The sequence below is a fragment of the Sesamum indicum genome, linkage group LG5, assembly GCF_026168435.1.
Source record: "Sesamum indicum cultivar Baizhima isolate 11 linkage group LG5, ASM2616843v1, whole genome shotgun sequence".
In the NCBI taxonomy this organism is placed as follows: domain Eukaryota; kingdom Viridiplantae; phylum Streptophyta; class Magnoliopsida; order Lamiales; family Pedaliaceae; genus Sesamum; species Sesamum indicum.
Genome location: NC_142661.1, coordinates 17656635 through 17726998, shown reverse-complemented (window position 1 = coordinate 17726998; position 70364 = coordinate 17656635). Strand labels below are relative to the sequence as shown.

The following is a 70364-nucleotide window of genomic DNA, read 5'->3' as shown; positions in this document are numbered from 1 at the left end:
TTATTTGAAGTTCTGTAAAATTCATATTTTTCTTAGAAATAATTTTTTAATAGTTATAATAGCAGACTGTTATTTTTATAATTAAAAATACGTCATATAGTAACATTATATAATAAAATCATGTAATATTGATATGCAATTTTGTCACATGGATAATAGCATAAACCCATTTTTTAATAAAATAATTTATTTTAACATCCGATAATTAGAAAAGTCAATAAAACTTATATAATAGTTAATCAAAATTTAATTTTATTGCATGCATATTTTTTTGTTCTTATTTTGATAGTTGTTATTATTATTACAAAGAATACTTTTATTAAAATTGATACTAACTAATAAAAATAACTAGAGACTAAAGCAAACTCAATGTACATACATAAAAACTAATTTAATTAAAGATAAAATATTTACACAACAAAACTAGTAAAATAAATAGGTTTTAATGTGTATAAATGAGAAATAATTACTAAAATAAACAAATTAATAAAAAATAATTATTCATAAAAAATTCGTATAATTAAGAATATTCTAAGCAATTAATATTTTACTAACCATAATGATAATTACTATAAAGACTTCAGTTTTTTAATAAATAGTATAGATTGCAGTGAGTCGACTTTAGAGAAGTTGTCTATATAATTTAAATTCATATAATTATGGAAATTAAAATAGAAAAATGCAAAATACATTTTTAATATGAACTAGTCAACTATCAAGAATGGTTCTTCTATAATGCTTAAAGGAAAGGTAGTAGTTGGAACTATTCAATTACTGACCAAAATAATTATAAATTTCAATCAGAATTAAAAAATAATATTTTCTTTTTCATTATTGTTCTAAAATTCGTGTTAAAAGTAAGTCGTGTCGAATCATTATTTGGAACGGAATGTTATTTTTTTTGAAAAATACTAAAAAGATAAAATTTTATTTTCAATCTATAGAAAAAATATATATTTACCAAAATAAGGAGCCGAATATTAATATCTACAATTCAAAGTCCAAGTGATTATAATACGATTTCTTGATTTTATCTCCCATTTTCTAGTCTTGTATCACGAATAAGAAATATTAGCTATATTTTAGTTACGTGTGTAAAATTTTTCTTTTGAATATTATTTCTAGGTATTCTAACATCCCAATAAATAAAAAAAATCACAAATATGTTTTTCGTAAAATGCGAATGTATTTCTATCTTATTCTTGGAATTTGCACTAATTTCATTTTAGAAAATGTAACACTATCTATAAAATACCACTTTTTTTTTTTAATATTTCTTGAGAAAAATGTAGATAATCCATACTTTTCGAAAAAAATTATGATTTTTTTCCTAAATTTGGGGTGGTAACGAAATTAAATGCACACTTAAAAAAAAAAGAAAAAAAATAAAAAAATACACATGAAAAGAATTTCGCATTTGAGATTTGAGCACTCTAGAAATGAGCAACGAAGTCGAAGTCATCCCGACAGAAGAAAGTATTGACTTATGCGTAGCCACCAAGTCATTCTCCTCTCTATATATTTTCTCTAAATTCACCCATTCCCATCACCCAATTCACTACTAGCTTCCCGATCATGGCCGAATCAACTTCAATTCTTCTTGGGCCACCAGAAATCTACCAAGAATTCGCCGCCACTTCCACCGTTACGGCCGCCGACGAGGAGAAGAAGATAAACACTGCCAACAGTGATCCCTTCGTGGACCTTATGGTGGAAAATTTTAACAAGACGGTGTTCTCTAGTAATCCAACTATGGGCCTTACGGAGAATCTTTCCCCGACGTTTTTCACAACGGGTAATCCCTGTTTGGATTTCTTCTTCCATGTTGTTCCCGATACTCCACCGGAAACCTTGATTTACCGCCTGGAATTCGCTTGGAGTCAAGATCCATTGAAGGCCCTTAAGCTTGTCTGCAATCTCAGGGGAGTCCGGGGTACTGGGAAATCTGATAAAGAAGGCTACTACACTGCTGCGTTGTGGCTGCATAAGCATCACCCCAAAACTCTTGCGGGAAATTTGGATTCCTTGGCCAATTTTGGGTACTTCAAGGATTTGCCCGAGATTCTTTTCCGACTCCTGGAAGGGGTAGATGCACGAAAAATAGCGAAGGAGATGTGGATGAAGAGGAAACGTGGCAGAAAGGGGAGGGGGAGGGGAAGGGGCAGTGGTGTAGAAAGAAATGAAAAAACAGAGAAGACCGAGCAGAAATCGAGCCGAGAAGAGAAGAAGATTGCCAGGGCAAAGAGGGTTGTTGAGAGGTTCAATCGTGATCCTGATTTCAAGTTCTTGCACGATCGGGTGTCTGATCTTTTCGCCCAGTGTTTGAAATCGGATTTGAAGATGTTGAATTCAGGGGATGTGTATAAAATCAGCCTCGCCGCGAAATGGTGCCCCTCCCTGGATTCTTCCTTCGATAAAATGACACTATTGTGTGAAACCATCGCCAGGAAGATGTTCCCTAGGGAGGAACATCCAGAATACGAAGGAATTGAGGACGCCCATTATGCTTATCGGGTGAGGGACCGTCTGAGGAAGCAAGTACTGGTTCCACTGCGTAAATCCCTGGAATTGCCTGAAGTTTTCATCGGAGCCAACAAATGGGGATCCATTCCTTACAGTAGAGTGGCATCTGTTGCTATGAAATTCTACAAGGAGAAATTCTTGAAGCACGATAAGGAAAGATTTGAGGAGTATCTCGAGAAGGTGAAGTCTGGGAAAGCCAAAATCGCTGCTGGTGCATTGCTTCCTCATGAGATAATTGCTTCTTTGGATGATGCCGATGGCGGTCAAGTGGCCGAGCTTCAATGGAAGAGAGTGGTGGATGACATGGCCCGGAAGGGAAAACTTAATAATTGCCTTGCAGTTTCTGATGTTTCAGGTAGTATGGCTGGAATTCCAATGAATGTTGCTATCGCGCTTGGGATGTTGGTCTCGGAGTTGTGTGAAGAGCCTTGGAAAGGAAAGATCATCACGTTTAGCTCAGATCCGAAGCTTCATGCGATCGAAGGGGATAGCTTGCGCGAAAAATCTGAGTTTGTTAGAAGTATGGATTGGGGGTATTCTACTAACTTCCAGAAGGTATTTGATGTGATACTGGAAGTTGCTGTGAAGGGAAATCTGCCCACTGATCGGATGATTAAGAGGTTGTTTGTGTTCAGTGACATGGAATTTGATCAGGCCTCTGAAGTGCCTTGGGAGACTGATTATCAGGCGATCGTGAGGAAGTTTACAGAGAAAGGATATGGAGACTGCATCCCTGAAATTGTATTTTGGAATTTGAGGGACTCGAGGGCCACACCGGTGCCAGGGAACCAGCCAGGCGTCGCGCTTGTGAGTGGGTTTTCAAAGAATTTGATGACTTTGTTTCTGGAGGAGGGTGGCACACTTAATCCTGAGGCCGTCATGGACATGGCAATTTCAGGTGAAGAGTATCAGAAGCTGGTTGTGCTGGATTAGTAATTAACAATGTCCAAAAGAAAAGGGTTTGCTTTTGCAGGCTATGGTTAAATATAACTCTGTAAAGGTATTTCATCAATGCAAAAGATGTTCTTTCTCTTGGTTTCTGGTGATTCTTTCACTTGATTTGTCTGAGTTTTGGGTGATAAAACTGGCACAATCAGTTCTTGAAGTGTGAACAAATCCAAGTGCAATGGTCCTTTTGAGCTTACAATTCTTGTTATTAAAATTTTAAGGCAACAGAAAGAGCTCTGCTCCTGCCATTTTGAGCCCAAAATTGCCACTTCAGATGTAAATCACCTAAACTAGCGTGCCGAGAGTATGAGCTTTTCTAATTCAAATCGAGTTTGGTTGAGCAAGTACAATGCACTTGTCATGTGATTGATGTATAGCTAAAAAAAAGTTATCAATCACAGGTAAAGTCTATTACACATGTTTTATGATTGGTTTGGTTCGACCGAACCTAATATGGGTAAGAATTTTCCGTCAAATTGATGCAATGTTGTCTATAGCTTCTATATTTTTTATGGTATTAGTATGATAATTAATGATGGGTATAACCCTAATTTTATCTGAAAAAGACTGTTTTTCCCTTAAAGGAGTTCAAATTTGCAACTTTATCCAAAGGATCCGCGCCTTTTTTAGGGGTTCGAGTCGCTACTCGAGTTGGGACCCACGACCCATCCCGATAACCCGACACACTTGGCGGATAACCATTGGACAACTGGACCACCTCATACACTATAAATATTCCATGGTCAGTGCAATTATGATAAGACATTAATCACTCCCAAAACTATATTTTAGATCGCTTGAACTCGTTTATGTTCTGGCGACCCGCTTATTGATGACCTCAATACCAAACACTGACTTAAGTATCGAAAGATTTTAGTTTCGGACTACCTCAACAAGTCTAATGATTTGTTTTTTTTTTCTCAAGGCCTTTAACATTTGTTTGAAGGGAGGTAGCAAGTTTGAACAACTTAGCTGATCATTCTGTCTAAAAAAGTTGCATGAATTTCGACCCAAATCAATAACATTTGTGGAATGAGGTTGGGTGAAGATATCATGAATTAGGCTTTTGAAGTTTCTCCATAACCTGTTTCCCAAGATAATTGGAGAAGACCAGGATCTGAAATTGGTATGGGCCTATAAATAATGGATGCAGTGCAACACTTTCCATCCACTTCACATAATTGGATTATTACATGCGGAGTGAATTAATAATTTTAGAAATATTACATGCGGCCTATTATTACAATTAATAATCGAATTGGATACGATTTTAGAAAAATGATGCAAATGTTAATTGAACCTGTGGCCAAAATATATAATTCAATAAATTGCAGGATCAAAGTTGAAATGATCCATTCTTATGGACAAATGTTGCAATTTTACCTTATTGACCCATTAATTGCACAGGGAATGTGACTTTCACATGCTAGTCCACAGTGGGAGGGTTCTTTGTGCAATGGTTTTGACTTCCATATGCAATTTTTAACAGAATTTGAGGTTAATTTTAAAATTTCATAAAATACAGTATCAATTATGAGATGATTCTATTTTTTGGGACTAACTTTGCAATTTTACCACAGGTCGCACGCTTGGGCAAAAATGACTTCTTGGTCGGCAATAGATGATGACTGTTTGAACAATAATGAATTGACGAGGCAAAAAGGAGAGACAAGAGTGGGAGTTTGTTTGGGAGAGGAATCGTATGTATTTGAACGTCTATTCTTGATATTTTTCATTAAATCTTTTAAAAAATATATCTTTTTTGGGGTATTTTGGCCTGCAAATTTGAGAATATTTGTATACGTATGCACTTCAACGGCAAGTGTTCAAGGCTTTACAAACGTCAATATCGCACTTGTATTAATATAATAAGAATTAATTTGCAGTTAGGATAAATATCAAAGCTTGTGGGAATTTAGCATCATGCGGAGGATTGCTAAAACAAGTCAGAATTCATGGAACAATTACGACTCACGTAAAGCTCATTTCATCCACAACTCTCCACCATTACTGGTAACTAAACTATAGTACAGCTCATGAACTCAGTTCCAGTTTCCTTAATCTATGGTCATAAGACTCAAATGCCACCCAAAATGTGGTCTATAAATACCACATAATTAATGATGTAATAAAATCCAATACCATACGACAACTCCCTCTTCTCTCAAAATGAAAATCAAAGTCATATTGAACTCTTCTTGCCTAGTCCAGCCATCTGAACCGACATGCAACGGCTGCATGCCCCTGACAGAATCCGACCAAACCGGTGTTCTAACTCATGTCCCGACAATCTATTTCTACAGGCCTCCCCAGAACTGGCTCACACCCAAAGACACCATCTTCACTACCCTTCGGACTTCTTTAAGACGAGTCTTGGTGCATTTCTACCCGTTGGCCGGCCGTCTACGCTGGCTAGACGGTGCCCGTCTCGAGCTTGACTGCAACGGCAAAGGTGCCCAACTCATTGAAGCTCACTGTGAGGCGACGTTGAATGACCTTGGTGATCTAACTCCATCTCCCCATTTTCATTACCTTATTCCTCAGATAAACTATATGGTCCCCATTGAAGAAATTCCACTGCTGTGCGCTCAGCTCACTAAGTTTCAATGTGGCGGCATCTCTCTAAGCTATACTATATCTCATGCTGTGGCTGACGGGCAAAGCGCCCTCCATTTCATCTCCGAATGGGCTAGGCTTGCTCGCGGGGAGCCGTTACAGACAGCGCCTTTCCTTGACAGGAAACTATTGCGCGCTGGAGAGCCTCCCTCGGCACAACCACGTTTCAAGCATGCACAGTTCGACCCTCCACCCCTTCTAATAGGCCAATCGAGCAGCGAAAACGAGAGTAAAAAGGAAACAACAATTACCATGTTCAAGTTGTCGAAAATCCAGGTCGAAATGCTCAAGAACGAAGCTAACAGGACGCGGGCTTGTGATCGCAGGGTACGTGCCTACACCCGATACGAGTCCATAGCAGCACATATATGGAGATGTTCGTGCAAAGCCCGCCGGCATGTACACGAGCAGCCAACTGCAATGGGCATATGCGTTGACATACGCAGGCGCATGAAGCCACCACTCCCGGAGAAGTTCTTCGGCAATGCAATAGTTGATGTTATTGCAACCAGCTTCTCAGGGGAATTGATGACAAGGCCACTAGGCTACGCTGCAGGCAAAATAAGAGAAGCGATCGACAGCGTAACGAGCGAATACGTGCATTCGGCCATCGATTTCTTGAAAAACCTGAAAGATTTCTCCATGTTGCAAGATATACATACACTGAGAACAAATCAGGGGCCATTCTACGGGAACCCGAATATTGGAGTGGTAAGCTGGATGGCTCTTCCTCTGCAGGGCTTAGACTTTGGGTGGGGAAGAGAAATCTTCATGGCTCCCGGAACACATGACTGCGACGGGGATTCGCTGGTCCTGCCGGGTTACGAGGGGGATGGATCTTTGGTTGTGGCACTGTGTCTTCAGGCTGTCTGCATGGGGGATTTCAAGAAATTCTTCTACGAAGACATTAATGAAACTAAGAAGAATGGATCTATAATTGTGGATTGAAGGGATGAATTAAGAGAGAGATGAAGAGTTAAATAATGAGGTCTTGATATGGTAATAGACTTCAAGAAATCAAATTATTATAGATAATTAAGGAGTGATAGATTCTGCCTAATTTATTTTAAATTCCCATATCTTATTGTATCACTTATATATATATATATATACATATATTCATGCCATAAGAAATCATGTGAAAAGATCGGAGAAGTGTGTTGCAACTGGTTTTCCTCCTTTTGATCCAAAATTTAATTTGGATTGATTTTGGTCATATTTAAATTAATTTTATAGCAAGTGTTATACATTTATTATGTGATTGATATACAATTTAATAAAAATAACGAATTATATAATAAGTATATCATATTTATTGTGTGGTTGGTGCAATTTAATTAAATCTGATTTAACTAAGAATTTTTCGCTTTTAACTTTGTTTTTGCCGACTTCTTGTGTGGGAAAATAATGTCTTTTGCCCTCTGAATGTAGTGCGTCCCTGAGCTAGGCAGAATCACGACGCAATAAATTTTAGCGCATATTAAAAAGAAAATAATTAATTGCATTACAAGTACATAATTGTTTTAATTAGATCAAATTTAATTTGGATGGAATTCGTCCCTCATAATCCAATTTTGTTTGAGGAAAAGTACTAAAGTAAAATACATTATAAGATACTAAAAAAATGTTGGTAAAATAAAAAAATAAAATACGAGGAAGATATATATCGTTGCTATTTTTACCAACAGGTTGGAACTTAGCAATACTATTAACTAAGGAGGAGTCAGAATAACTGATTTTGGTGTATATTTAACGAAAAAATGGAAAAAGAGAATTAAATTATCATCTTTTTTGTTCCTCTTCTACGTCTTATTCTTTCTCTCTCTCCCTCCTCAATCATATAATTTGTTATATGTATACCCTCCTCTCCAATCAAATTATTGTTTAAATCATGATCTTTCAAATAATTAATTCAAATAAAATTGTGTAAGTAATAACTTCTTTCATATATTTTTAATTGAATGACTGAACTACCCTTACTTATAGAAAGTAAATTTCTTTTAGTTCTTATTTCTTCTCTCTCGTCTCAGGTCATTTAATATTTTCATCTTATGCCTCACACCACTCCTCGTTTAAAATTATTTGTTTTCTAAATTATATCTTTATATTAAATATTGGCTTTTCCCTTATTATGATCCAATAAACAACGCCAGTGCTTAAAAAAAGTCCACAACAAAGGAGTATGAAATAAAATAAGCTGAAAATTCCTAATCGAAATATTTCGGCCATATGTGGGTACAGAAATTGTCAAATTGGGTTACAGAGTGTGCTATATAAACTTATTGTATGTTGAAGCAATAACATGTATGCTATTTGCATCAACATTTTGTCACCCAAGGGCACAACCCAATGGTTCAATAGTTCAAACACATGACTTTGCTGTTGGAAGTCTTGCATTCAAATCTTGATTGTATACATGTTTTGTATGCTTGAGTGTAAAAATAAATAAAAATTCTTCACCTTCACACCACATCCAAAACTCTCAATTCTTGCTTCCAGAGGAAGTGCAGAAACTGGCTCTGGGAGTCCAAGAACTCTGTACAACACCTGATTTATAGAAATGAAGTAGAACCAAATCTATTCTTTAGTATCTATGGTGGGGTTATCTTCTCTAACCATCTTTTCTTATTATGCAGACATGCAGTAGTCCAAGGCATGAACTACAAACTCAAGTCATGCAATCTTCCAGCCTCGGAAGAGGCCAGACCATCAAATGGCAAGAGGTTGAAGAAATAGTAACAAGCTTCAAGACTAATGTAGAGCAGAGCAGAGCTAATCCCAGGTCAGAAAACCGGGAGCAGAAATACAAAGAGTTAGCTGACATGTCACATATGGAGTAAAGACTGCTAAGAAGAATCAATTGTTTCAGCATATAAAATATTCTTATGTATATAGATGCTAGCACCAGCATAATTGCACCATTACAATTATCAGTGATATTACAGCAAGACAGCAGCTAACAAAACCACCAATTATTTCGATTGCAAAAAAGTTATCATTGCTTAAGTGACAGAAAAGGGGGCATGCAGGAAAAGGTAAAAGAGGAAGGTGGATGAAGAAATAAGCAAATTAAACAGTCAATTGTCCTGTGAAGGAAACATTAGATCTTATCGTGCAATGAGAGGTGTCATAGCAATCTACAGACAGCCAGATAACAAAAAAGAAACATATTTTGTCTCTAGAAAATCAAGATATGACTCTAAATACATGAAACTCATTATTTGTTAATCTAACAGTGACATAAAACCAGCTATGCTGTGCGAGTAAAATGTGATCACATATTTTCATATTTGATGCGTGTAAACACAGCAAAGACCGTCAATCTCCAACCTCCTGTGGAAATGCAAGTGCGACATCGATCTATATGCAGCGAAACATGTTTCCCCGGAATCACATACGTTCAGATTGATTCCACAGACCAATATGATCACAAGATTTCGATATACTTCCTAAGGAAAATATTCAAGTAAGGAAAAACAAAAATAAACAATGCATCATATACGTATTACACATATACTATCTTCACGTTGAAAGGGCGCAACAAGATAACAAGTCGTGATAAACCTACTTTGCAGACACTAGGCAGGAATTAACACAGAGGAATCTCAAATATAAGCTAATGATAAGCCACAACATTGCTATGGGCTCAAACTTCAAGCACAACTCACCAACAAACTAGACAGGAGCTTTTTCGAAAATGCAAACACCTTACAAACAATAATCAAACAAATATCAGAGCAACCAACATTCAACCATCAACAATCAGTACCACCAACATAAAAGTTGAGGGATCAAAGTTCAATTCAGGAGTCCTAAGAAAAAGTACTAAACATTGATACCCGAAAGAAGCAGTGTGTTATATGACACCAAATCAAAATCAACAGCCAAACTAAATCCGTTTTATTAAGCCATATTATATAACCAGCATTTGAAAAAACTCCGCGTAAATCCCTAGCACTATATCAGAAGAACGAAAATACTCGAATACATCCCGTACACTATATTAAAATCCCAGACCACAATGTCAAGTGATAGACACAACAAAACAAGGGAATTCAACATCAACAGATAAATGGTTTTAGACGGGGCTGAGGAGTTGAGAGAGAGACGGCTTAGGTTCGGAGTTCATGCCGATGATGATGACCATCGGGATGAAACCATAGTGAGTGATGACTTTAGCCTTCTTCATAGTCCAGGTGCTCCACTCCTTGACGAACTTCGCCGCCACCGCCATGGACCCCTCCTCCTCGTCCGCTGCCGCCGACTTTTTCACTACCTTCCCTTTCCCCGCCTTCAGAGACACCTTCGAAGCCATTTCTGACTGAGTTTCTGGGTTTGATTTTGTTTCTTGCGAGCTGATCTGTGGCTGCTGCCTCTGCTCAATTTCTCAGTAGGTCTGTCGCTGTGTGAACGTGAACAAAGGGTTGCTAAATAGGATGGGAATGCCCTCGAAGAAATTAATTTTTAATCAAAATGCGAAAATTTCTTGTCCTAGCTAGTGTAAAAAGACAAGAATGACCCCTTTGTGGCAATACTAGTAAAATAGTTGGTCAAATTCATTCCCAATGCGGGGTGTATTAGTAATCATAATTAAAGAAAATTACAATTTTCATTATGAAATTTGACGAATGCCAATTTTGGTTGTGTATGAATTCATGTTGGTAATTTAGTTTTATAATTTTAAGAATTTTGACAATGACAATTTCATCTGGTTGAAAAGTCTCAATTTCAAAGGTCATACGCCTGTACGCTTTTCATGCAAAAAAGGACCAAATTATTATTTTTTTTAAGTTACAAAATTAATTTGTAAAAATTAATACATACAAGAATAAAATTGTTACCCGTCTGTACGCTTTTCATGCCAAAAAGGACTAAATTATTATTTTTTTAAAGTTACAAAATTAAATTATAAAAATTAATACATACAAGAATAAAATTATTACCCCTAAATTACATAACGAAAATTACAATTTTCCTTAGAACTAAGACTTTAAGGTGTATAATTATAATTTTATAAAAGACAAAAAGTATATATGTATTTAAACTTAATTTTAGAAAACATCAATATAGACTACCCTTCTTCTAATTTAACTTCAATTAAATTTTAGCCCTTTTAATTATTTTTAATTACTTTTACTATCATTTTTTCTCGAACTGAAATAAATTTATGAGTAACATATAAAAGATAAAGAATTCAACTGATACAAATAATCCAAACACACATTCAATTGAGCGCCAATTTTAGGGTATGTGTCTGACAACCTTAAATTGGATGACATTTCTAAAAGTTTGTAAATTAATAGTTAAAATATGATAATGGTTTAGGACCAAAATTAAATTAAGCAATAATGAAGGACCGAATTTGTATTTGTTCAAATTTCATATGATAGGTTGGTTATTTACGAAAATATTTAAGGTTCGGGAAACGGGAATTGTTGTTTTTAGTAATTCAGTTGTATAAATATAAATTTTGAATTTCTTTTACAATTTGATGACAAATATTATTTTCCTGAACATTAATACTTTGATGTTGGCAAAAACTGTAATTGTATTGGCCTAATTTTAAAAAGAGTTGATTATTTTTAGACTCGTCTAAATATACAACATTACACTTTTTCTAAAAAAAATTTAAAATTATACTTACACACTCTTCAGAATTTTCTGTTTCAATGAAAGGTAAAAAACTAGAAATTTGAATAATTCTTTTGGCTAACTTCACTATGTTTTGTTCAAACTCTAATGAAATAGGGTTAATTGTAAATAATAAATTTTCGAAGGGATTGTAAGTGTAATTTTGGAACTTTTGGGGGGAAAGCATAATTTTATATTTTTAGAGAAAATTTAAGTATAATTAACCCTTGAAAAAAAACATTACACGTAAAATATATATCAATTACATTTGTAACGATAGTCAACTTTAGAAATGTCGTCCGAACAAAATAATAAATCTATTACCTCTACATATTGTAACAAAAAATAAATAAATAAATAAAACACAATAAAAATAAATAATTACATTTATACTCATGATTTATGATCTGTTTATACAAATTATCCTTATTTTTTATATAATTATAAAAACTATCCATAATAATCAAAGTGTAGGATAGTCTACATAATGATGTTGATATTTTCTAAGGATGTATGTAATTTTTTAAAAAACAAAGATGGTTAGTATAAATAATATTAATATTTTTTGATTATATATGTAATTATTGAGAGGCCGAGAGGATGATTTATATAAATACACCATAAATTAGAATGCAAATATAATTATTCCTAAAATAAATTATATTAAACGGGAGGAAGTTAACAGGAAACCTATGGAAAGTCTCTTGATCACCTGAAACAACGTTGGTAATAGAATCCTTCACAGCAAGAGATTAATGATTAATTCTACTTAGAGTTTCCTTATTTATAAGCTAGACGTTTCCTAATATGAGTCTGAGTTCATATACATGCATATATCCTACATATACTAGGGATCTTATTCCTAGACCTACTCAAATTATATAAGAAAATCATCAATGTCTTATCCTAGTATAAAATAGGTATTTTGTAACCCCTTTAAACACACATTATTTTTTTTTCCTACACATATTAGTTGTTAAGCTCGATCAACCATGGCGTTCAATGGAGAACTCTTTGACATATTTTCATGGCTGCCAGCGAAGAGCTTGTACAGATTATCGTCAGTTTGCAAATCATCCAAGGAACTGCTGTCTGATGACTTTTTCATTCGAAAACAGTTCAAGAACATGCAGTTGGTCTCGGACAGGGATTTCTTTATCTATCCTGATATCTTCCAGAGGTACAGGATTGGCAACCTGGAGTTCCACGCATTATCCTCCAAGAATTCCAACAGCAGCCTGCCTCTTGAATCCCTGAATTTCTTGGCAAACCATGGCAATATCATCGCTTCCAGCAACGGTCTGCTTTGCTGCAGAAACATCGGTGATGACGAAAACCCGTTGTTTCTTTTCAATCCGACAACTTGGAGCTATTTGCCTATCCCCTTGCCAGATGAGAGATCAACTTTTCGTCTTTTAAACATCGTTTTTGTGTGTGAAAAAGACGAAGACAGCAAAGACGATTTCTTATTGCTGACACTATTTAGCCCTGACGAGTGGGGTGAGAAATTCCATTCCAAGATTTACTCTCCTGAAGAAAGAACTTGGAGGGATGGAGGGAGAGTCGATGTTGGCCAAAGAGATATGAATTTCGAGCATATGGTCAAGCAGAACGGAGTGGTTTACATGGTTTCCAATTGCTTCAACTATTTTGCAAAGGGAAGCAGGTTCTTCTGGCCTTATATTGTGGCTTATGACATCAAGAATTCCAATTCAAGATTCTTGAAAATACCAAAAGGTGCAAGAAAAGGAGTTTGGGACTCCATGCTACGCATATTCAAGTGGGGTAATCATCCCAACAACTCTGAATTTAACTCAATATGTTTGGTTAAATTGTTGAAGAATACTTTCACTGTATGGGTGTTGGTACGTACAAGGTCTTCATATTACTGGAAGCGGGTTTTCAGAATGCGAGTAAAAGCCATGGCATTGGCACTATCTAAAATTGACCATCTTAGGGTGGAAGGTTTTGCCGTTTTCAATGGGAGTTTTCTGATATTTGCAACTGAACGAAAGGTTTATAGTTTCAATCTTATAGATGGGGAAGAAGCCGAAGAAGTTTGTGGGCATCAATTTGGAAACTATGTTCGTTTCGCATCGTTCTCCAGTACTCTTCGTCCATGCGGACCTGGTGCAATAACATTGCCATTGCATGCCTGAGGAATATTGTAGAGCTTATTTTTGAGTTGTTTGGTCTAAATTTTGAAGCAACCTTCTTTAATTTTCTTCCTATCATGAATTTGTTCTTTTAATGTATTAATTTGTTCCAACGACTTCATTACTTTCAACTTTATTAGCATCAGTTAGTATTGAATTATTTAATATTTAAATTTTTAATTTAGAAAAGATCCAAACCCTAATAAAATCGGGTAGAGACATGTAGTATTCGATGCGAAAACCCACCCCTAATTGCACGAGAAGAAGGGATAAAGTACCAAAAAAGTCAATTAATGTATGCTAAATCAGTCGTTGTTAAAATCTACCAACCGTATATAAATGCGTGTAATAAGTTACAACTCTTCCTCTCGTCTTCATCCTCTCCTCCTCCTCTCTCCTCCTCCTCCATCACTTGTCGAGGAGAAGAAAACCTCTGCAACACATTTCACACACACACACAGCATTCTGCGTGCATAGTTGCTCCAGAATCTCAAGTGATTCGAGGGTTTGTTGTTAATTATCGGCTCAGATCTCCTCCAATCCTCATCTGTAATTCTCTCTCCCACTGCCACTTTCAATTTATTTCTTTATTTTATGTAAATACATGTTTGTACGCTTGAATGTGCCGAGTTTTACGAAGGGTTTCTTGCACTAATTCCTGCTTCCTCCCTGTGGATCTTTGGTGCTTAACCCCAAGATCTTTTATCAATTCAGTTTTTCACATTTCGTTTATGTTAACTCATCACATTCTATTTGATCTTCACCGAATCGTTTTGATTATTTTAGGTATGGGTTTTGGTTTACATGCATTTTATATGCCCCTTTTTTTTTTAAAAAAAATTTAATTAATTGGTTGATCATGGGTTTTGAATTGCAGGTGCAGGGTTTCTGAACTCTCTTTTCTTATTTCTTGAAAAAAGAAAATTCCATAAATGCCTCGTTTTGCGCTAGTAGTTGAAAGCTGAATTCTGGCGTTAGGTTTTTAAATTTATATTTTCGAGTATATATTTATATGGTTTGTGTGCCTTGACATTCTGTTTGTGGATGCGTTCTTATCAGATAATACCATATTTAATGTTCCAGAATTTATATGAAAAAGTGGGATGGAATCCACAGGTTTAGTGTTTGAGCTCTGTTCTCGTTCTTGGGTTAATTATGTTAGGTGATTGCCAAAAATATATGATTTTCACGGTGGTGCAATTTTATTCTTTGGGCTTCAAATCCCACTAGGAACGAAGGATGCTGACCAAGTTGACTTAGAATCAATCATTTACCTCAACTTTGTTTCAAGCAACTTTCTTTCCTACCTCTATGAGGTAAATTCAGCAGCAATTAGTTAGTATTTTCATGTCATCCTGAAGAGTTGATCTTGCCATATATTGCTGTCGTTGCCTTATTTTTTGGTTGCTGTCTAAGTTAGCATATATTAATGCATAAAGAGCATACTCTTGAATATTTCCAAAATTTAGCGTGTGAGTTTTGATCTATCTGATTGTACAAGGGTTAATTCCAATTAGAAAAAGGAAGATTATTTTTATATCACCAGGGTATTCTCATTTGAGAAATTGTGGTACAAGAGTTTCAAATTGAAAAAAGTTGAAGGAATTGCTAAGATCAAGAAAACATGTATGACAACATCTTTCAACCACTTTTGACGTTTAGCAAAAATTCACGCGAATGCCTTTAATGTTTCTTGGCTCTTCATATGTCATGTTTCTGTTGTTACTTGATACCTAGTTCCTTTGTATTGAAGGTGCACTCAAGGATTTCCACCGTCTCCTCTTGTAACATGCTATTGAATGCTACCATTTCTTTTTTCTTTGCCACCTATACATTGCCTGCAGTATCCGTAGTTTATTGGAAGTAGAGATGGTCATAAATGCTTCAGTTCATTCTTTAAACACCTGATTTCTGAATGCTAATTTTGTTGCAAGTAGGTATTGGTATCACCATTATATTATAAATTTGTGATGGAAATTGCATCCAAGAATCTTTTGCCGCAAGGACGTTCAGTAGGATCTGTGTAATTGTTGCTTATTGTATCTATATGTACATGCAAATACATGCATCCATTTATACAATATGGACAAGAGATACATACTCGTAAACAAGCGTTTGTATATACATTGTTTACTTTTACAGTCAAAGGTGCAAGTTAGTGAGATTGACAAAATATGTTTTGAAATCTGATTTTGTTAGTTCTCATGTTTTGGCCCCTTCATTCTTGTTCGCTTATAGTTATTTCTCCAGCTACATTGACAGAATTAAAATGCAAAGAATAGGAAAATTATCATTCTTTTTTTCATGATTCAATGTGCATTTGTTTAATATTTTGTTTTCAAATGGTCAATTCTCTCCACCTGCCCATTCTCCATGTGTGTGCAAGCATGAGGGTGGCACATACATGCATCAATTCTTAGATGGAAAGGAAGACACTGCTACTGTTTGCATATTTATCTATTAACATTGCATATTTACATTTTTTTAGAGATATTAATAGATATTGTTGATTTGCCATTCAATTATCTGAAATTCATTTACCTCTGTCCCTCTCTCCCCAAACCTTTTTTCTTTTTAATCATGTGCATTTATTTTAATGTGCTTAAGGACCAAAGGGGATGAGAACATCTTACTGAAAGAGTCCTGAAGAAAAATACCAGGAAAAAGATGGTTATCTAGATTTATTTTGCATGTTGCTTCATATTCTTATTGGCAGTTAGCCTCTAGTAACATCAACGCCAGTGAGGATGGATCACAAAAGTACACATTATTAAATAAACTTTGCAGTTTGCAATTATTACTTCTTGAAATGTTTTCGAAGTTGTGAAGTTCACTGACAGCAGGTTCTCCTTGGTTAGGAGAAGTCTTGGGTTTCTGATTATGGTCTTACATGTTAGTGTTACTTGAACATCCGTTGTATCCTTTCTGCCTGCTGACAACCTATTGACTTTAATAATCTGGCAAACAGCATTGGTTCGTTCATAATGTCATGTTTGGCTGCTTTGGCATATTGATACAAATTTTATCGACACAGGTCTTGAAGATTCCCATGCTATTAATTATCCTGAAGAGGATAAGAATACATATGGCTCTTTATCAGATGGTTCTCAGAATTTAGAGTTCTGAGGTTAATTAAAATTGCACTTTGTGAATAGAAGCAATATATTAGCTCTAGATCCTCTCTTTAAGGATTTCCTAAAAGTCCATCATGAATTCTAAGGATACAAAGCTAAGGTGACTTTCCATCTTTGGTTTACAATTTTTGACTTCATTAAACACTATGTGAACACGATTTCTAAGCACAAGGAGTGGTTGTATGAGTTAAATCATGCTACCTTGTCAATGTAACTGGAGGAGAATATTGAATCACAAGGTGCTTATTTAATGTTTTACTTCCTAGGTTTATTAGGCTACACAACCTGTATAACTAACCAAAAAAGAAAAAAAATGTATTGGTATGTTGAAAGATTCATGAATCTATTACTCTATCACAAAGTTATGAGTTCTTCTCGTAAGTTGATTGTTTATGCTAATCACTCAATTTGTTGTTTAATCGCCATCAACTTTTATTTGCTTGTAAAATTGCAGGATTCTTTTCTAGTGATTTCCAGTGAGTCTAGAGGAAGCAAAACTTGCTTCCACCATCATCTGAGGTTGGGCTTCTTAGATAAATGTGGCAAGAACACTTTTAGGCAGATAATTGAGGCTCTTTTATGCATTCATATATCAGCACATATAGTAAATTTTAGGCTATTAAGTAGTTGAAGTTTTATTTTGAGAAAGTACCTTTCATCCTTAGCTTGCCTTTATTCAGCTTGTAGCATTAACTTGTTTTTGCAATTAAGTAGTTATACATCACAAGCATGTAGCAGTATCTGGCTTCTCATTTGGATACTAGGTATAGAAATATGTCTAAAAACCTTTGAATACTTATTGAGTGATAATTATGCTCCCCGTATGGTCCAACTATAAATAGAAAATATGATCTTACTTGTTTATTCATCTGGCCCTCGAGTTCAACCATTGCAATTGTTCGGGTAAACTATTTGGTGATTCTCATGTTGTACTACTATTGATTTGTGATTTATTTTGTGCACTTTTGTCAATGTAAGTTTTCATCTATTATAATTTTCCATGGTTTATGTGAATTTTTACTTCTGTATCTGAATAAAAGCTTATGCTTATTCATTTCTTCTTTTCCTATTTTTGCAGAAGAAATTTGTGTCTTTTACTACATCTACCTTGGTTTATGACATTCCTTCTTCTCTTTCTTTTCTCCATCTACCATGATTCATATGGTTCCTTAAATTGGTAATTGCCCTGAGATGAAGATACAGTTGTGGTTATTCTGACTATAATGGGCATGGACCCTTTGGAATCTCATGGCAAGTAGATTATAACTTATTCATTCTGTATTGACAGTTATTGAAGCTGTTCTTGGGGTAAAAGATATCATATGTCATGACTTTCTAGTACATTATGTCTTTGAGAGTTTTGCAAGCTCTGGAACCATATCCAAAGATAAATGACATATGGTTTCATGATTATACTCGAGACACTTAGGTGATGACAGAGAGAGCAATGCAGCGGCCAGCATTAAAACTTACCATCAAGTTGAAGGGTGAGAATACCGTTGATAATTCTTTGACCACCGATGATCACTTGAATAAGGTGGAAGGAGAACCCAGTGCCTCAGATAGTTCTAATCTTCCCGGCAGCCTGGCGATCAATTCTCAGGATAAAGTAGATGTTAGTTCTGCAGGAGGGTTGGAAAACAATCATAGTGTGGAGGATGACGAAAATCCATCTGAAAATTCCCAATATCAATTGGTGCTTTATGATCCTACATCCAATGGTGCTGGTGAAACTGAAACCATTGTGGATGCCGTTGCTCATCAACCTCCACCCTTTTCAAGACGACATCCCTCTTCAAATCAGACACCAAGAGTTTTGCCATCTGTAGGGGCCTTCACTGTTCAATGTGCCAACTGTTTTAAATGGAGGCTCATTCCAACAAAGGAGAAGTATGAGGAAATACGAGAGCTTATTATGGAACAACCCTTCTTCTGTGAAACAGGTCGAGAATGGCGGCCTGATATATCATGTCATGATCCACCTGATATAGTCCAAGATGGCAGTAGGCTTTGGGCAATCGACAAACCTAGCATTGCTCGGCCCCCTCCTGGGTGGCAAAGACTTTTGAGATTCAGAGGCGAAGGAGGCACCAAATTTGCAGATGTGTACGTGTTCTATTTCTTTTCGTTCTGTGTTCTATTTCCTTTCGTTCTACGTTCTATTTCTTTTCTTTTTGTGTTTGTTCTGTCCTTCTGCTTAAAGGTGCATTAATGCTTTGATCTGTTTGTGGGCAACCCAAGGATGACCAATGCTTTTGAGAAATTATATCTGGATTTCAAGGAAATAGGTGAACAGAAGAAATTTAACTAATTTAGCACCTATTTATATTGAAACATCAGTTTAATACCACCATAATAGGACCCCATTCTATCAGATGAAGAGCACATATTAGTAGGAGTCATTACACAAGTGTATAGTGTTTTCTTCTCCATGCTGTGTGTTGAACTTTTAAGAAAGGTATCCTAGAAACTAGCATTGGGGGATAAATGGAAATAAGGTTTGCTTAAGCCGAACTGGAAAAGAAAAATATCATTTCCTTATCAATGACAATAATATAAGTTTCAGAGAGTATGCTTTCTATTTATCTGTCACTAGTTCTGAATTGATCTTTTCTCGACCTTGTTAATAGATATGAGACCGAACGCTCAAGTGAATTCTGTAGTGTTCACCAGACAAACCTAATTAGGATTTCAATGAGGCTGTGAACCAGGGATTCTTGTGAGAAAAGATAACTAACTTGTTTCGTACTTTCGATGCTGAGTATAAAACTTTACATGGAGATGAATCAGAGGAACCGAAGAAGAGATTTTTGATGCTCTTGAAGGAATTTATTCGAAAGAAGAGGAGCAGTCCTTTTTCTAGTCCCGATAAGCAGCTAACAACTGTATCAAAATTTTCCTGGGCATTGAAACATTAGAGTGTCACGAATATTGATAATGATAGAAAGAAACATTGTGAGACTTCTACATAATTCTTTTAAGGGACTGCATCTGCTGTCTCTTAAAGGGTAGAGATGTTTACCAAACTTGGCCTGTTTTCTGGAGTTCTTGAAAGAGGACAAGAACATGAACCAACTCGAGTATCTTCACTTAACATATTGCTGAACATGATGTATACAAACTTGATTTTTCTGATCCTTTGATTTCCTGCATCAATTTTTTACGCTAATACAGTTTATGCTCCTAAGGTCATTTATATGGTAAAAAGCGATGGACTTCTAATTCTTGTCATCTTTTAATAAATCATTACAGGTATTATGTTGCACCATCAGGCAAGAGACTTCGTTCCATGGTGGAAATTCAAAAGTATAATCTCTTCACGATAACTATGAAATAGCTATAGGTCTTGGCTGTGATCAGTGTTTTCCTGACATTTCATTGTGGGATTTGATGATGCTCTCTTTGCAGGTACCTTGACGAACACCCAGAGTACATAGAAGAAGGCATTAACTTGTCACAGTTCTCCTTCCAAATCCCTAGACCTTTGAAAGAAAACTATGTGAGAAAGCGTCCCCATCGTGTCGCACCTGCAAATGATGCTGGTGATCATGGAACCCCTGGATCCTTTGATCCTTCAGAAGGTGACCCAAATTTCTTCATTTTGTTTTGTATATGAAGTCAGAGATGTCAGTTGATAATGCAACTTTTGTTGATGTTGCAGTTCGTCCGATCACATGGGTAAGCCCCGATGTCGACACAGACTTGCAGCTGAGCGGGCCAGGGCTTTCGATGAACCATTCCGAGGATCCAGGCTTGAAGCTTGAAACCCAATCAACAAAAAGGAAAAGGACACCATCCAAACGGAAGAGCAACGGCGACTTAGTTAATAGCCAAAATGAGGTCAATTTGGAAGAGTCTCATGAGCTTTGATATCTTGTTTATACCGCCTGAAATCCGATGTACAAGCTCATGTTCAACAAACTTTGCACCTGAGTACTTATATCCGGAAAGAAACTTATGGTTTACAGGGAACTATTTGCAGGTTTTGCAATTTTTGTAGTGAATAGTTGGGTGTATGATCAATGTATATACATGAAATTAATTTCATGAATACATGTATTGTAAATATTTTTTGTGAAAATACATTTGTTTGTGTTGTTTCAAGTTGTAGTTTTGTCCTTGTAATAACAAAGAGAATATGCAATGGATATGGATATGGATATGGCTGCCTCCTCACCCATTTTTTCTGCCCTCATCTTCGAATCGCCCCGGCCTCCGTTTTCCCAATAATTTCCACGATTCTTTGTCAACCGGAATTTTGTTCTTCCGTTTTTCTCTCTTTCCCGTTCTTTCTCTATTTTCCCATATTGCAAATTGCTATCAAATAATTTCGTAAGATTCAGGACAGAGTTGTGATTTGTCTTTGTTACACCTGAGGCAAATCAATTGTCTGCATCGACGTGGCAGAGAGATGGAGGAGGGTGGATCGCCGCATACAAAGCTTAACATTTCTGGTCAACTAGTTTAAGTGAGTTTTCTTGACTTTAAGAAATGCTGCTATGTGGCATGGACCGTGACATAGATTGCTAGAGTAATGCGTACGCCTTCAAATTTATTGCATGTGAATAGAATTACTTTAATGCATTTTTTTTGTTTTAATTATTTTAAGAAATGTATCGGGAGGCCATAGAACGCATCTGTAGATGATAATTTGGTTATGCACATTTCATGTTACCCTTCAAGAAAGGATGGCATGAATCAGAAGGTCAATTTTTCCTATGTTTGAAGTGACAAAATTGCTGTTAGACATTTAAAATTTGTTGATTCGACCTAATTGTGATCTTAAAATGAATTTGGTTTTTTTTTTAAAATCTAATTACAATAGAATAAAAAAATCATACAATTCGATCATTTTTATACATATAGCTCTCCTAAATATCAAGTATATTAAAGTTAATTTATGCAAGCAGGATTGGTTTGATTTTGATAGACAGAGTTCGACAGTCGTCTCTGATCACCGTGTGTCTGGTATTAAACAGCAACCAGAGAGCAAATCCACAACAGGTAGGTAAAAGAAAGACTTGAGATCTTCAAAGAAGATAAACTAAATGAAAATAAGAGAGAATTGAAGTTGGGTGAAATGTTCTGCATTATGAACTAAGAGTATATGAGTTTAGCAAATATTTGTCACGATGTGTGACTAGCCAACAGAATTTGTACACAGTCTACACTTTTATATACAATGCAATTCAGAAGTATTCCAACTTTACAGGCAAAAAGGGCAAATATCCGGTCACGATGCATTCTGGTAGTCTGGTTAGAGCCTGTGAGAGGATAAAAATTCTAAGAGATAGAATAGGCTTCTATGATTCATCATTCTAATACTTGTTACTACCAATTATCTGATGCGGTTCAAGTGAGCAAATGGTTCTGAACTTGTCTTTGCTGCAGGCTTAGCAGCCACTTCGGGTGTCCCAAAAACATTCCAAAATCTGAGAGTCTCATCCCCTGCTGCAGATGCAACTGTGCATCCATCTGGGCTCTGAAAAATGTACACAATGACAACACAAGGAAATTGGATTAAGTTCGCTATAGATCAACCACCAAGATATGATTTCATACACATGATATAATCAGTACCTGAGACATGAAAAGAACTCGTGACGTATGACCAGTGAGCTCTGCTATCTTCACCATTGAAGGGTATTTCCAGAGAGTGAGCTGATTCTGAGTAAAACCGTGAGAGCTAAGCAGTTCACGTTCATTTTTGTTCCACAGAAGAGCACAAACCTGTGAGCCTGTGTCTACTGAGTTCAAGCATGCACCGGTATGCGTGTTCCAGAACTTTATGCACCTGTCTCCTCCACCTCCACCAGAGGCCAATAAGTTACCCTGGAAAGGACACCATGCAAGTGCTTTAACAGCAGCTGTATGCTCCTCAAGCCTGTGAAGCCACTGTGTCGGGGCATTTGATGAGGCCATGGATCTATCCCATATGTGGAGGAGATTATCATTTCCACCACTAGCTAATTGCTGGCCAGATGCTGACCATTTAAGGCCACAAACTTCTTGATGATGTCCCTGATAAGTTTCGACAATGTGTGCTCTCACTCTGACATCATTATTAATGATCTGACCGTCCATCCCTCCGGTTGTCAAAATGTGATTGTTCCAATCCAAAGCACCAACACGTGACCTATGACCCCCTCTCAAAGTTCTCAGCTGCAGCACAAATATGTAGTAGGGTGAAAATTTGATCAACTTTAAGATAACAGAAAACAATTGACAAGATGAACTATAAAGTGCTAACCAGTCTATTAGCTGTGGAATCCCATAGCTGAACCTCAGAGTTGTTGAGACCCACAGCAATATGCCTTCCATCAGGAGCCCATTTGACACTAGTCACTGGACCATTTTCTTCATCAACAGTAACAAGTTCTGAGGTAGTTCCTTCAGAAGCATCCCACAAATATACTGTGTGTCCAAGAGCAATGGAAAGAACATTGCTGCTGCCCCAATCTAGTAAATTCAAATAGTAATCATCCACAAGATCAGGGGCATCTAGTGTCCTTTCAGAAGTCTGCATGAACATATTTAAATGAGTCAACAATTTAGTAAATACTGCAATTGAGCTCAACACAAAACGTATTCATATTTAGCACCAACCTGGGGGATGTGCCGACAGGGTTTGGCAGATTTGACTTGATGAGCAGCTGATGAGAACTCATTTGGAATGGCCTCCACTGGGCTCGGTGGCTTATTCTTGAAAGCCAAAATCCGGGTCCTGTTCATGTTAAAAGTTTCCGCAAGCTGCTTCCTGTATGCCTTTCTGGATGGAGAAGAGCCCACAGCTGGATTTTCCTTACCTTTCTTCCCATCTGTAAGCATGTAATGTGCATAGTCGAAATCCATTGCCGATCTGTTTGGTATGAACCGATCCAACTGTGGACCAGGCAGAGTATATAAATGTTATTGAGTTCTTTTATATAGAATCATACAATGAGCACACAAATTTAACACTATAATCCATATTTGGATTCTCAGGGTAATCAGTAATGTCTAACTCCTGATATTATTATGAAGCAGATTCAAGATCGACTATTTCAACATACTAAAAAATCCGAGAGCCCAAATTGTTTTAACAACTAAAAAATCACCCACGTCCTAGAATTAACACAATATAGCTGTTAGGACAACAAGGGCATACGTTTTCCCTCGAATTTCTTCTTTGGAGTAACTGTTCTTGAAGCGGGCATCGCGATTTAGTCTTGTTCGAGGATGCAGATGAATTTATCGCTCCTGTTTCCATACGTTAGCAGAAAAAAACACAAAGCAAAAAGAACCAAAACAATGTATGTACGTATATTTTTGGTGTGTGTGAGCGTTTCCTACAAACAGATAGAAATCAAATGCGCTGCAAAAACAAAAACAAAACAGTGTAACAGAAGCCTGCAAAAATAAGTAATTAGTATAGAACAGTTGAAGATTGAATTTAATTAAAGTAAGGATAAACAATAGAACAAGTAACACTAAAAACGAATAAACTAGAGAGAAACGATAGGAGATGATTGGGTTGCTGATTGATACGAATAAATCGGTCGAATTGGGTTTATATACGAATTCAATTTCCTGATGCTTCTGGCGGCGAGTGTGTGTGTGTGTGATTTGCAACGGTAACATTCCCAGGAAAGAGCCGTTGGGATGCAAATTTCAAAAGCCCAACGGTCATATTTCGTGTGGGTATATATATATATATATATGGTACTTTCACTTCGCATTACAAGAAACCCCTGCTCCTCCCCCTCCCATCCCCCTCCCCTCTCCCCAAACAAGAAGAAAACGGTAATCTGAAGTCCCCAATTCCGGAGCAATGGATTTCCAGAAACTTACAAGGAGAGAATTGCAAGCTCTCTGCAAGAAGAACAAAATTCCTGCAAACATGACCAATGCTGCCATGGCCGACGCTCTGAAAGCTCTCCAGCTCGTAAGTTTATTTATCCATTATTCAAATTTTGAGAGCGCTCAGTTTCTTGTTTTCCTGTTTGATTTGTCTTGTATTTTGTAATATAATCTTGCCCTAAGAATTTGTTCCGGATTTTCCAGTGCTTTGTTCAGGTTTCTGGCCTTTAACTGCTTAACTTAATCTGATTAAATTAATTCTTTTAACTGGCATGTATTGAAATTATATCTGGAATTATGTTTATTTTTCTGAAAATTTTGTTTGAGGTTTTGAGCTTAACCAGGCATTTATACATGGACGGATTCAGGGTTTTACATTCTTACTTAAATGTTGTCTTCTGTCTCTGTTACTGCTCTGTTTTTTCTTTTAAATATTTTTTTCACTTTGTATTATTCCTTATTTCGAGAAAATTATTTTGATTTGTGATTGGCAGGTTGAAGGAATTGAAGAATTGACGCAGCTGTCTCAATCTGAAACTGCACAATCATCCACTGAATCACCAGTGAGATGCGAGGTAACGTCTCCCTATGTGCCTCCAACTGGTGGCAGAAGCACACGCCGGAGAAATGTTGCAAAAGAAGAGCCTGAATCTGTGAAGCCAATGACTAGGACTCGGCGTACGGCTTGCAAGACCCTAGTTAAAGATGCTGATGAATCACAGGATGATGTAACCGAAACTCCAGCATTGGTGGCGCAAACTAATAGAAAGAAGAGTCAGATGGCCTCGGCCTGTCGGAAAATGGATTCCCAGTTGATGGAATGTGTAGAGGAGGAAAAGAAAGATGTTTCAATAACTCCTGCTCCAATGGGAGTTACTAGCCGAACAAGAAGGGTGAAGGAAGAGAGTGCGGTTCAGAAAGTGTATAGCACACGAGGTCAGTTAGGTTGGCGGAGAAGAATGTGGAGAAGTTGAATGTGGCGGAAAATGAAGGGTCTGAGCATTTCAAGAAGGAATTGCTTACTAAAGATGCTGGTGAAGATGAGGATATGACTTTGAAAGAAGGCCCGAATGATTCTGATGAAGTATCAGAAATTACTGGTATCTGTTCTTTCAGGGACTTATAAAATGCATTAAATCACGAGTGATGTTTACATGTTTAATACTATATTGCTTGTTGTATGACCCTCTAAGTTTTCAATTTGCAGGTACCGATGCAAGCACAACTGCAGATGAGAGTTCTCAGGAGAAAGATAAATCAGAAGTTGTTTCAGCTGAAGAACAGGTTATATCAATGGTTCAAGAGATCGAAGTGGCACCAGGCCTGCACTTTGAGGCAGATGGTCCTAAGCCAGAGGTGAAGGAGAATAGTGATGTGGAAAATGAGGAAACAGGTATTTATTTTGAGACACAAGCTGAAGTTAATGAAAGTGAAAGTGTGTGTGTTCCTTGGTCTGTCTTTGTAATTTTTATGAGCCAAATGATCTATTACTATCTTGTTTACATATAAAAATTCTTGTGCAGGATCTTATGATGTTTGTACATCTGAGATTGAAGTTACAGTTGAAAACACAGAAGAAAATGATCTACATTCCCAGGAAAGAGCCGTTGGGATGCCCAACGGTCATATATATATACAAGAAACCCCTCCCCCTCCCCCTCCCCGGAGCAGTGGATTTCCAGAGACTTACAAGCTCTCTGCAAGAAGAACAAAATTCCTGCAAACGTGACCAATGCTGCCATGGCCGACGCTCTGAAAGCTCTCCAGCTCGTAAGTTTATTTATCCATTATTCAAATTTTGGGAGCGCTCAGTTTCATGTTTTCCTGTTTGATTTTTCTTGTATTTTGTAATATAATCTTGTCCTAAGGATTTGTTCCGGATTTTCCAGTGCTTTGTTCAGGTTTCTGGCCTTTAACTGCTTAACTTGATCTGATTAAATTAATTCTTTTAACTGGCATGTTGAAATTATATCTGGAATTGTGTTTATTTTTCTGAAAATTTTGTTGATGTTTTGAGCTTAACCAGCCATTTGTACATGGATGGATTCAGGGTTTTACATTCTTACTTAAATGTTGTATTCTGTCTCTGTTACTGCTCTGTTTTTTTTTTCTTTAATATTTTTTTCACTTTGTATTAATTCCTTATTTTGAGAAAATTATTTTGATTTGTGATTGGCAGGTTGAAGGAATTGAAGAATTGATGCAGCTGTCTCAATCGGTAAATCATCAACTGAATCACCAGTGAGATGCGAGGTAACGTCTCCCTATGTGCCTCCAACTGGTGGCAGAAGCACACGCCGGAGAAATGTTGCAAAAGAAGAGCCTGAATCTGTGAAGCCAATGACTAGGACTCGGCGTACGGCTTGGGGGTTAAAGATGCTGATGAATCACAGGCTGATGTAACCGAAACTCCAGCATTGGTGGCGCAAACTAATAGAAAGAAGAGTCAGATGGCCTCAGCCTGTCGGAAAATGGATTCCCGGTGGATGGAATATGTAGAGGAGGAAAAGAAAGATGTTTCAATGACTCCTGCTCGAATGGGAGTTACTAGCCGAAGAAGAAGGGTGAATGAAGAGAGTGCGGTTCAGAAAGTGTATACGTCGGTCAGTTAGGTTGGCGGAGAAGAATGTGGAGAAGTTGAATGTGGCGGAAAATGAAGGGTCTGGGCTTTTCAAGAAGGAATTGCTTACTTAAAGATGCTGGTGAAGATGACGATATGACTTTGAAAGAAGGCCCGAATGATTCTGATGAAGTATCAGGAATTATACTGGTATCTGTTCTTTCAGGGACTTATAAAATGCATTAAATCACGATTGTTTAACCTTATATTGCTTGTTGTACGACCCTCTAAGTTCTCAATTTTCAGGTACCAATGCAAGCACAACTGCAGATGAGAGTTCTCAGGAGAAAAATAAATCAGAAGTTGTTTCAGCTGAAGAACAGGTTATATCAATGGTTCAAGAGATCGAAGTGGCACCAGGCCTGCACTTTGTGGCAGATGGTCCTAAGCCAGCGGTGAAGGAGAATAGTGATGTGGAAAATGAGGAAACAGGTATTGATTTTGAGACACAAGCTGAAGTTAATGGAAGTGAAAGTGTGTGTGTGTTCCTTGGTCTCTTTGTAATTTTTATGAGCCAAATGATCTATTATCTTGTTTTACATATAACAATTCTTGTGCAGGATCTCACGATGTTTGTACATCTGAGATTGAAGTTAAAGTTGAAAACACGGAAGAACTGAATAGTGAGAAAGAGATAGGACCTCAAGACAAGGCTGCTGTCCACAATTTAGATGTGACCTTGGAGAAATTCACAGAACTCAGATTGCAACAAGCTACAGAGAAGTGTCAACTAGAAAAATGCTGGAGGGATGTTACAGAAGATGATTTCATTGATCATTTGGCTATCTCTGATAAAATTGAAATTCTTCAGCATGACGAAAGCACAAAGGTTGCTGCTGATCTGGTGCGGTCTGATGGTGGAGTGGCGGTGAATAATGCACTTTCCGCTGTAAAGGATTCACCATGCAAGCAACTAGGTGATGAACCAACCTGTTTGACGCCGAGTAAATATTCTGCAAGCAAGGCAACTGCAACAATGAAAATGGTGACGACTGCTTTCACAGATAACAAAGAGAACATTGGTAGTGGCAGTAAATTGGTTCTTGTGAAAGACAGAGTAAAGACAGCTAAAAACAGTGTTGAGAATGCCCACAATTTGAATGAGTTGAGTGTGAGAAAGCTGTCCAAGATGTTGAAGGTAAGCTAGAGATCACCAAGAAGTCAACCAAAAATGACAGTGGCAACGAAAAAGCATTACCAAGACCAGCTCTGCAAGCACTTCCCGTGAACCGATTAGTATATGAAACCCATGACTGATTGCTGCTATGCAAGAATTTGGTTATCCAGGGTCCAGTTAATCATGCAACCCACTTTACTTGGTGTTTAACCAATGTTTTTACCGCATGTTACTCTTGTCTGTTGTCCTGTATTTGTAGTCTTTGGATTATGGTAACTGGCTTTCTCTATAGGTTATGTAGGAGAAAAAATTGAGGGTGAGAAAACATGTTGGTCTTTGATAATTAACATAATTATTACTGAAATTGTGATGTTTCATCAAACAGGAAAACTGAATAAGTGTGCCTTGGAAAAGGCATGTTAGTTTGCTGCTGCTCCCTCCCACTTTAAGACATGGAATTTTGAGTCTTTTCCTAAGGGGTATCCATATCAAGTCTTGTACAGAAAGCTGATGCTTTGTGGATTATGCTTATGCCATTACCTCTTTGGTAATCAAAGCATTGCTCAATAAAAGTTTCACTACTTATACAATACGGCAGGATAATCAAAGCATTGCCTCTTTGCTGATCAAAGCATTGTAATTTTGTTTCAAGTTTCGTGAAATTTTTGAATTAGTTTAAAATTTAGTTGTTTTATGCTGTTTTATCAAAATAATCAAAGTAATTTATCACTTTAATATTAATTTTATAATCATTTTTTCTGCTTTTCAATAATGCAAACTCCCCCAAACAGACAAAAGGACTAATTCAATCCCACTTTTCTAACTTAAGCATTGGAGGGCCTAACCTGTTTTTTTGTTCTCAGAGTCCACTTTTAGAAAGCTCGAAAAGGGTTCAATGACCCAATCTGATGGTATCAAAATTCGACGATCCGATCTCTATCTTGCGACCTGCATCACAAACAAAGAGGAATTTAAATTGCCCATACTGTGAGGGCATACTGTGAGAAACTTATCGAAAATCTAATCAAACCCATACTGTATTATTCGTCATCACTCCAGATGAGATGGAAAATTTCCACACTGGATATCGTGATCAACAAAGTGGTGTTGTTCACTTAATTCTTTCATGCAAGAATTAAGTAACATCCTAGATAATGGAATCTCAATGTATGCAATAACTGAGTAAACATCGAATGAAACTTGAATTATTTATTTTTAACAGATATTTATAATTTTTTTTAGAGACTAGTGACGTGAGTGTAAGGTTTTTATTATTATTATTATTATTATAACTGCAAATTGATGGTGTTGTATTTATGACATCACTCAATGTCTTTATTATTTTGATCGGTAATATTTTAATTCTTTGTATAAAAAAATTATAGAACATTTTGAATTATATAAAAATTATAGATCCGCAGAGTTAATTTCCATCAGCAAACTCCGCAAGTTGTGCTTAGGTAAATGTTAACAGAACCCTCAAAAAGTATTGCTACTACAACTCTCAGGTTGGTGATTAGCTTCTTTAGCTTCTTACTTTTCAAGCATTTTGAATCATCCAAGTATTTTTCAAGACCTTTCCGTTGCTTCATTAGCTTCTTTTTTGTCATAATTTTGATAGGCAAAGAGATATTTCCAAAAAATGAATCATCCAAGTATCACTGGGGATGTACTAACATCAATCCCCAAGGCGCAAACGTTAAATCCAACAGTTATTTGAGAGCTTTCGGTAAGCACTTAATACTAACATTTATAAATATATAAATTTATTACAAATTGTGAACATATATTAAACTCAACTATAAAATATTTTTATTTATTTCGATTGTATTATTTTAAATAATAGATACTTTTCTACAATTTTTAAATTATCCAGTATATTAATTACATAGTATATATTATGCAATCTATTTTATTACTTATAAATTATATAAAAAATTGGTGATTCGATCTCATAATTTAATCTAATAATAATAATAAATAAATAATAAAAAAATTACCGAGCTCGTGCTCGAGCTCGCCAACTCATTGCCGCTCCTAGATAAGATAGGTTGTATGACAAGTTCTCTTTCACATAAATAATGTGGAAGGTTGGCAACAATTAGGTCGAGTTGTTGAGTTTTTTTTTTTTAAATGGTAATTACATATAATTATTTTAATAAATTAAACAATACGTAGATTGGATTAATATATTAATAAAAAGTAATATAAAAGAATATTACATTTATATCTTCTGACTTATTGTTTTTACACAAACCAGTCTGCTTATAGGATAAGTGGAGATTGCGGCGTGAAATACTTGCACACATGATGTTACTAATATTGTAATGTTTTAAAGTATATAATTACTTTTATATATGGTGTATATTGGTAAAAAATATTAACCTGCAAGGGTAAAAAAATAATTTAACATATATGAGGCACATTTTAAACAATGTCACCCACAACACAATATAACTTCCAATACTATTATAAATACCAAAAATATTATTTTTTTAGCCTAACTACTATTCATTGATAGTGATCACTTTTACTAAAAACTCCCTCAAAAATTGTGTTTTCACCGGTGAGTTATCGTGTCATGGGTAAAATTCTCAATTTCATCCCTTCGTGAAAACCTCAACCACATCATTGGCGTTGTCTGTGGGAAAATTTACCTCGACACTGAGTATGCAAATCAGGTCTCAAGCTCAAATGTCCACGATTTGGACGTGATCCGCAACGCCCAAGCCTAAGTGAACGGGGCGGAACAAGACCCGCCTCGCAAACAGTCACCGCCCCAGGAGGTAACCCCCCTGACGCATGAGCAAATACCCCTCAATGGGGAGATTCCCCCACCACGTCGACAATCTCCACCCGCGCCTATTGGGAGAGCACTTCCCCCGGAAGCTCCACTCCAAGAACCGATGATTCAACTGATGCAAGAAGTTTTACTAGCCCTGATACGCGATGCATCTACTTGAGTTGCGGCACTAGCCGTGGCTCAATTTGTAGCGTGACAACCTGCGAACCCTTGCACAAGTTGAGAATTATCCTCGGTTCCCGAGAAGGAGTAAAGGTGGGAAGAAGTGAACAGCAGGATCTCCAGGCCTGAAGTTGCACAAACTCAAGATCAAAATCTCTGCAATCGAGAATCTTCCGCTCCCCCACCATCTAGGGGAGCTGAGGATTCCTACTTGTCGTTAGTCGTAGCCCCTCTAAGACGTAGCCCTTTTGGAACATTCTAGCCGAAGTGCTCCCAGCAGGCCTCAAGGTCTCGAATCTCTCAGAATATGATAGGACAGGAGACCCACAATAACACTTAGACAAATTTTACGCCAAGATTGATTGGTACGATCTGAGTGATGCCGCTTACTGCAAGGTCTTCCGCACCGCGCTCTCAAAGAATGCATTAGCATGGTTCAACCAACTGCCTGCTGGAACTATTTCTAGCCTCGAGCAGTTGATTCAGCGGTTCTTGCATCACTTCTCCAGGAACTAAAACGGCTGCATTTCTATTCACCATCCGCCAAGGGGAGGGCGAGACTTTGAGAGACTACATGCAAAGATTCGTGGATGCAGTGCATGAGGTTCCCTATGTTAATCATGAGTTGTTGGCTAGTATTGTCCAATAGAACCTGCTACGGGGAAGATTCAAGGAGTCCATAGCCGGCAAGCCCCCTAGCACTATGGAAGATTTACTCGTGCGCTCCCAGAAATACATCCATATTGAGGAGTTGAATGCTTTGGATCCATCCCTTAACAGTAAAAGGAAAGGTCGGGAAGAGGAAAAGGATCCGAAGAGGGTCCTCCGGCGGGGTTCGCTCACTATATCCCCTTGAACGCTCCTAGAGGAGAGATATTAGTCGTGGCTGAGCAATAAGGATTAATCAATCAATTGCCGAGAGAAATGAAAGATTACCCTAAGAGGCTCAAGTCCGACAAATATTGTCGTTTCCACTGAGATAGAGGACACACGACGGAGGAGTGCCACTACTTGAAAAATGAGATAGAAAAGCTGATTTAGTGAGGATACTTGAAAGAATACATCAACTAGGGAACGAATCCCCAACCTCAGGATCCAACGTCCACACAAATCGAAAACAGTGACAACTTCCCTATAGTAGGGGTTATCGCCATAAATTTGGGTGGCCCGGCTGGCGATGACTCGGCTAATGCAGGAAAGGCTCTTGCCCGAGCTGCTAGGGGAAACCATGCGCAAACCCCTATTCAAGTTCATAATATTAGTTCGAAACAAGAAGATGAGATTTCATTCAGCCGGCAAGACTTGGACCCAACGAGAAATCAAAACAACGATGTCATGGTCATTTCAGGTACGATCTCCAACTTTTCGGTCAAAAAGATTTTAGTGGATAGTGGGAGTTCAGCAAATATTATATTCCATGATGCATATCTCCACCAAATTGGTAACGTTCCTCGTGGTGAAGACTTCATCCGCCTACAACGTTATCTTGGGGAGACCGAGCTTAAACCTCTTCTAAGGGATAGCGTCTACTTTTCACCCGAAACTTAAATTCCCCACTTCTCACGGCGTGGGGGAGGCTATGGGGGATGAAAGAATGGCAAGAGAATGCTACGTGAATACCTTTAAGAGATCGCATGAAAAACTGAATGAAGCGGCAGATGAAAAAACAGAGAGAAAGATGACTAATATGAGGCATGAGAGGAGAGACGCCCAAAAAAAGTACTTAGGAACAACTTGTGGGGAGAAAAGAGTTGAAGCCGTGGAAGAGTTGAAGATGATCCATCTCTCCCAGACGGCAAGAAGACAACGAAGATAGGCACATCAATGTGCCTGTCCACCGAAGAGAGCTTAACTCGATTTTTGACTGAAAATGAGGAAGTGTTCGCATGGAGCATGATGGATTTCTATGCGATCTCACCTGATGTTATAACTCACCAGCTCAATGTAAATCCGACGCAAAATCTATAAAGCAGAAAAAAAGGATATTCGGGTTGGAGAGAAATCAAACAATAAAAGCGAAAGTGAATAAACTGCTCAAAGCCAAGCATATACGCCTGATACAATACCCCGAGTGGTTAGCTAATGTTGTTGTGGTTCCGAAGCCAAACGGAAAATAGTGTCTCTGTATCGACTTCACAGATTTGAACAAGGTATGTCCAAAGGATCCCTTCCCCCCTCCAACGGATGGACATCTTGGTTGACTCCACCTCCGGATGTGAAATGTTGAGCTTTCCAAACACGTATCAAGGTTACAATCAAATTTCGTTGGCTCCAGAAGATCAAGAAAAAACAAGTTTTATCACGGACCAAGGGATTTTCTGGTACAATGTCATGCCATTCGGCCTGAAAAATGCAAGAGCGACATATCAACGACTTGTCAATCACATGTTTAAAAATTGGATTGGTCGAAATATGGAGGTCTATATAGATGACATGCTGGTTAAGAGCATGAAAGAGCAAGATCACGTCAAGAACCTAAAAGAGTGCTTCCAAATATTTAAAGCTTTTGGCATGAAGTTAAATCCCGCTAAGTGTACCTTTGGGGTGAGGGGAGGAAAGTTTCTCGGGTAAATGATCTCCGGGAGGGGAATAGAAGCAAACCTCGAGAAAATTAGCGCTATCATGAACATGCCCCTACCAAAGTCGGTCAAAGAGGTACAAAAATTCGCGGGGAGATTGGCATCCCTGAATAGATTCATTTAGCGATCCGCAGATAAGGGCCTACATTTCTTCAAGGTCCTTCGCGGCACAGCAAAGTTTGAGTGGAGCAAATCTAGCCAATAAGCATTTGACGAGCTAAAGAGGTATTTGTCTTCACGGTCTTTATTGACGAAACCCAAAACAGGGGAAACCCTCTACCTCTACTTGGCGATTTCGAAAAATGCCATTAGCTCGGTTTTGGTATGCCAGGAAAACAGAGAGCACCACCCGGTGTATTATGTTAGTAGATATTACAGGGAGCTGAATCCAGATACTCCCAAATCTAAAAACTAGCCATCCTTTTAATCCTTGCAGCCAGAAAGTTGAGGTCGTATTTTCAGTTGCACCAAGTGATAGTTTGACAAATCATCCTTTAAAGTAAGTATTGTCGAGTCCAGAGCTTTTTGGGAGGATGGTCAAATGGGTAGTGGAGTTGAGTGAGTTCAGCGTAGAGTTTCACCCCAGACCAGCCATCAAAGCACAAGCGCTAGCTGATTTCCTCGTCGAGTTGGCGTACGACGAGGCAAGTATTTCTACGTCTTCCTGGAGTCTGGACGTCGATGGATCGTCCACATTGGCGGGAAGTGGGGCTGGGATAGTTCTAGAAAGCCCTCAAGGAAACAAGTTTGAGCATGCTATAAAATTGGAATACCCTTCGTCGAACAATGAAGCAAAATACGAGGCATTTTTAACAGAAGGCAAGTTAACTTTAGCTATCGAGGTGAAAAAGATTGTTATCTATAGCGACTCACAATTGGTGGTTAACTAGATCCAGGGATCCTTTGAGACACGAGAGGAAAAAATGGCCAAAGATTCTTTGAAAGCAAAAAATTTACTTGAAAAGTTTGAAGAAGCCTCTATTGTTCAGGTGTCGAGAACAAATAATGCCGTGGCCGACCAACTAGCCAAGTTAGCAAGCTCGATGGCAGTCATTCGAAGCAGAAGAGTCACTTTTCTCTAGTTGGAAAGAGCCGCGACAGAGAAGCAAGAGGAGATTATGTGTGAGGACCTAATACCCTCTAGTTGGAAAGTAGAGATTGTCAGATTCCTAATAGATGAGACTGTACCAGAGAACCAAAAGGAGGCGACAACCTTGAGAAGAAAAGCATCCCGCTTCGTCATGATAGATGGAGACTTATTCAAATGTGGTTTCTCGCAACCCCTCTTAAAATGTCTAAGTCCTGAAGAAGGGAATTATGACCTAAGAGAGATACATGAGGGAATTTGCGGAAACCACCTGGGATGAAAAACCTTAGTTGGGAAAGCCCTCAGGCAGGGATTCTTTTAGCCAACACACATGAGTTGGTAAGGCGATGTCGGGCATGCCAAGAACATGCAAACATTAATCACCAGCCGGCAGCGCTAATGCAGCCCCTTGAAAGTCCCTACCCTTTTGGATCTAGTCGGGCCTTTTCCGTAAGCTACAGGACAAAGAAAGTTTTTGATCGTCGAGGTGGACTATTTTACAAAGTAGGTAGAGGCCGAGCTGTTAGCCAGATATCAAAGAAAGAAGTGATCAAGTTCCTGTGGATGAACATCATATGCCATTTTGGCATCCCCGCGCCCTAATATCTAACAATGGGACTCAGTTTTCGGGGAATAAACTTAAGGACTGGTGCAAGGGGGCATGGGTGGATAAGCTCCCTAGCATTTTATGGGCGTATCAAACAACGCCAAGGACTCCTACGGGAGAATCCCCATTCAACCTATCTTATGGGACAGAGCCATGGTGCCGGTAGAAATAGGAGAACTCAGTTGGCGAGTGAAATATTACAACCCGAACTCTAACGAGCAAGGATTGAGGATAAACCTAGCTTTATTGAAGAGGCCAGAAAGAAAGAGCCGCAATCTGGGCCGCTATGTATAGAACCAGAATAGCTAAAGTATACAACGCAAGAGTCAGGCCAAGAAGTTTTCAAGTGGGAGACCTGGTGATTCGGAAAGCCGAGGCTTCGGGTCCCGTTGGGAAGTTGGATCCAAAGTGGAAAGACCCTTACAAGGTAATAGAGGTTGTGAATGCAGGAGCGTACAAGTTGCAACAGCTCGATGGAAAGAACATTACTCGCACGTGGAACGTCGCAAATCTCAAGAAGTTTTACTCTTAAGTTCTCTGGGTAGGTAAAATTGTTCTCTACGTAGTAAAGTTCACTTTTTGGCTTTGTTTTGTAATATGGGGCAAATTAAAAGTGGAACGTTTTATTTCCTCCCCGTCAACCCCTTGTGAAACTCTTGTAATTCACGCCCAAGTAATTAAGTTAATTTTTCCGCTATAGTTGAAAAGTACTTTGATAAGGGAGATCTATGGATTTTCGAGAGGCCCCCTTGAGGTACCAATTGGCCCGGGACCCCTAACTGAAAGTCCACTAAGATCAACCCCCAGCGGCGTTGACCCCGGAGAATTTTGCCCTCCTTAAGTGAAGTTGACAGAGATCCAACTCCTAGACTCAAGCAAAATCATCCCTTGAGGCAACACCGAATCAAAATACTTGCATAGTAAGGCAAACTCATCCCAGAAAGATATAGCGGAACAATTTAAACACTGTATGACAATTACAAGTGAATACTAGAGGGGAAATAATGAACAATGTCTATCATTCGGCTAAACAGCCCTGCCGCCATAAACCCCTGATGCAGTTTTCCAAATTCCTTACGGTGAGTAATCTTGAAGTGCGAGCTACTCCACTCCGAGACTAAACCCTAACCATCATCTCTAACGTAAAAAATTTTTCCTTCCAAGGACCCTTAGAGGAAACAAACCCGTCTAAAAACCTACAAGCTTTTTGTGAATTGAAGTAAAAATAACGCCAGTCATTAGAAGAAGCAGACACCTCCGCCACGCAGTGGACAATCCATAAAGCGTGAAAGCTCTCTAGAGTTAATGGAAACCTCAACTCTAAAAGACGACGTCGCCAACCCTCAAAACACATAAATGAATTTGGCGTAAGTTGGCTTACACAAATACCATAACTCCGAATTACCTTGACAAGTAAGAGATGAGAAAGAATAGAAAATTCGCTATGGAAATAAGTGGCATAAACAGTGAAACACCCAGCTGGAGGATCTTTAATCTTCCGATCCCGAGGGGGAAGAATAAACTTATGTGCGGAATGCACCCTAAAAGTTACGCGAATGATGGCAAGCTGCTTTATAGTTTGTCACAAGTACCGAGATCCACCGTGCGACAACGTGGAATGCGACAACAAGGAACGGCCTGACACCTCCCATCAACTCCCAACGCCACAACTACACTCGGTCGGGTGGACACCTCGGTGACCTTCGGCCTCCTCACTGTCACTTTCAACCTCTTCCCCCTCACTTTCAGTTTCCTCTTCCTCACTAACGACCTCATCGTCACTCTCACATCGCTAATTATAAGCGTCCCCATCTTCACTGCTAGATGGTATTTCATCAAATTATTCGCTACGTCTAGACCCCATTGAGTTCAACTCAAAATCAGACATATCCTCTAAAAATTCTCACCTGAGTCAAAAGAATGACACTTAGGCAAACTCATAATCGCGGCAATATGATCAGGCAAATAACTTTCTAGAATCCCCACAACTTCCCCTCTATCGACCCCCGGTACGGAACCACCTGAGGCACGATCGCAAGTTGGGAGGGGAACTTCACCCCCCAGAGCCTCGAGCTGGAGGGGGGCGGGCCCCCTCTACCTCGAAGCCTCGCCTCCCCCACCTTTGTCGTGCCCCCCTTTCGTCGGGTATGACTTTGTCTATCGGCCATCTAACTCACGGTCATTTTCACAATCACCCTCCCCACTCTACATTTCAACCAAAGAAGCAAAATACAAAGCAAAAATACCAAATGAAGAAGAAACAAAATTAACTAAGGAAGAGAGAGTTACCTTTGCTAGCCATTGTGGAGAAAAAATGAAGTTGGGAGTTAGAAGTGCAAATGGAGGGAATGCAAGTGAAAGGAGAGAAATATAAGGAAGTGAGTGGGTGGAGGACAATTAATAGCTCCCACCCACCCATTCTCATTTATTAGGCTTAATACATTTTCTCGATTGTTTACCCTCGCACAAAATATTACACCGACTAGTGAATATTCCATCCGAGTGTGGGGGGCTGTATGATGTAATATTGGTAAAAAAATATTAGCCTGCAAAGGTAAAAAAGTAATTTAACATATATGAGGCACATATTAAACAAATGCAATCCACCACACAATATAACTTCCAACACTACTATAAATACCAAAAATATTTTTTTTTTTAACCTAACTACTATTCATTGATAGTGACCACTCTTACTAAAAAAAATTCTTCGAAAACATGTTTTCACCTGGTGAGTTGTCGTGTCGTGGTAAAATTTCCAATTTCATCCATTCGTAAAAACCTCGACCACATCAATATACAAACTTGCATACACTCACAAGAAATATCAACATCACCTTACATATCCTATGCATTTTTCTGAAAAATTAAATGTCAACACCAACCTTGATTTTCCACTGTTATGAGTAGATGTTTTTAGTTATACAAAATATAGAGGTGGTTTATGTAAATAGACCGTAAATCAGGGATATAAATGAATATTCTAAAATAAATTATAAAATAGAAATAATGTAGTGATGAGAAATATCCATATGTTGGTGGAACTCAAATTCTAATCGTAAATTTATTCATGGGATATCAGTTTTAACAATTAAACTGAGATATCATTGAGTCATGAAAAATTTTAAAAGAGAAATAATGTAGTGATGAGAAAGTTGACAAAAATACAACACTATGTTTGTTTTTATTTTCAAATTATTTTCGAGACAAGTAAGAACATACCAAATGTTTGCCATCATTTAAAAACACCGTATTTATATATTTTTAATTGTTTTAGCATAAATACATACATATATATACACACACATATACATAGATATATATAAAAAGATATGATTTGACAATGCTTTGACTATCAATAGTAATTTTATCTCCCAAAATACAACATTAAATATATAAGATTTATTTTAAATTATCTCCAAAAATAAATTCAAACATATATATTATCTCTAACACATTTATTTATCTTTATTTTTCTCTTTCTATCTCCACAAAACACAACGAAACACTCAGAAAATGAATCCAAACACTATGCAAGTATTGTCCAAGAATCACTCTTGAAAGCACATATCTCATGGTGAAGTAGGGGTTCAGAAATTAGGAATTGTCAGTGCACTAACGTCATTTGAATTGCGACACATGCAGAGAGTCTGTCTGCCAAATCAAGCCATGCAAGACATGCGAGACAAGTCAAATACACATCATGTGACATGTGTGACAGTTTTTGGAATCATCTACCTTGCCAATGTTTGTGTTGGACCATGTGGATGAATCAGTCGCTAGGTGACACGCCATGTTGGCCTCCCGTATGACTCAATAGAGAATCAATTGCCATGTTGGAAAATCAGTTGAGTTAGCAATCGCATAATGGACCATGTAGTATGTGAGAATGAATCAACTGCCACGTATGGCCGCCTGTTGGACGCTGGGATGAGTCATATGCCATGTGCATGTGGCGCAAGACATGGGAGATGAGCTAGTTGCCAACGGACAACCATGTAGAACGTCGATGAGTTATCCGCCAGCTGAGTAGCCATGATAGCAGAGTTAATTGAGTAACTATACATCTCAGCAGCTATGTAGTATAAAGATGACTTAGCTGCCAAATTGTACGACTTGTTGGACGAGGGAGATAAGTCGTCTGCCCAGTCATGTGCCTTATAGGACCCACGATGAATCATCTGACAACTCAACTACAAAGTTGATGATGCATTAGCCGCATCACTTGGCATGTGGGCATATAGGATGATGTTGATGAATCAGAAACTAAACCACAACCCACATAAACAAGCATCATGACTCAACAGCCTCAGTTGGTAGAATGAAGTTGTACATCAAATGACAAGTCATATGCCATGTCAGACTAAATCAATTGTATATCATCTGCCATCTTGCACGATCTGATGAGTCGTCTACCAGGACACTCGTGTACAGGGCTGATGATGACTTAGCATAAAAATCAACAGCCAGGGAAGCTACTGTCGTGGATCAGATGCCACGTAGTGTGCGTTGCTGAATAATGAAAATGTATCAAATGACATGTAAGACCCTAGTAAGGAGTCAGCTGCTAGGTAACATACGAGTCGTTGTCATGAAAGATGGATAGATTGAGTCAGTTGCCATGTCATATGTCTTATGAATTGAGCAAGCTAAGCAGATGTCATGTTATGTGCTGTGTAGGACTTAGCCAACATGAGCACGTCCAAACTGGTGATGTTAATCTATCATGTCTTATGACACGGTGTAACACATGGATGTGAGTCAGCTGCCAAGTAATACACGGATGATGAATATGCCACCTACAAAGAACATTTTGATAAATATCTGCAATGTCAACAATGTTATCAACTTCCACTTAGGAGAAAAACCAAGAATCAATTGCCATATCATCTTAAACATGAACACGTGTGAATAGTTATCACAACCACGTATAAGATGTCAGTAGGCTCAAACTGATGCCATGCTGATCGCGCCAAAAAGAACATGTATAGTTAACAGACATCAGGTGCGCTTGGGGATCAATTCATCCCATCACACTTGCTTTTATCAACTACAACACTCTTCTCCCTCACATAATTAATGACTTAGGGTTTGTCAACTTTGAAACCAAAATGGACAAACTCTACGATGCAGTCTTTTGATTAATGGTGACAGATTTCTTTTGGTTAAAATGGGATGATGTGCTATCACGCCGACAAACTTTTAAGGATAACTGGCTTTGGCTGGTCATGCTAGTTGCTAAAATGGTTTTTTCCTCTCGGTGTATACAAAGAACGATTGATTGCTTCTGAGGTGTTGCCTTCCCATCACCAACAAATGTATTCCTCATAAAACAAGACTTGGAGTCCGACTAGGCATATGGGATGCTGTCAAGAAGATTGACCCTGGCTTGCATGCATGTCAGAAGCACCGAGCATCTGGATCACCGCTTTGCCAGTGTGCTTTCATGGTTCAAGCATTTTCATCTCAGTATACTTGGAAATCACAATGCCTTTCAACATTTGATATGACCTTTTCAATGTACTGAAAATGAGAGGCACAACGTATCTTTGTTTTTTCCTTGCAGCTTGTACCAAATGACAGGTTTACTTATTAGTGCTGAACATAGAGTTTATATAGCAAACAACGTCAGTTCAAAGAGTTTCAGTCCCAGGTTTCTTTAGAAGCAACCTAAATTAATTCAGGGAGCTGTACGGGCAATCGAGGAACCCTCCTCTGAAGATAATCCATCAAGATACAGTGCAACTACTTTGAAAGAGCACGTCAACTACTACAACAAGAAGCGTCTGCATGGAACAACTATGAAGATCAAACGTTTCTTATCTCAGAACCAAAGCATTTTACTGCTTTTGTTCCAGTGGTCACAATTTAGATTCAGAAAAATATATTCAGGAACATTATACCTTACAAGAAACAACTAACTCTTAGCCCTATCTTGCTTCCAGTATAAGTTTCATTACATTCTATCTAGCACAGAATCTACACTTGGCTAATTGCTGTACATATGACTGAATTAAGCTTCATCAATCCACATCGCAAGCTAGTAACTCCAAGTCCTGAACAATCAACATTTCTTCAGAATTTACATCCTTCCACAAGAATGTTTCTTCATTCTTAGGTGTAAAAATTTATTAGACATCACATACAACAAGAGACGAGAGGAAACGATCGGCAGCTCCGCTGATAGTGGCACCCTTGCTTTTAACATGCAACAGGTATTGCAGTGCTTGTTCAGTGATAGCTTCACCCGGTATCAGCACTGGAATCCCTGGTGGATAAGGACATATAAGCTCTCCACATATTTCACCAAGACTTTCATCGATGCTCACTTTTCTTTTATGTGCAAAAAAGGCATCTCTAGGACTCAAAACCATGTTGATATCATCAAAGACAGGTAAATTCGCGACATCAACCGATTTAATTACTGAGCCATCAGTGGGCATTAAAGTTGCTGAGAGATAATTCAATCCTGAGATAAGTCTTAAAACATGCTCTCTCTTTGTGCCAAGGTTAAATGCAAATGTAATAGATTGAGTTCCAACAAGTTCGGAAACTACACCGAAATCCCTGTATAAGATGTTATCAGCTTCAAAGCCTGAAATACCAAGGTGCAACACACCAACAGTTACTCGCAAAGGATCAAAAGCAGGAAACTTGGGAAAGTTCGGAACGCCAATGAGTGTGATTCCAGGAATTTTATCAATCACACTTTTTGCTTCCACAGCTAAGTCAATTGCTTTGTTGAAAATAGTTCCATGGTTATCACTTAGTTGGGCTCTAGCAGCATCCAATGATGCCAACAACAAATAACTCGGGCTACTGCTTTGAAGTGTTTGAAGGCATCTGCAAATCCTCTCCCTGTCTACAATATTACCAGAGACATGCAGCATTGATGACTGTGTGAGAGAGCATAGCACTTTGTGGGTCGATTGCACGACAAGATCAGCCCCTTGAGCAAGAGCTGAGCTCGGCAACCGCGGGTGGAAGCCAAAGTGAGCCCCATGAGCCTCATCGACAATTACGGGGATCTTATTATTGTGACACAGTTTTGAAATTCCATTGATATCACTACATATACCATGATAACTAGGTGAAATGACCAAAACCGCAGCTGGTTTACGACCTTCCATCTCTAGTTCCTTGATTGCTTCCGCTACCTGTTATAACAGCAATCTGGAGATTTTAGAGCAAATAATTCTCTAAGTCCATGTTCACTTGTAAGATGATTGAAGATATACAAATACTAGTAAACTTTATTATATTTTAAAATGGTTATATGATTTTTCCAAGTTAACCCTACTCAAAGAAGTCTTTACAAGATTCTTCCATTCAGATTATTATCAATTTAACAATTGATGGAAAAAACAATATTCTCAACCAAACATAAAAGAGACCTAATGTTGATTATCATAACTCTTTGAGTTGGATTCTTGATCCAGTAACTTTGCAACTTTTTACCAGGCTATCTTGGTACATAGGCCTCCATAAGTGCAAAAGACATTTAAATAGCTTAGAAATAATAATACCAAGCATTCGTTCAAAGTGAACATGACCATCATATATTCTTGGGACAAACAAATCATTATGTTAAACTAAATACAAACTGTAACTGAAACAACTAAAAGAACCAAAGATGTGATTCACAAAAACCATTATACTTGCCTGTGAAGGAGTGATCCCTGCGGCAATGTCCCATCTAGGGTCATACTCCGGAAAGATATACTTGGGTGCTGCACCAGATAATACCATGGCAGATACTGCAGAGATATGAGAATTTCGTGGAAGAATGAGAGTATCTCCAGGCAAACAAGTTGCCATTATTGCTGCCTGGACTCCACATGTACTGCCCCCAACAAGAAACCATGTCTCTGATGCTCCAAAAAGTTCCGCTGCCTGTTTTTGTGCTTCTAAAATAGGTCCCTCGGGAGCAAAGAGATTGTCAAGCTCCGGAAGTTCTGGTAAGTCATGCAGAAATGGTCTTTCACCAATCAGCTGTGTTAAGGATGACGGAGCAGCTTGTCCTCTGTTATGTCCTGGGAAGTGAAAACTGGCTGCATCTTCTTCAGCTGACGCTTTTAATGCACTAACCAAAGGAGGTGATCTGCAGAACTTGACCTTCTGATTGTCATTCCTGATAATATTGTCGGTTTCAAATTCTAAAATTCCACTCTGTCCCTTCTGTTCTTGCTTCTCCCCTTGTGCTACTTGAAGTCTCTCCTGCAAAATACATAAAAGGATAAACATCTTTCACATAATTGAATCTTATCCAACATAATTGGTAACCAATCAGTTATTCGCAAGATGCACCCACATAAACAGTGTACTGAAATAACTCTTCCTAGGCTTAGTGACATGCATCAATTTGAATGAAATATGAAAACCGATCATTCATCTATTCAATGGTTCCAATAGTTCAATCGCTTCAAGTGAGAGTTAGACTCAACCATATCATCTCTACCAGGTTCACTCTATTCTCTTAGTAGCAATGATTAGTGAAATTAACCTGCACAACCAACGTTCCGCAAACTACTTGCACTGATAGCAAACTAACAACCCACCAATTCTTGATCACTCCAAAAGATAAACTGGGCGAATTAAACTACATATTGCCAAGAGTCATCTTTAAACACCCACCGAAATTCAAACAGAATCCAAGTGAGCACATAATTCTGTTTCCTATTCTTGGGCTAGCTTTTGTTGGTACCAAGAAACATCTGAATTAAAAAGCAAAAGGTTTAAGTATAATCAACTGAGCTGATAAAAACATTACACTTCTCCAGGAACCCACCTGGGAGATACAAGCTCTTGGAGTACTGCTGACCCTGAAACTCCAGTAATTACTGCAAATACTCAGACTCAAGCTCTGCAAAAGGAGTATGATATATTAGCATTTATTGAAACTTTCCTCTTCAAATCTTGTCTGAAAGACGAAAGAAACCCACCATATCCAGAAGGAAAGCGGATCCACTGGTTGTCTCTGAATACCTAAACGTTCTTTATACATGATTAATGCTATTCCTTTATATTTTATGAAGTAATTACATTCTTGTTGGGCCGATCTTTATCGCATGTCACAGGGTTTCCTCAAAGGACTTTGCTACAAAACCACAACATATTCATAAACATTAGGCCCATCTTTGTACTGGAGAAAAAAAGGCCTCAACTTTATGGGGGAGTTTTTTTAGGTCATTTAATCTACTCGAGAATTTTCTCAAAAAAAAAAAAAAGTACTCGAGAATTTATAATCTTGATCACTTTTAAAGAATTTTTATGCTTTTTGAATTGATAATTTGGAGTTACAAATTTTAAATTTTGTTTGAGTAATTTTAAATTACAGAGAATTTAAATATTTAAATTTTTATTTTGAATTTTATTTTGTAGTATTATGATAAATTTCAAATATATTTAATAAGTCGTTTGAAATCATTCTCTCACATTCTTGTTTGGATCGTAATCTTTTCGTCCAAATGTAACATTAGATTATGTTCTGGAACATTTTCTCTATACAATCCATTTAATTATGATATATTTTCCCAGTGAATTATACAAAAATTGTTATGGCTTTTATCGAATATATAAACACTATGGATGCATATAAAACGTAATGATCATCTAATACATTAATAATCTCAACTATTATTATAAATAACTACTAAGAACTGTTATTTTATATTTATTCATCTATATTATTTAAATTTATATATTTGTTTAAATATTAACCACCAATAGAAATAAATCATAATTTGAGCCGTAAATTTATTAAATAAGGTTATAAATATAATTTTTATAATTAAAAATTAAAAAAATGAAAAATTAAAGAAAAAGACGTGTAAGGGATCTAATTGTTCTATTTTTCTGTTCACAAGGGGATATTTTACTATTTTTTTTCACAAAGAGGTTAATTTACTCATTTCGTATAATACAGGGGATAATTTGCATTTTATTCTATATTAATATAAACAAAATCAAGCAACCATCATCCAGGCTACATTTATATTCCCACGGACTTTTGACTTAAATTGCCTAAAATTGTCACTCCACAATCGGTTGTCCTAGAAATGCTACCCTTCATTCTTATATAACTCAAATTTTGCAGCAAATGTTTATGTCTCAAAATTCATTTCATTCTGGCAGGAACTTTATATAGAGAAAGAATTAGCAGCCATAATAAATATATATAGAGAGAGAGTTAAATATAATTTGTCCCTATATTATAAAAAATACTTAAAAGTATTTATGGTCATAATTTTCAAAATGATGCAAAAACATCCCCCATGCCTCGTGTGGATTACGCACATTTATTTTTATTATTAATTAAAAATGATTTGTATCATTATGTAAGTACTATTTAGATATTAATTTCAATCTATGGACAAAGATCGTGGGAGGGGGATTGGTGAGCAAGGGAGGTGAAGGGATTGGGGAGTCGGGGAGGTGGGGACCAAGGAGGAGATGGAGAGAGGGAGCGGCCGGGCAAGAGGGAGGTGGAGGTGGCGGAGGGGGCGGTGTCAGTGGGAGAAAAAGGGAGTGGAAGGGGAGACTGGAGACGGTCATGAGGGGGAGGGGGGTGATGAAAAAGAAAGATATAAAAATTTATATATATTATTATAAATATCAGTATTATTTTACATGAATATAATTAAATATTATTGTATTCTATATAAATAATATTTTATTATTAAAAATCATATAGAATTGCACAAATGGCATGTGCATTACACCACGTCATATAAGAAATTTTTTGCTTCATTTCTACTTACAAGAATGTACTTTATTAATTATTTTTTTATATGTAGTTGTTTTACATATATCCCATATCATAGCGAGCGGGTTGCATCTTTCTCAATATATATACCATGATTTTTTCCTCATTATTAGCGGCTCGTTTTGCACACAACGATGTAGTCAAGTTGAGGATCAGCAGCTCCAACTATATAACCACCATGGCTTTTTATTTGCACACAAAACGTATTCATATTTAGCACCAACCTGGGGGATGTGCCGACGGGGTTTGGCAGATTTGACTTGATGAGCAGCTGATGAGAACTCATTTGGAATGGCCTCCACTGGGGTCGGTGGCTTATTCTTGAAAGCCAAAATCCGGGTCCTGTTCATGTTAAAAGTTTCCGCAAGCTGCTTCCTGTATGCCTTTCTGGATGGAGAAGAGCCCACAGCTGGATTTTCCTTACCTTTCTTCCCATCTGTAAGCATGTAATGTGCATAGTCGAAATCCATTGCCGATCTGTTTGGTATGAACCGATCCAACTGTGGACCAGGCAGAGTATATAAATGTTATTGAGTCCTTTTATATAGAATCACACAATGAGCACACAAATTTAACACTATAATCCATATTTGGAATCTCAGGGTAGGCCTGGCAACGAGTCGAGCTCGACCATTTTTGTCGAGCTCGAGCTCGACTCTGTAACTTCAAGCTCGAGCTCGACGAGCTCGCTGAGGTTGAGCTCGAGCTCGAGCTCGACACTCTATTCTCGAGCTCGAGCTCGAGCTCGAACGCGAGCGACAAACAGCAGCAACAAGCAACAACAGAACAGCAACAAGCAACAACAGAACAGCAAAAACAGACTTTTCGTTGGTGATATTGGCAAAAGCCATTCCAAATATTTTTAGTTTGTGAAATTTCTATAACTTTAGTTTGTAAGATAAGATTTTTAGGATATTCTGCACCAGTCAATTGCAAAAGCAACCTTGTGTCAACAGAGAGGATTACCTCGTCGCCGCCGACGAGCTTTTCTTGTTGCCGTGAATTTGGGGGCTAGGGTTCTAAGATATTTGGGGAAGAAATAAGAGAGGGGAAAGAACGGAGGTAGAAAGAGAAAGAGAAAGAGAGAAAGAAAAAGGAAGAAGAAACGATGGGGAAGAAATAAGAGGGGAAAAAATGGAGAGAGAGAGAGAGAGAGAAGAGAGAGAGAGAGAGAGGAAGAAAGAGGAAGAAGAAACGATAGGGAAGAAAGAGAGAGGGGTTTTTGACTTTTGGTATTATTATTATAATTATTATTATTATTATTATTATTATTATTATTATATTATTATTATTATTATTTAAAATTATGAGATCAAATCATAAAATTTTTACATAGATATAGTTGAAATTAATATATGTTCACAATCTGCAAAATTTATATATTTATAAATGTTAGTATAACATTGATATAACTATCATCTTATATTATTGAACAATATGGGTTAATCGGGACATCAAAATTCAGATCAGATCGTTAGATATGATAAAACTTACAAAATAATATATTTCGTAAAATTTTAGACTTATTGGATATACGGATGTCGAGATATCGTACTCGCACATAAGAGTAATCATTCAAGACGGTGTATCGTTGAATCAAGCCATGTAATTTTAAATCATACCGCTTGATATGATCTAATAGACACAGTCTTGTATATATTTAAATTTCGTATAAATCAGGTGTCTGAATTTTAAAATATCTTAATTATTGCTTAAACTTTTTAATCTCATTATATATATAATAAAATAATAATTATAATTGTTCAACCATCATCATCATCATTATTATTATTATTATTTTAAATCATGAGATTGAATTATAAAAATTTACATAGATATAGTTGAAATTAATATATGTTCACAATCTGCAAAATTTATATATTTATAAATGTTAGTATAACATTAATGTAACTATCATCTTACATTGTTGAACAACATGGGTTAATCGGACCATCAAAATTCAGATCAAACCGTTAGATATGATAAAACTTACAAAAAAATATATTTGGTAAAATTTTAGACTTATTGGATATACGGATGTCGAGATATCGTACTCAGAACATAAATATAATCATTCAAAACGGTGTATCGTTAAATTACGCCATGTGATTTTAAATCATACCGTCTGATATGATCTAATGGACACAGTCTTGTATATATTTAAATTTCGTATGAATCAGGTGCTCGAAATTTAAGATATCGTAATTATTGATTAAACTTTTTAATCTCATTATATATATAATAAAATAATAATTAGAATTGTTCAACCATCATTATTATCATTATTATTATTATGTTGTTGTTATTATTATTATTATTATTATGATTTTTAGATTAATTTATAGGAATTACTAAATTTTGACATAAATTTATAAATAATAAAAAATTATAAGTCACTTACTTGTCAATTTAAAAAATATTAACGTAATACAAATATATATTAAAATATAACATAAAGTTCTATATATAATATTAAACAATAATTTTAATTATAAAAAATATTATAATTTACTAAGTTGTTGATTAAATTTATTTTAGTATAAAGATTTAATGTATAGATAAAAGTACCATAATTCATTATTATCTAAAATAAAATATATGATATAGATTAATAATTATAATATATGGTCAATTTTGATTATAGAACTGATCAAATATTAAATATAAAATTAAATAAATAAATAATTCAAAAATAAAAATATATATAAAAAAAATAAAAAATATTCACCCGCGAGCTCGAGCTCAAAGTTGAGCCGGCTCGACTCATCTGCCACCCCTATCTCAGGGTAATCAGTAATGTCTAACTCCTGATATTATTATGAAGCAGATTCAAGATCAACTATTTCAACATACTAAAACAGACAGAAATCAAATGCGCTGCAAAAACAAAAACAAAACAGTGTAACAGAAGCCTGCAAAAATAAGTAATTAGTATAGAACAGTTGAAGATTGAATTTAATTAAAGTAAGGATAAACAATAGAACAAGTAACACTAAAAACGAATAAACTAGAGAGAAACGATAGGAGATGATTGGGTTGCTGATTGATACGAATAAATCGGTCGAATTGGGTTTATATACGAATTCAATTTCCTGATGCTTCTGGCGGCGAGTGTGTGTGTGTGTGATTTGCAACGGTAACATTCCCAGGAAAGAGCCGTTGGGATGCAAATTTCAAAAGCCCAACGGTCATATTTCGTGTGGGTATATATATATATATATATGGTACTTTCACTTCGCATTACAAGAAACCCCTGCTCCTCCCCCTCCCATCCCCCTCCCCTCTCCCCAAACAAGAAGAAAACGGTAATCTGAAGTCCCCAATTCCGGAGCAATGGATTTCCAGAAACTTACAAGGAGAGAATTGCAAGCTCTCTGCAAGAAGAACAAAATTCCTGCAAACATGACCAATGCTGCCATGGCCGACGCTCTGAAAGCTCTCCAGCTCGTAAGTTTATTTATCCATTATTCAAATTTTGAGAGCGCTCAGTTTCTTGTTTTCCTGTTTGATTTGTCTTGTATTTTGTAATATAATCTTGCCCTAAGAATTTGTTCCGGATTTTCCAGTGCTTTGTTCAGGTTTCTGGCCTTTAACTGCTTAACTTAATCTGATTAAATTAATTCTTTTAACTGGCATGTATTGAAATTATATCTGGAATTATGTTTATTTTTCTGAAAATTTTGTTTGAGGTTTTGAGCTTAACCAGGCATTTATACATGGACGGATTCAGGGTTTTACATTCTTACTTAAATGTTGTCTTCTGTCTCTGTTACTGCTCTGTTTTTTTTTTTAAATATTTTTTTCACTTTGTATTATTCCTTATTTCGAGAAAATTATTGTGATTTGTGGTTGGCAGGTTGAAGGAATTGAAGAATTGACGCAGCTGTCTCAATCTGAAACTGCACAATCATCCACTGAATCACCAGTGAGATGCGAGGTAATGTCTCCCTATGTGCCTCCAACTGGTGGCAGAAGCACACGCCGGAGAAATGTTGCAAAAGAAGAGCCTGAATCTGTGAAGCCAATGACTAGGACTCGGCGTACGGCTTGCAAGACCCTAGTTAAAGATGCTGATGAATCACAGGATGATGTGACCGAAACTCCAGCATTGGTGGCGCAAACTAATAGAAAGAAGAGTCAGATGGCCTCGGCCTGTCGGAAAATGGATTCCCAGTTGATGGAATGTGTAGAGGAGGAAAAGAAAGATGTTTCAATAACTCCTGCTCCAATGGGAGTTACTAGCCGAAGAAGAAGGGTGAAGGAAGAGAGTGCGGTTCAGAAAGTGTATAGCACACGACGGTCAGTTAGGTTGGCGGAGAAGAATGTGGAGAAGTTGAATGTGGCGGAAAATGAAGGGTCTGAGCATTTCAAGAAGGAATTGCTTACTAAAGATGCTGGTGAAGATGAGGATATGACTTTGAAAGAAGGCCCGAATGATTCTGATGAAGTATCAGAAATTACTGGTATCTGTTCTTTCAGGGACTTATAAAATGCATTAAATCACGAGTGATGTTTACATGTTTAATACTATATTGCTTGTTGTATGACCCTCTAAGTTTTCAATTTGCAGGTACCGATGCAAGCACAACTGCAGATGAGAGTTCTCAGGAGAAAGATAAATCAGAAGTTGTTTCAGCTGAAGAACAGGTTATATCAATGGTTCAAGAGATCGAAGTGGCACCAGGCCTGCACTTTGAGGCAGATGGTCCTAAGCCAGAGGTGAAGGAGAATAGTGATGTGGAAAATGAGGAAACAGGTATTGATTTTGAGACACAAGCTGAAGTTAATGAAAGTGAAAGTGTGTGTGTTCCTTGGTCTGTCTTTGTAATTTTTATGAGCCAAATGATCTATTACTATCTTGTTTACATATAAAAATTCTTGTGCAGGATCTTATGATGTTTGTACATCTGAGATTGAAGTTACAGTTGAAAACACAGAAGAACTGAATGGTGAGAAAGAGATAGGACCTCAAGACAAGGCTGCTGTCCACAATTTAGATGTGACCTTGGAGAAATTCACAGAACTCAGATTGCAACAAACTACAGAAGAAGTGTCAACTAGAAAAATGCTGGAGGATGTTACAGAAGCCGATTTCATTGATCATTTGGCTATCTCTGTACAACTTAACGAGGAGGCTGATAAAATTGAAATTCTTCAGCATGACGAAAGCACAAAGGTTGCTGCTGATCTGGTGCGGTCTGATGGTGGAGTGGAGGTGAATTATGCACTTTCTGCTGTAAAGGATTCACCATGCAAGCAACTAGGTGATGAACCGGGTGCAAAAGGTGTTCCACTCGGCTTTGCTGCAGAGTTAGATTCACAGCTCATCAGTCAACCAACCTGTTTGACGCCGAGTAAAAATTCTGCAAGCAACGCAACTGCAACAATGAAAATGGTGACTGCTTTCACAGATAACAAAGAGAACATTGGTAGTGGCAGTAAATTGGTTCTTGTGAAAGACAGAGTAAAGACAGCTGAAAACGCTATTGAGAATGCCGACAATTTGAATGAGTTGAGTGTGAGAAAGCTGTCCAAGATGTTGAAGGAAAAGCTAGAGATCACCAAGAAGTCAACCAAAAATGACAGTGGCAACGAAAAAGCATTACCAAGACCAGCTCTGCAAGCACTTCCCGAGAACCGATTAGTAGATGAAACCCAAAACTGATTTCTGCTATGCAAGAATTTGGTTATCCAGGGTCCAGGTAATCATGCAACCCACTTTACTTGGAAAACTGAATAAGTGTGCCTTGGAAAAGGCATGAAAAGGCATGGACAGGATATATGAAAATAGGAGGGCAGAAGACATGGAATTTTGAGTCTTTTCCTAAGAGGGTATCCATATCAAGTCTTGTGCAGAAAGCTGATACTTTGTGGATTATGCTTATGCCATTATCTCTTTGGTAATCAAAGCATTGCTCAATAAAAGTTTCACACTTGTTATACAATACGGCTGGATGATGAAAGCTCTCTTTGCTTAATCAAAGCATTGTTTACTTTTGGTTCAAGTTTCGTGAAATTTTGAATTAGTTCAAAATTTAGTTATTTTGTGTTGTTTTATCAAAACCCTTTAATATTAATTTGTAGTTATACGCTTTGAAAATTTATCATTTTATAATCCTTTTTTTTTGCTTTTCCATAATGCAAACTCCACCAGACAGATAAAAGGACGAATTCAACCCCACTTTTCTAACTTAAGTATCGGAGGGCCTAAAGTATTTTTTTTTTCTTAGGATCCACTTTTAAAATGCTCGAAAAGGGTTCAATGATCCAATCTGAGGGTATCCAAATTCGACGATTCGATCTCTATCTTGCGACCTGCATCACAAATAAAGAGGAACTTAAATTGTCCATACTGTGAGGAACTTATCGAAAAGCTAATCAGACCCATACTGTTATTCGTCATCACTCCAAATGAGATGGAAAATTTCCACAAGCCTTTGTTTTGCTCCCATTGGATGAAACAAAAATGTATACAAGAAAATAACTGGATGTTGTGATCAACAAAGTCTTTCATGCAAGAATTAAGTAACATCCTAGATAATGGGATCTCAATTTATGCAAGAACTGAGTAAATATGGAATGATGCTTGAATTATTTATTTTCAACTGATGTTTATAATATTTTTTAGAGACTTTCTATGTGTCTGGTGACGTGAGTGTAAGGTTTTTTTTATTATTATTATAACTGCAAACTGATGGTGTTGTATTTATAACATCACTCGATGTTATTATTATTTTGATTGGTAATATTTTAATTCTTTTTCATTAGGATATATAAAAAAATTATAGGACATTTTTTAAAAATTTTCAGTATAATTTTGAAAATATTTTTAGACATAATTTTCATTTCACTGTTAGGTTTACATAATGCTTTATTCCAATAAAAAAATTATAAGCTTGTTTGGACATGAAATTAGATCCGCAGAATTAATTTCCGCAAGTTGTGCTTAGGTAAATGTTAACAGAACCCTCAAAAAGTATTGCTACTACAACTCTCAGGTTGGTGATTAGCTTCTTTAGCTTCTTACTTTTCAAGCATTTTGAATCATCCAAGTATTTTTCAAGACCTTTCCGTTGCTTCATTAGCTTCTTTTTTGTCATAATTTTGATAGGCAAAGATATATTTCCAAAGAATGAATCATCCAAGTATCACTGGGGATGTACTAACATCAATCCCCAAGGCGCAAACGTTAAATCCAACAGTTATTTGAGGGCTTTCGGTGAGCACTTAATACTAATATTTATAAATATATAAATTTATTATAAATTGTGAACATATATTAATCTCAACTATAAAATATTTTTATGTATTTCAATTGCATTATTTTAGATAATGGATACTTTTCTACAATTTTTAAATTGTTCAGTATGAATATTTTTTTTGGTATATTTTACTAATTATATTATTACTAAACTAATTAGTAGTTTATATTTATAACAATAAATTAAAATTTTATACTATATTTTAGTAAATTTGTAACATAGTATAAATTGTGCAATCTATTTTATTACTTATAAATTTATATAAAAATTTGGTGATTCGATCCCATGATTTAATCTAATAATAATAATAATAAATAAAGCTAACATTTATAATATATAAATTTATTGCAAATTATGAACATATATTAATCTAACTATAAAAATATTTTAATGTATTTCGATAGCATTATTTCAGATAATGGATATTTTTCTGTAATTTTTAAATTGTTCAGTATGAATATTTTTTTTGGTATATTTTAATTATATTACTACTAAACTAATTAGTAGTTTATATTTATAACAATAAATTGAAATTGCATACTATATTTTGGTATATTTATAACATAGTATATATTATGCAATCTATTTTATTACTTATAAATTTATATAAAAATTTGATGATTCGATCCCATGATTTAATCTAATAATGATAATAAATAACTAATAAAAAAATAAAAAAATTACCAAGCTCGAGCTCATCATGTAAGAGTCGAGCTCGAGCTCGCCAAGATCGAGCTTGACTCATTGACACTCCTAGATAAGACAGGTTCCATGACAAGTTCTCTTTCACATAAATAATGTGGAAGGTTGGCAACAATTAGGTCAAGTTGTTGAGTTTTTTTTTTTTTTAAAAGGTAATCACATATAATTATTTTAATAAATTGAACAATACATACATTCGATTAATATATTAATATAATAAAGAAAAATAATATAAAAGAATAATTATATTTATATCTTCTGACTTATTGTTTGTTTACACAAACCAGTCTACTTCAAGGATAAATAGACATTGCGGTGTGAAATACTGCACACATGATGTTACTAATATTGTATTATTTTAAAGTATATAATTTACTTTTATATATGATGTATATTGGTAAAAAATATTAACCTGTAATGGTAAAAAAATAATTTAACATATATGAGGCACATGTTATACAAAATGCCACCCACCACACAATATAACTTTGAGCACTACTATAAGTATGAAAAATATTACTTTTTTAACCTAACTACTATTCATTGATAGTGATTACTCTTACTAAAACACTCCCTCAAAAATCGTGTTTTCACCGGTGAGTTATCGTTTCGCGGGTAAAATTCTCAATTTCATCCTTTCGTAAAAACCTCGAGCACATCAATATACAAACTTGCATACACTCACAAGAAATATCAACATCACCTTACATAACCTATGCATTTTTCTGAAAAATTATATGTCAACACTACCCTTGATTTTTGACTGTTATGAGTGGTTTTTTTAGTTATGCAAAATGTAGAGGTGATTTATATAAATAGACCATAAATCAGGGGTGTAAATGTGATATTTCTAAAATAAATTATAAAAGAGAAATAATATAGTGATGAGAAAGCATATGCTGGTGGAACTCGAATTCTGATAGTAAATTTATTCATAGAATATTAGTTTTAACAATTAAACTGAGATATCATTGAGTCATGAAAAATTATAAAAGATAAATAATGTAGTGATGAGAAAGTGGACAAAAATACAAGTATTGTCCAAGAATCATTCTTGAATGCACATATCTCATGGTGAAGTAGGGGTTCAGAAATCAAGAATTGTCAGTGCACTAACGTCATTTGTATTGGGACACGTGCAGAGAGTCTGTCTTCCAAATCAAGTCATGTAGGACATGTGAGACGAGTCAAATACACATCATGTGACATGTGTGACAGTTTTAGGAATCATCTACCTTGTCAATGATTGTGTTGGACCATGTGGCTGAGTCAGCCGCTAGGTGACACACCATGTTGGCCTCCCGAATGACTCAATAGAGCATCAGTGGCTATGTTGGAAAATCAGTTAAGTTAGCAATCGCATAATGGGCCACGTAGTATGTGAGAATGAATCATCTGCCGCGTATGGCCGCCTGTTGGATGCTGGGATAAATCATATGCCACGTGCATTTGGCGTAGGACATGGGAGATGAGCTAGTTGCCAACGGACAACCATGTAGAACGTGGACGAGTCATCTGCCAGCTGAGCAGCCATGATAGCAGAGTAAATTAAGTAACTATACATCTCAGCAGCCCATGTAGTATAAAGATGACTCAACTGCCAAATCGTACGACTTGTTGGACGAGGGAGATGAATCGTCTACCCAGTTATGTGCCTTATAGAACCCACGATGAATCATCTGACAACTCAACTACCAAGTTGATGATGCATCAGCCGCATCACTTGGCATGTGGGCATATAGGATGATGTTGATGAATCAGATACTAAACCACAATCCACGTAGACAAGCATCATGACTCAGCAGCCTTAGTTGGTAGAATGGAGTTGTATGTCAAATGACAAGTCATATGCTATGTCAGACTAAATCAACTGTATATTCATCTGCCATGTTGCACGATCTCATGAGTCATCTACCAGGACACTGGTGTATAGAGTTGCTAATGACTTAGCATAAAAGTCAACAGCCAGGGAGGTTGCTGTTGGTGGATCGGATGCCATGTAGTGTGTGTTGTTGGACAGTGAAGATGTATCAAATGACATGTAAGACCCTAGTAAGGAGTCAACTGCTAGGTAACATACAAGTCGTTGCCATGAAGGATGGATAGATTGAGTCAGTTGCCATGTCATATATCTTATGGACTGAGCAAGATGAGCAGATGTCATGCCATGTGCCATGTAGGACTCAGCCAAAATGAGCACGTCCAAACTGGTGATGTTAATCTACCATGTCATACGACACGGTTTAACACATTAATGTGAATCAGCTGCCAAGTAATACACAGATGATGAATATGCCACCTACAAAGAACATTTTGATAAATTTCTGCAATGTCAACAATGTTATCAGTTTCCACTTAGGAGAAAAACCAAGAATACGTGTGAATAGTTACCACAACCACGTATCAGACGTCAGTAGGCTCAGACTGATGCAAAGAGAACGATTGACCGCTTCTGAGGTGTTGCCCTTCCATTACCAACAAATGTATTCCTCATAAAACAAGACTTGGAGTCTGGCTAGGCATATGGGATGCTGTCAAGAAGATTGACCCTGGCTTGCATGCATGTCAGAAGCACCGAACATCTGGATCACCTGTAGGGTACACAACCCAAGTGGTATCCTTTATCAACAGAGTTCCTAACCAACTATTACAAGTGATTTGGAGTATGAAACTCCTTAATACAAACCAATATTACAAAATGAATGAATAACAAGAAATTAAAGAAATAAGCAAATAAATCGATATATTTGAAAGAGGATTAGGAACAAGCCAGATTCAGTCCACTTGGCACCGCACCCACAGAAACTCCGACCCACGATTGCTCCTCACATAGAGACAAGATCACAGAGATCAAACCCAGAAACCCATCACACACAGTCACCTCAGTTCACTTAGAACTTATTAGAAGAAATGATAAAGAGATTTCAAAGTTATTTCTCGGTTTCAAGGTGATTTTGGACCAGGAACAAAGCTCCTATTTATAGGAGAAATGGAACAGGTGAAAAGGTTGCTTTGGGGTGGCTTTCCTTAAGCCATTAACTTGGCTAAGGAAAGCCACCACCATTAACGATGGTGGAGAAGGAAGATCGAATCTTCCATGAGAGGCGGTATCAAAGAGAGAGAAAGAGAGATACACAGGCAACAGCGCACAGGTGAAGAGGAATGGGTAGAATGAATTAGGTTTAGGGGAGAATTAGGTATAAATATAAAAGTATCTGGGTCGATTAATTGGGTCAAATCCAAGTCGGGTGAGGGCCTCCAAGTGGGTCAGATGTTTAAGCGGACCGATAATGGGCCTACCAATTAAATTAGGTCCTTGGGCCATAAAATACTAACATCACCACTTTGCCAGTGTGCTTTCATGGTTCAAGCATTTTCATCTCAGCATTCATGGAAATCACAATGCCTTGCAACATTTGATACGACTTTTTCAATGTACTGGAAATGAGAGGCACAACCTATCTTTGTTTTTTCCTTGCAGCTTGTACCAAATGACAGGTTTACTTATTAGTACTGAACACAGAGTTTATAGCAAACAATGTCAGTCCAAGAGCCATCAAGATATAGGGCAACTACTTTGAAAGAGCATGTCAACTACTACAACAAGAAGGGTCTGCATGGAACAACTATGAACGTTTCTTATCTCAAAACCAATGCATTTTACTGCTTTTGTTCCAGTAGTCACAATTCAAATTCAGAAAAATATATTCAGGAACATTATACCTTCCAAGAAATAGCTAACTCTTAGCCCTATGTTGCTTCCAGTATAAGTTTCATTACATTCAATCTAGCAAGAATCTACACTTGGCTAATTGTTGTACATATGACTGAATTAAGCTTCACCAATCCACATGGCAAGCCAGTAACTCCCAGTCCTGAACAATCAGCATTTCTTCAGAATTTACATCCTTCCACAAGAATGTTTCTTCATTCTTAGGTATAAAAATTTATTAGACATCACATACAACAAGAGACGAGAGGAAACGATCAGCAGCTCCACTGATAGTGGCACCCTTGCTTTTAACATGCAACAGGTATTGCAGTGCTTGTTCAGTGATAACTTCACCCGGTATCAGCACTGGAATCCCTGGTGGATAAGGACATATAAGCTCTCCACATATTTCACCAAGACTTTCATCGATGCTCACTTTTCTTTTATGTGCAAAAAAGGCATCTCTAGGACTCAAAACCATGTTGATATCATCAAAGAAAGGTAAGTTCGTGATATCAACCGATTTAATTACTGAGCCATCAGTGGGCATTAAAGTTGCTGAGAGATAATTCAATCCTGAGAAAAGTCTCAAAACATGCTCTCTCTTTGTGCCAAGGTTAAATGCAAATGTAATAGATTGAGTTCCAACAAGTTCGAAAACTACACCGAAATCCCTGTATAAGATGTTATCAGCTTCAAAGCCTGAAATACCAAGGTGCAACACGCCAACAATTACTCGCAAAGGATCAAAAGTAGGAAACATGGGAAAGTTCGGAACGCCAATGAGTGTGATTCCAGGAAGTTCATCAATCACACTTTTTGCTTCCACAGCTAAGTCAATTGCTTTGTTGAAAATAGTTCCATGGTTATCACTTAGTTGGGCTCTAGCAGCATCCAATGATGCCAACAACAAATATCTCGGGCTACTGCTTTGAAGTGTTTGAAGGCATCTGCAAATCTTCTCCCTGTCTACAATATTACCAGAGACATGCAGCATTGATGACTGTGTGAGAGAGCATAGCACTTTGTGGGTCGATTGCATGACAAGATCAGCCCGTTGAGCAAGAGCTGAGCTCGGCGACCGCGGGTGGAAGCCAAAGTGAGCCCCATGAGCCTCATCGACAATTACGGGGATCTTATTATTGTGACACAGTTTTAAAATTCCATTGATATCACTACATATACCATGATAACTAGGTGAAATGACCAAAACGGCAGCTGGTTTACGACCTTCCATCTCTAGTTCCTTGATTGCTTCCGCTACCTGTTATAACAGCAATCTGGAGATTTCAGAGAAAATAATTCTCTAAGTCCATGTTCACTTGTAAGATGATTGAAGATATACAAATACTAGTGAACTTTATTATATTTTATAATGGTTATATGATTTTTCCAAGTTAACCCTACTCAAAGAAGTCTTTACAAGATTCTTCCATTCAGATTATTATCAATTTAACAATTGATGGAAAATATTCTCAACCAAACATAAAAGAGACCTAATAGTGTTTGATTATCATAACTCTGTAAGTTGGATTCTTGATCCAGTAACTTTGCAACTTTTTACCAGGCTATCTTGGTACATAGGCCTCCATAAGTGCAAAAGACATTTAAATAGCTTAGAAATAATAATACCAAGCATTCGTTCAAAGTGAACATGACCATCATATATTCTTGGGACAAACAAATCATAATGTTAAACTAAATACAAACTGTAACTGAAACAATTAAAAGAACCAAAGATGTGATTCACAAAAACCATTATACTTGCCTGTGAAGGAGTGATCCCTGCGGCAATGTCCCATCTAGGGCCATACTCCGGAAAGATATACTTGGGTGCTGCACCAGATAATACCATGGCAGATACTGCAGAGATATGAGAATTTCGTGGAAGAATGAAAGTATCTCCAGGCAAACAAGTTGCCATTATTGCTGCCTGGACTCCACATGTACTGCCCCTAACAAGAAACCATGTCTCTGATGCGCCAAAAAGTTTCGCTACCTGTTTTTGTGCTTCTAAAATAGGTTCCTCCGGAGCAAAGAGATTGTCAAGCTCCGAAAGTTCTGGTAAGTCATGCAGAAATGGTCTTTCACCAATCAGCAGTGTTAAGGATGACGGAGCAACTTGTCCTCTGTTATGTCCTGGGAAGTGAAAACTGGCTGCATCTTCTTGAGTTGAAGCTTTTAATGCACTAACCAAAGGAGGTGATCTGCAGAACTTGACCTTCTTATTGTCATTCCTGATAATATTGTCTGTTTCAAATTCTAAAATTCCACTTTGTCCCTTCTGTTCTTGCTTCTCCCCTTGTGCTACTTGAAGTCTCTCATGCAAAATACATAAAAGGATAAACATCTTTCACATAATCGAATCTTTATCCAACATAATTGGTAACCAATCAGTTATTTGCAAGATGCACCCACATAAACAGAGTACTGAATTAACTCCTCCTAGGCTTAGTGACATGCATCAATTTGAATGAAATATGAAAACCAATCATTCATCTCTTCAATGGTTCCAATAGTTCAATCTCTTCAAGTGAGAGTTAGACTCAACCATATCATCTCTACCAGGTTCACTCTATTCTCTTAGTAGCAATGGTTAGTGAAATTAAGCTGCACAACCAACGTACCGCAAACTACTTGCACTGATAGCAAACTAACAACCCACCAATTATTGATCACTCCAAAAGATTAACTGGGCGCATTAAACTACATATTGCCAAGAGTCATCTTTAAACACCCACCGAAATTCAAATAGAATCCAAGTGAGCACATAATTCTGTTTCCTATTCTTGGGCTAGCTTTTGTTGGTACCAAGAAACATCTAAATTAAAAAGCAAAAGGTTTAAGTATAATCAACTGAGCTGATAAAAACTTTATACTTCTCCAGGAACCCACCTGGGAGATACAAGCTCTCGGAGTACTGCTGACCCTGAAACTCCAGTAATTACTGCAAATATTCAGACTCAAGCTCTGCAAAAGGTGTATGATATATTAGCATTTATTCAAACTTTCCTCTTCAAATCTTGTCTGTTTTAAGGAGAAAAACGAAAGAAACCCACCATATCCAGAAGGAAAGCAGATCCACTGGTTGTCTCTGAATACCTAAACGTTCTTTATACAGGATTAATGCTACTCCTTTATCTTTTATGGAGTAATTACATTCTTGTTGGGCCGATCTTTATCGTATGTCACAGGGTTTCCTCAAAGGACTTTGCTACAAAACCACCAACATATTCATAAACAACAGGCCCATCTTTGTACTGGAGAAAAAAAGGCCTCAACTTTATGGGGGAGTTTTTTTAGGTCATTTAATCTACTCGAGAATTTTCTCAAGAAAAAAAAAATACTCGAGAATTTATAATCTTGATCATTTTTAAAGAATTTTATGCTTTTTGAATTGATAATTTGGAGTTAAGAATTTTAAATTTTGTTTGAGTAATTTTAAATTACAAAGAATTTAAAATATTTAAATTTTATTATATTTTGTAGTATTGTGATAAATTGCAAATATATTTAATAAGTCATTTGAAATCATTCTCTCACATTCTTGTTTGGATCGTAATCTTTTCGTCCAAATGTAACATTAGAGTATGTTTTGGAACATTTTCTCTATACAATCCATTTAATTATGATAAATTTTCCCAGTTAATTATACAAAAATTGTTATGGCTTTTATCGAATATATAAACACGATGAATGCATATTAAACATAATGATCATCTAATACATTAATAATTTCAACTATTATTATAAATAACTACTAAGAACTGTTATTTTATATTTATTCATTTATATTATTTAAATTTATATATTCGTTTAAATATTAACCGCCAATAGAAATAAATCATAATTTGAGCCATAAATTTATTAAATAAGGTTATAAATATAATTTTTATAATTAAAAATAAATAAAAAATAAAAAATTAAAGAAAAAAACGTGTAAGGGATCTAATTGTTCTATTTTTCTGTTCACAAGGGGATATTTTAATATTTTTTTTCACAAAGAGGTTAATTTACTCATTTCGTATAACACAGGGGATAATTTGCATTTTATTCTATATTAATATAAACAAAATCAAGCAACGATCATCCAGGCTACACTTATATTCCCACGGACTTTTGACTTAAATTGCCTAAAATTGTCACTCCACAATCGGTTGTCCTAGAAATGCTACCCTTCATTCTTATATAACTCAAATTTTGCAGCAAACGTTTATGTCTCAAAATTCATTTCATTCTGGCAGGAACTTTATATATAGAAAGAATTAGCAGCCATAATAAATATATATAGAGAGAGAGTTAAATATAATTTGTCCCTATATTATAAAAAATACTTAAAAGTATTTATGGTCATAATTTTCAAAATGATGCAAAAACATCCCCCATGCCTCGTGTGGATTACGCACATTTATTTTTATTATTAATTAAAAATGATTTGTATCATTATGTAGGTACTATTTAGATATTAATTTCAATCTATGGACAAAGATCGTGGGAGGGGGATTGGTGAGTAAGGGAGGTGAAGGGATTGGGGAGTCGGGGAGGTGGGGACCAAGGAGGAGATGGAGAGAGGGAGCGGCCGGGCAAGAGGGAGGTGGAGGTGGCGGAGGGGGCGGTGTCAGTGGGAGAAAAAGGGAGTGGAAGTGGAGACTGGAGACGGTCATGAGGGGGAGGGAGGTGATGAAAAAGAAAGAGATAAAAATTTATATATATTATAGAATTGCACAAATGGCATGTGCATTACACCACGTCATATAAGACATTTTTTGCTTCATTTCTACTTACAAGAATGTACGTTATTAATTATTTTTTCATATGTAGTTGTCTTACATATATCCCATATCAGAGCGGGTTGCATCTTTCTCAATATATATACCCTGATTTTTGCCTCATTATTAGTGGCTCGTTTTGCACACAACGATGTAGTCAAGTTGAGGATCAGCAGCTCCAACTATATAACCACCATGGCTTTTTATTTGCTGCAGATAATCCAATGCTTTCTCAGTAATCACTTCACCAGGTACAAGAACAGGAATTCCTGGCGGGTAAGGGCAAAGGGACTCTCCACAGACTTCTCCACTGCAATCCTTAAACTTTATTCTCGTCTTGCTAGCAAAGAAGGCCTCTCTAGGATTCAAACTCATGACAGGAACATCGTACGGTCGTGCTTTTCCAGTAATTGCATTACCACAATTTACTGCTGAAAATTTCTCCGATAAATGCTTCAATCCAGACACGAGTCTCTGAACATGCTCACCAGTTGTTCCCTGGCTAAACGCTAGAGTCACAGAGTTTGTGCTGACGAGTTCAGGGATGATCCCAAGATCATTGTCCAATATTTCATTCGCCTGGAAACCCGAGAGGCCCAGCTGCCAGACACCAATCGTGACACGCAAAGGGTCCATGCTTGAGAAGCCGGGGAATGCTGAAAGATCAAGAACAGAAATCCCTGGAATTTTACGGATCAAGATTTTGGCTACATTAGCCAAATTAACTACGTCATTGAAGGCAGTGCAGTCGGTGCTTAGTTGGTGCCTGGCAGCATCCAATGAGGCCAAGAAGAGCCAACTGGGGCTGGTGGACTGAAGGGCATGTAGGCATTTGTGGAGTCTTTCTCTGTCAATATTTTCGCCTGAAATATGAAGCATCGATGTCTGTGAAAAGGAGCACAAAACTTTGTGAGTAGATTGTATGGAAATGTCGGCCCCTTGATCCAGTGCTGTTTTAGGCATTTCAGGATGGAATTTGAAGTGAGCTCCATGCGCCTCGTCGACGATCAGAGGGATTCCTTGAGAATGGCATACTTTTGAAATCTCGTTCAGGTTGCTACAGATCCCGTTGTAGGTAGGGGATGTGACGAAAACTGCACCCACTTTCCGACTACTCGCTTTTGATTCCCTAATTGTCGATTTCACCTGTATTTGATAATACTAAATACATTATATTCCATTTTTGGATTTTTTTCCTTCAAATCTTTTTGCATACATCATGGGTAAATGCAACAGAAAATGCAATAAGATTTGAATAAAAAAAATAATATTTGTAAATTGTATCATATATGTGTTTGCAACTTATGTAAATATGATTCAAAATAAAATATTTATAAAATTTTATTATTTAATATACTATATGCAAAATAATAAATATTTTTTTTTAGGAAAAATAATAACTATTGAAAGATAATGGGGAGTGGAAGTTAGATGAGTGTGTGAAAAGTTAATAAATTAAATTAAATATGAAAATTGAAATACCAAAATAATTGAGACACCATTTTATCCCTTTTCAGTTATATGGAGTATAGATGTGCATTAACCGACAATTATAATTATTGGACTGAGAATTACTATAATTTTTAAATTTACAAGGCCGAATTGCAAATGCTAATTTGAATAAGACCAAAATTGTCACCCTCCCTAATTTACAAAACTAAAATTGCATTTTTCCCTAACTGTTCAATGAAATTATTGCAACTAGTCCCAGATACAACATACTGCAAACGATAATATAAAAGGCCAAAAATATATACAATGATGTAGGTACCTGGAAGGGTGTGATGCCGGCAGCAATATCCCATTCGGAATTATACTGCGGAACTATGTATTTTGGCACAGCCCCAGAAAGTATCACACCTGTAGTGGCGGAAATATGAGCGTTTCGCACCAGGATAATAGTATCCCCGGGCGAGCAAGTGGCCATAATGGCTGCCTGAACACCACAACTAGTGCCCCCAACCAGAAACCACGTCTCTTCCGCTCCAAATAGCTCTGCAGCCAACCTTTTGGCTTCCAGAAGATGACCCTTTGGGGAGTAAAACTTGTCCAGGTCTGGCAGCTCAGTAACATCATGGAGAAAGGGCTTTGTGCCGATGAGTTCAGCTAAAGGTGACGGTGCAGCTTGCCCTCTTTTATGCCCTGGAAAGTGAAAAGCTATTATTTTTCTCTCCGCTGAAGCCTTTAGTGCACGTACCAAAGGGGGAAGATGATCGTCATAAGCGTTTGCTTCTACGAGATGTTCAGCATCGTTTTGGTCGACAGTCGTTCCCATTTTCATCATGATCTCTCCTGCAAAATAGATTTCTATTGTTTCCCAACTTTCCAATTTGACGACAACTAAATCTCACATTTTTCGGTTGTTAATTGGACCACAATGAAATAGATATATAGCAAGTTTTTATTACAAGTGTCATGCGATTGGTCATTTCCTATCATACTTTCGTATTCATTTGTTTTTTAATTTGATTTGGATTAACACATATTTAATTGCCAAGGTTACTTAGTTAACAAAACAATGTAATGTGGGAAAAAAGTGAATTGGCACCAGTTGACGATCTCATGCAGTTTATGTTAATATATGGTAACGTTTTAATATAACATGTCTACCGTTTCTTCATTACAAATAAGTTGCAGGAAAGATGTGTTTATGAATAATATATAGGGATAATTACACTCCTAACCCCTAAACTTTTGTATAATTATATCTACATTTTTTATGGTCTAAAAAATTACATCTAGCACCCTTAAAGTTCGCTTCCGTCTAACAAATAAGTCACTCCGTTAGTCAAAATTCATTAAATTTGCTGATATTAACCAAAAAACTGAATGAAAATTGATAGTTACCCTTGATTGACTTATTACTGGCTTATTGTAGGTTAAATAATTTTTTTCGGCTAAACTACCTTTATAACGGTAAAGATATACCTGCTCACATGCATTAACGCGTGAAAATATATGAGGGTAATTTGATCATAAAAAGATTTATTTGACTTACAATAAATCAGTAATAAGTCAATCAGAAGTAGTTATAGATTTTTTTTCTAATTTTTTTGTTAATATTAGAACTTATTTATTAGACGGAAGCAAACTATAGAAGTACTAGATGTAATTTCTCAAACTATAAGGGTTTAAATATAATTATACCATTCATCAAGAGACAAAATATTATTATAAATAAAAGCATGGTTGACAAAATATTCATGCAACGACGTACGTTTTTACATATAATGAAATAATCCGACAGACGAATTCATGTCAGTTTCTTGGGTTGGATTGTTGGAGAGACTTACGAGCTACAATGAATCTGCACAGCACAAACCTTTTCCGGGGTGCGATGATTTGCTTGTTCTCATCTTTCATCTGCAACTATTGACTTATATAGTTGTTAACTTTTAGCTAAAATGGATGGAATTAAATGATAATATGGTGCTATAGTACTGCTTTTTGTATTGTTTATGGGCATAAGTACAACTAGATTCAGCTATCTGAAACAATTACCAGAGGACATAAATTGATTGAACATACAGTATACAATATATATATATATATGAAAAAATATAATTTTAGTCCTCTAAATTATAACAATTGATTCTTCAAAAAATCAATCTTATATGTAGTGTCTCATACATATTGAATACGGATGCTCCACGGACGCGACTCCGACACAATGTCCTGTTCAAAAATAAATAATAAATTAAAAAAATAAGAAAAAAAGGAATCCGGTGTCCGATACGTCAAATGTGTCTGAAACATTTGGAATTGTTTTTATAATTTTAAAAAATTTTGTGGCTATGATAGATTAGGAAAAAAAAAAATCATTTCTTAGACGAAATTAAAGCCATGTATTTTGGTTAAAAACTTATACGTTTATCATGTTTATTTTGTATTTAACCTTAGCCAGATTGCATTTTACCCCCTCGTCATTTTTCGAAATGGCTAAAAAAATCTTTGTATTTTAAAATTAAGCTAAAGCCTTCCGCAGTTTGAAAACTCCTATGCGAAACCCCTTTCTATTAGAAATTAACAGAAGGTGGCGCTTAATGCGAAATGGCATGTTTTGGCAACTTTTGACCCTAATTTTGAATTAAAATTGATGATAATACTCTCATTGTTTGTATAAGTCACCCCCTTTAATTTATTTATATTGGTTTGAAGGTGTTTTTCGTGGCTTTTTTTTGTATTTTCATCCTTCCTAAGAAACTAAATAAATTTGATCTTAAGTATATGAATTTATATACTAAATGCCAAAAAAATTATATATTTTTTAAAAATCTATAATTTGAATTAAAAAATTAATTAAATAAAAACATTATACAATATTAATATACTAAAATTTATTTTCAAATTTAAATATATATTTATTTAAATATAGATACTAATCAATTATAATAATTATGTAGTATTAAGTAATTGAAATTATTAATTAATTTTTAAATATATCTAAATAAATTATATTATTTATTATAAATAATTAAAAAAATTTATAAAAAATAAATAATTTTTCAAATTTATTAAAAACTTAAAATTGAACATTTAAATAAAAAAGTAATCTAGGGGACGGCGACAATTGTATCGCCCAAATCGTCATCGTCGTCTAAATCTCCACTGGGCAATCGGGGTCTAGATTGCTGGGCAGCGCGCAGAGGGAGGGTTGGGGTGGGTGGGTTGGGTTTATTTTATTAATTTTATTATAGAAATAATAATTTATTTTTTATAACTTAGAATTATAAATATTATATATATCAAAATTAGTTAAATGTAGACCCTTAATTTTTTTATAAATTCAAATTTTGATGGTTGAAATGGATTGATTAGATTCTACGCTCTTTATGCAATAAAAAATAGCCAACGATCGTTTAATAAGAAATAATACATAGAGAAAATTATAATATATTATACAAACTATTTTTGTTTTTACACTTTGCTATCTAATTTTTTTTTAATTACTACTTACCATCTCAACTTTATAAAATTTGCATTTTTTTATATATAATTTTTTTAGTTGATTTTTCTACCGAAAAACATCACATGCAATGCACATTTTGGAATAACATCACTACATTGACCTGAAACATTATATATGCACTACATGTGATATTTTTTGACAGAAACATTGTTTAAAAAATGGCATATAAGGTAAAGTGCAAATTTAACAAAATTGAGATAGTAAGTTTTGCAAAAGTTTAAATGAAAAAGTATAAAAAGGTGTACAATTCGGATGAAAAAATATAATTTGACATAATATATAATAGATAAGGACATAATGATCTTTTGATAAAAAAAAAAAAGTTAATGCCGTTAGTTTCAATTAACAATGAGGGACATATGTGCTACATTTAAGAATACAAAAAAGAGCCTTTACCTATTTTTTAAACTCATAGAGGGGGTTTTAGCTGAATTTTTAAAACACAGTACGATTATATAATGCAATTTATAAGGCTTTAATCTTAATGCTGAGTTTTGATCTTACCTTCATTGTGTTATATATTTTTATATTACGTATTTTAGTTTTATAAGAATATATTTTTTGTGTCAAGGACATAATTCAGAAATTTTTAGACCTTTGTGACGATTGAAATGAAATGGAAGACATGTTGAATATATTTTTTAATGATATTATAATTTATAATAGAATAAAATTATTTTTTAAAAAACAAATTAATTCCGCCCCCCCCCCCCCACTTGGACCACGACACTGTATTTAATTTGGGCAATTGGTATCGCCCAAAGATTTAATAATCATTATTAATAAAGAGTTACAATCATTATTAACAAATTGAAAAATCATAAGTTAACAAGTCCTACAATTTAATAGTTAACAAACCATTCGACTCGCGGAATAAATGCTAAACCCTATTCTATGGGCTAGTTTAGCATACTCTAGTCAAATTTAAATTAATTATATCTATTTTTATTATATAAGAATTATCATATACATTTCTAAGGGAGCATCAATAGGTGAGTAAGTATTATTTTTATTTTTTATAATTTGTAATATGATTGGTTGACACAATAATCCTACATATGGTAACTGTATGATGATTTTAAAAGATATAATAATAAGAGTAATTATAATTTACAGGATTCGCCTTTTTTTTCAGTTTCGAGAGCCATATATTCAGAAGAAAAATTTGAGTGGCCTGAAATAAATATATATTAATAATTATATAAGTATTTTTAAGATTATAATTTTTGTTACCAAAAATTAAAAAAACATAGAACATGTCAAGGTATTCAAACTTTCTATTTATTTATGAACATGGTAAATTATTACTATAAAGAAGAGAAGTTAAAGGAGTAGACATGTTAAAATTGTTTGTGGTCACTTTAATTAGATATGTACCTGTCACTAATTCTATGATGGTGCATAAGCATTGCTTCTATTCTTGCACGCAAAAAATTTAAGATGCATGCATGTAAGAGTAGGGGAGTTTATTTATTTTAATACTAGTCATTATGATAAGTCGTTCCTGTATTCATATAATAAAGAATTTTTTGTATTTTAAAATATATTATACATAATAATAAAAATATATAAATTGAGATATCACATTTAAAAAAGAACGAGTAAACAAAATAAAATTAACTTAGGTATATTATCGACATAAAAATTTTGTTGTTTGGTGTCATAAATCGTTATTTATAAGTAAAAGATCTTTCTTTTTCGTATTTGAGTTATAAAAATTTTAGCTAGAATTTGTGACAGTACCAAGTAAAGTTTGGTAAGTTGGTTGGAAATAATACCATCACACCACACATCATGTGTATAAATTCACGTCACTGATTTTCTTGCAATAAATCTTATTTTCTCCTAACTCTTACAAACACATTTGTGGTACTAGAATAATATTGGTATAGTTATGTCTAAATTAATTTATTAATTCTAGGCAAAAATAAGTTAGAAACTCGAAATCTTTTTGGCTGAGTTTATAAGCATTTAATATTTATTTTAAAAATTATTAAATATTCTATGATACTTTATAAATTATAAAATATATCATAAGATGTTTTAAAATGTTATTAGTTAATCTAAATTTAAAAGAATTAAAAAATATATAGTCATTAAGGAAAATTTGAAAATTTTATATTTTTATCTCAAATTTATCTTACTATGTAAACAACAAATATTTTACAGATTTTCCAATCCACCAGATTATATATCACGATAAAAACTGTATAAAATTATTAAATTTTATTCTGTTTTATATTTTTTTTTTAATCTGACTCTATCGATCATTTACTTCAAATACGAAAATAAACCATCCCTTACTTAATTGAACTCTCTCTAGCTGGGCCTCCATCCGGCCAAGTGGGCTTGGCCTACCTTGA

The 70364-nt window shown here is 36.2% G+C and overlaps 9 protein-coding genes and 1 pseudogene across 22 annotated transcripts; 6 read left to right on the top strand and 4 right to left on the bottom strand.

The window, feature by feature from the left end:
- Nucleotides 1-1451: 1451 nt before the first annotated feature.
- LOC105161636 (uncharacterized) lies at nucleotides 1452-3553 on the top strand. Its single transcript, XM_011079385.3, has one exon. The coding sequence runs from the start codon at nucleotides 1576-1578 to the stop codon at nucleotides 3454-3456; it is 1881 nt and encodes a 626-aa protein (XP_011077687.1). The 5' UTR covers nucleotides 1452-1575; the 3' UTR covers nucleotides 3457-3553.
- A 2070-nt stretch (nucleotides 3554-5623) lies between these two features.
- On the top strand, nucleotides 5624-7280 carry LOC105161635 (spermidine hydroxycinnamoyl transferase). The gene has a single exon (XM_011079383.3). The coding sequence runs from the start codon at nucleotides 5641-5643 to the stop codon at nucleotides 7033-7035; it is 1395 nt and encodes a 464-aa protein (XP_011077685.1). The 5' UTR covers nucleotides 5624-5640; the 3' UTR covers nucleotides 7036-7280.
- Nucleotides 7281-9960: 2680 nt separating this feature from the next.
- On the bottom strand, nucleotides 9961-10516 carry LOC105161634 (mitochondrial import receptor subunit TOM7-1). Its single transcript, XM_011079382.3, has one exon. It carries the CDS (start codon nucleotides 10400-10402, stop codon nucleotides 10166-10168), a length of 237 nt encoding a protein of 78 aa, XP_011077684.1. The 5' UTR covers nucleotides 10403-10516; the 3' UTR covers nucleotides 9961-10165.
- A 2194-nt stretch (nucleotides 10517-12710) lies between these two features.
- On the top strand, nucleotides 12711-13877 carry LOC105161785 (F-box protein At5g49610-like). Its single transcript, XM_011079598.1, has one exon. It carries the CDS (start codon nucleotides 12711-12713, stop codon nucleotides 13875-13877), a length of 1167 nt encoding a protein of 388 aa, XP_011077900.1.
- Nucleotides 13878-14204: 327 nt separating this feature from the next.
- LOC105161633 (methyl-CpG-binding domain-containing protein 2) lies at nucleotides 14205-21112 on the top strand. 12 transcript variants are annotated; one of them, XM_011079377.3, is made up of 6 exons: nucleotides 14206-14423; nucleotides 18087-18185; nucleotides 18297-19114; nucleotides 20261-20314; nucleotides 20417-20589; nucleotides 20670-21112. In XM_011079377.3, exons 3-6 carry the CDS (start codon nucleotides 18441-18443, stop codon nucleotides 20876-20878), a joined length of 1110 nt encoding a protein of 369 aa, XP_011077679.1. In that variant the 5' UTR covers nucleotides 14206-14423; nucleotides 18087-18185; nucleotides 18297-18440; the 3' UTR covers nucleotides 20879-21112. The 12 variants fall into 12 exon arrangements, with proteins under 12 accessions (XP_011077682.1, XP_011077679.1, XP_020549623.1 ...); XM_020693964.2 differs by lacking the exon at nucleotides 18087-18185 and adding an exon at nucleotides 17463-17527; XM_088880674.1 differs by adding an exon at nucleotides 17463-17527 and having other exon boundaries at nucleotides 18087-19114.
- A 961-nt stretch (nucleotides 21113-22073) lies between these two features.
- On the bottom strand, nucleotides 22074-24552 carry LOC105161632 (cell division cycle 20.2, cofactor of APC complex). Its single transcript, XM_011079373.3, has 5 exons — nucleotides 24156-24552; nucleotides 23615-23890; nucleotides 23259-23528; nucleotides 22589-23170; nucleotides 22074-22490 (listed from the first exon to the last, which is right to left on the bottom strand). Exons 1-5 carry the CDS (start codon nucleotides 24255-24257, stop codon nucleotides 22347-22349), a joined length of 1374 nt encoding a protein of 457 aa, XP_011077675.1. The 5' UTR covers nucleotides 24258-24552; the 3' UTR covers nucleotides 22074-22346.
- A 166-nt stretch (nucleotides 24553-24718) lies between these two features.
- LOC105161630 (uncharacterized) lies at nucleotides 24719-29265 on the top strand (annotated as a pseudogene). Its single transcript, XR_016065426.1, has 7 exons — nucleotides 24719-24932; nucleotides 25342-25947; nucleotides 26055-26240; nucleotides 26371-26617; nucleotides 27027-27617; nucleotides 27714-27899; nucleotides 28028-29265. The product of XR_016065426.1 is annotated as an uncharacterized LOC105161630 (transcript).
- A 12359-nt stretch (nucleotides 29266-41624) lies between these two features.
- On the bottom strand, nucleotides 41625-47791 carry LOC105161631 (uncharacterized). 2 transcript variants are annotated; one of them, XM_088880225.1, is made up of 5 exons: nucleotides 47554-47791; nucleotides 46812-47087; nucleotides 44611-44685; nucleotides 43481-44039; nucleotides 41625-42975 (listed from the first exon to the last, which is right to left on the bottom strand). In XM_088880225.1, exons 2-5 carry the CDS (start codon nucleotides 47055-47057, stop codon nucleotides 41954-41956), a joined length of 1902 nt encoding a protein of 633 aa, XP_088736351.1. In that variant the 5' UTR covers nucleotides 47058-47087; nucleotides 47554-47791; the 3' UTR covers nucleotides 41625-41953. The 2 variants fall into 2 exon arrangements, with proteins under 2 accessions (XP_088736351.1, XP_088736352.1); XM_088880226.1 differs by lacking the exon at nucleotides 47554-47791 and adding an exon at nucleotides 44765-44919 and having other exon boundaries at nucleotides 46812-46953.
- Nucleotides 47792-49820: 2029 nt separating this feature from the next.
- Nucleotides 49821-52691, top strand: LOC110011266 (uncharacterized). Its single transcript, XM_020693889.2, has 4 exons — nucleotides 49821-50034; nucleotides 50444-51050; nucleotides 51158-51343; nucleotides 51474-52691. The coding sequence occupies exons 1-4, from the start codon at nucleotides 49921-49923 to the stop codon at nucleotides 52250-52252; spliced, it is 1686 nt and encodes a 561-aa protein (XP_020549548.2). The 5' UTR covers nucleotides 49821-49920; the 3' UTR covers nucleotides 52253-52691.
- Nucleotides 52692-63015: 10324 nt separating this feature from the next.
- LOC105161629 (uncharacterized) lies at nucleotides 63016-65372 on the bottom strand. The gene is made up of 2 exons (XM_020694060.2): nucleotides 64804-65372; nucleotides 63016-64178 (listed from the first exon to the last, which is right to left on the bottom strand). The coding sequence occupies exons 1-2, from the start codon at nucleotides 65314-65316 to the stop codon at nucleotides 63159-63161; spliced, it is 1533 nt and encodes a 510-aa protein (XP_020549719.1). The 5' UTR covers nucleotides 65317-65372; the 3' UTR covers nucleotides 63016-63158.
- Between the last annotated feature and the right edge of the window lie 4992 nt (nucleotides 65373-70364).

What these genes read in the sequence shown, in the direction of transcription:
- LOC105161636 (XM_011079385.3), top strand. Translation starts at nt 1,576, where the DNA reads ATGGCCGAATCAACTTCAATTCTTCTTGGGCCACCAGAAATCTACCAA.
- LOC105161635 (XM_011079383.3), top strand. Translation starts at nt 5,641, where the DNA reads ATGAAAATCAAAGTCATATTGAACTCTTCTTGCCTAGTCCAGCCATCT.
- LOC105161634 (XM_011079382.3), bottom strand. Translation starts at nt 10,402, where the DNA reads ATGGCTTCGAAGGTGTCTCTGAAGGCGGGGAAAGGGAAGGTAGTGAAA.
- LOC105161785 (XM_011079598.1), top strand. Translation starts at nt 12,711, where the DNA reads ATGGCGTTCAATGGAGAACTCTTTGACATATTTTCATGGCTGCCAGCG.
- LOC105161633 (XM_011079380.3), top strand. Translation starts at nt 18,441, where the DNA reads ATGACAGAGAGAGCAATGCAGCGGCCAGCATTAAAACTTACCATCAAG. An exon ending in GGCACCAAATTTGCAGATGT is followed by an intron (nt 19,115 to 20,260) that starts GTACGTGTTCTA and finishes AAATCATTACAG; the next exon opens with GTATTATGTTGCACCATCAG. An exon ending in ATCCTTTGATCCTTCAGAAG is followed by an intron (nt 20,590 to 20,669) that starts GTGACCCAAATT and finishes TTGATGTTGCAG; the next exon opens with TTCGTCCGATCACATGGGTA.
- LOC105161632 (XM_011079373.3), bottom strand. Translation starts at nt 24,257, where the DNA reads ATGGAAACAGGAGCGATAAATTCATCTGCATCCTCGAACAAGACTAAA. An exon ending in GAAGAAATTCGAGGGAAAAC is followed by an intron (nt 23,891 to 24,155) that starts GTATGCCCTTGT and finishes CCTGGTCCACAG; the next exon opens with TTGGATCGGTTCATACCAAA. An exon ending in CCTGTCGGCACATCCCCCAG is followed by an intron (nt 23,529 to 23,614) that starts GTTGGTGCTAAA and finishes ATGTTCATGCAG; the next exon opens with ACTTCTGAAAGGACACTAGA.
- LOC105161631 (XM_088880225.1), bottom strand. Translation starts at nt 47,057, where the DNA reads ATGGATTTCGACTATGCACATTACATGCTTACAGATGGGAAGAAAGGT. An exon ending in CCCGTCGGCACATCCCCCAG is followed by an intron (nt 44,686 to 46,811) that starts GTTGGTGCTAAA and finishes CTCCTTTTGCAG; the next exon opens with AGCTTGAGTCTGAGTATTTG. An exon ending in CAAGAGCTTGTATCTCCCAG is followed by an intron (nt 44,040 to 44,610) that starts GTGGGTTCCTGG and finishes TGTATTTTGCAG; the next exon opens with GAGAGACTTCAAGTAGCACA.
- LOC110011266 (XM_020693889.2), top strand. Translation starts at nt 49,921, where the DNA reads ATGGATTTCCAGAAACTTACAAGGAGAGAATTGCAAGCTCTCTGCAAG. An exon ending in CTCTGAAAGCTCTCCAGCTC is followed by an intron (nt 50,035 to 50,443) that starts GTAAGTTTATTT and finishes TGTGGTTGGCAG; the next exon opens with GTTGAAGGAATTGAAGAATT. An exon ending in TGTGGAAAATGAGGAAACAG is followed by an intron (nt 51,344 to 51,473) that starts GTATTGATTTTG and finishes ATTCTTGTGCAG; the next exon opens with GATCTTATGATGTTTGTACA.
- LOC105161629 (XM_020694060.2), bottom strand. Translation starts at nt 65,316, where the DNA reads ATGATGAAAATGGGAACGACTGTCGACCAAAACGATGCTGAACATCTC. An exon ending in CCGGCATCACACCCTTCCAG is followed by an intron (nt 64,179 to 64,803) that starts GTACCTACATCA and finishes TATCAAATACAG; the next exon opens with GTGAAATCGACAATTAGGGA.